We start from the raw sequence: 66629 nt of genomic DNA, 5'->3' as shown, positions 1-66629 counted from the left end.
ACTGTGTAGAGTTTACATGCTCTCTCCATGTCTGAAAGGGTTTTCTCCGGGTAGTCCAGGCAAAAAACATGCTTCTTGGGAATATTAGGTTATGTTGGCCCGTACTGGCCCATTCTAATCTTACAAATTTACAAATGTATGATAACAATAAAGCTTTTTTAATCTCCTTAATCTTAATCTCAGCATCCAGAACAAAGGCCTGAGGGATAGAAGCCGTTTGACTTTTGTAGTTGCTGTTCCCAGAATTCAACTGAAACACTTCTCACATCCCAAAATGTTTTTCAACCACTTCATACATTGACTTTTGACAACTTTCTTGCTCCACTTGTGTCTGGTCTGTGTGCTAAATTAGCCACGTGTATACTTAGCATACAGGTTAGTCAGTAACATCAATTTTTGACCACAATGTCCTTGAAAGACTACAACTTTAACCAAGTCGTTCCAGTGGTCCAACCTTTAGAATGGAATCTCTGCTGTGACGTCAGTGAAGGACTTTTCACTGCTGTTTAAAAGGTGGGGCATTATGAAAATGCCCCCCAATGATGAATAATCACAGAAAGGGAAGACTTACTCTTGCCATCACCTCACACACTAAAGAAGTTGATGTTCTCGACCCCCCCGGGCTCAAAGAGACCACCATCATCTTCCTCTACCTGAAACAATGAGTTTTTCCTCAAGACTAGTTGAGTAAACGAGTAATCAATGAGACTGTGTGTGTGTGTGTGTGTGTGTGTGTGTGTGTGTGTGTGTGTGTGTGTGTGTGTGTGTGTGTGTGTGTGTGTGTGTGTGTGTGTGTGTGTGTGTGTGTTGCTGAACTCTTGTGAAGCTCCATCATGAGATCAATGACTTGTTTACCTTCACATCCACCACCTGATCCTGGATTCCCTTCATCTCCAGTTCCATCAGACCACCTGGTTTTGACCACAAGAATCCAGTGTGTGTGTTAGTCAGCAGTTCATCAGGGTCTGTCTCTCTTTATGTGTATCTGTCCGTGTCCCTATCTGTTAATCAGGGGTTATCTATCCATCTATCTGTCTGTCTGTCTATCGAGTGACACAGAGGAAGGATAATGACTGACCTCCATCACAATTATCACCATCCGTTTGTGCCAAGATGCTGGAGCACAGCAGGAGCAGCATGAACATCTGCATGACTGGAGGATGTAGAGACATGAAGGAACAACATGAGATCTGAAACACTTTTAAAGAGCTGACAACTTAGTGGGACAGAATAAACCTGGGATTATCTCAGTGGGGAATGTGGTGATGTTAACCAAACACTACCAGCAGAAATCACTGAAATGGATGCCTCTAAACAACACAAGAGACGACTGAAGGAAATGGTGAAAAGTCAAACTGAATGTTCAGAAAGCACTCTATCAAGTAGAGACCTGTTTTTAGGAGTGTTAGTCAGACTGACCTGGGATGAAAGCTGTCCTCGTCCCTCTCTGCACCATGGCTGTACAGGATTGAAGCACTGAGAAGCCTGAAATAACAGTCTGACTGCAGTAGAATGTGACAGTCAGTCAGTCTGTCTCAGTATATATGTGCAGATCTAACCCTGTAGCAGAGGAGTGTATTGTCAATAATTATTTTTGTAATTAAACGTAAATGAGTACAAAATGACTCAATCTTGACACATCAACAAACACAGTTAACACGTTTCTGCACAAACCAATCAACAAAGAAAGTTTCCAAGAAGGATGAATATCTGGAGGGTCAGGGTGATGTTGTCCATGTGCTGCTGGAACCTCCTAAATACCCAGTTTGAGATGAATAAAGTGAATATATTAAATGCACCTTGTAAGACATGTGGTTCAGGACTAAAGGCTAGGTCGGTTATTAAAAGCCTGACCTGTTGTGCATGTAACTCCACAACAAGCCAATAATTTTCTGGAACAAACCATGGTTCAGAATCAGATGAAAAACAAAACAAAAATGATGTAAGTTATGTATTTCTTCTGTGCAACTTGGTACCAAGTGACCCATGGACTGGTACCCGTCCATGGCCTTTGGTATGGGGACCACTGCCCCGGACGACATGATCTACCTCATCAGAAACCTGAAACCATCCAGTAGTTTCTCCTGTCAAGTCAGTCCTAATTCATGATCGATGGTGTTAAAAGCTTTTGGTAAGTCAATAAATATAGATCCATCCATCCATCCATCCATCCATCCATCCATCCATCCATCCATCCATCCATCCATCCATCCATCCATCCATCCATCCATCCATCCATCCATCCATCCATCCATCCATCCATCCATCCATCCATCCATCCATCCATCCATCCATCCATCCATCCATCCATCCATCCATACATCCATCTTCTACCACCTGTCTATATAGGGATATTCATGTATCCGTTACCCCAAACACCTCCTCTCACTCTTCCGGGTGAATCCCAAAGCATTTCTAGGCCAGCTGAGACACATTGCCCCTGCTGTTTGTTTTTGGTCTTCTTCGTGTCCTCCTCCAGGTTGGACTTGCCAGGACCACCTCACCAGGAAGGCGTCTGAAACAGATGCCCGAGCAGCAGCTCTACTGCGATCTCCTCCGTGGTGACTGAAGTCCTCACCCTATCTCTGAGGGTGCGCCCAGCTATTCCATAAAGGAAACTCATTTTAACCGCTCGTATCTTGGATCTTGTCATTTCTGTCATGACCCAGAATGACCATAGGTGAGAGTAGAAACATAGATTGACTGGTAAATTGAGAGCTTCATCTTTTGGTTCAGCTCCTTCTCCACCATGACAGACCTATGTAATGACTACATCACTAAAGCTGCTGCTTTGTTCCATCTGTCAATCTCACGTCTTTCCCTCACTTGTGAACAAGACCCCAAGACACTTGAACTCCTCCACTTCGGGCAAAGACTCCCCACCAACCTGAAGACGACAGACCACCTTTTTCTGGTTGACAACCATGGCCTCAGATTTGGAGGCGCTGATCCACTGAGCACTCGCTTCCTACTCTGCTGCAAAGCACTCTAGCTGAAGGTTCAGGCTTGATGAGACCAAGATGAAATCCAATGATCCCCAATCCAAACCCCCTGCAACACCTGGCTGCACCTTGAAATTTTGTCCATGAGTATCAAGGAACAAGTATTATCCTGAATTTCCCTTGGGATTATTAAAGTATACATCTATCTATCTGTTAGGGGCAACCCTGCTGTTGTCCATCATGCACCAGGAACAAATCTGACTTATGCAATGCAAACCAAGCTCCTGCTTCGGTCAAAACAGGGCTTTATGGACCTCAGACGTATTGGATATATTTCCATCTTTCTTTGGGTAAAAGTAAATTGATGAGTAACCGTTGCATCAGGACAAAATGCGTGGAATTATCACGTGTCAGGTTGACAGACGTCAAACAAGGAACCAGAGGCAATGCAGTGTTGGTTTAGGCTAAATTTGTTGTTTACTGTTGTTCTTTGTCAGTAGAGTTCTCAACTGGAACATCATTCAAACCTCACATGATCTCAGAGACACATCTTTACTCAGTCAAAGTGAAAACCTGAAACCCGGAGTATTTCAGGTCACATATGACGATCGTTTGAGGCTGTTTTGGGAGATTTTGCATGTCCTACTGTTGCAACAACACATGAGTCACATCATATGGAAAAACAGTTATGAGGAACATTTGTGATAATATTTTAAGAAAAGTAAGACAATTGCACCATGGGTAGCACTATCCAAAGCTGTTCAAGTCAATCCACTGGACGTTAAGAAAGTTCCTGAAGACGTTTCGTCTCTCATCCAAGAGAACTGAAGAAGTCTCTTGGAAGTCTCTTTGGTTTGTGTCCATTGGAGGACAGAATGAAAATGTTCTCCTGTAGTTGTCACTGAAAAACACTTTTGATAAATGACCACAGAATGGAAAGACTTCTTTTCTCACACCTGAAGTTGTCGACCTCAGGATCACAGAGACCACCATCGTCTCCCATTGCCTGTTACAATGAAAGATTTTCCTCAAAACCACTTGAGTAAAACAGTAATCAATAAACCAACTATTTGTGTGTGTGTGTGTGTGTGTGTGTGTGTGTGTGTGTGTGTGTGTGTGTGTGTGTGTGTGTGACCCTTTCCACTGCAGCACCGTCGATGGTTAGTGGTGCATGCTGGGTGCATGTTCTCCTGAAGTCCACAACAATCTCCTTCGTGTTCTCCACATTCCACACTCCACAAGATATTCTGTCCATTAGGATTATTAACAGAAGCAGTGATAAGGGGCTGCCCTGCTGTTGTCCAACATGCAGCCAGAAGAGATCTGACTTACTGCCAGCAATCTGATGCTCCTACTTCGGTCAAAAAGGGACTAGACAGCCTTTAGAATGAGTCCTTAGGAAAAGACCTGTGGTATCACCAGCAGATACCACGGGGGACATGGTCAATGCCTTCTCAAAATTCTCAAAGCACATGTGGACCGAGTGGGTGATCCTTGAGCACCAGATCCCACGTGAGCATTGAAGTCCCCAAGATGAACAATGGAATACCCAGACGTGAAAAAAAGGTCTGTAAAGTGTGTCTTATATAATCAGTCACTACTTCACTACTTCAGGGCTTCTCTAGTAATAATACATTGTTTTTTAAAACCTGCTTGAAAGTTAAGGTAACATTACTAGTAGATAAAACCTCCTTTAATTCACAGTTTGGAGATGGATTGATGGTTGTTTCAGACCATCAGGTCACTTCCCTCAAGTAAGAGAACAAAGGTAGATTTCAGTATCAGAGGAAATATTAGGGTCAAAAGACTGATGTTCTAAAAGATCAGGACCTGATGTTCTGTTTTTGTTTTTGCTTTTTTTTGGGGGGGGGGGGGGGGTGAAAATAAGAGGTCTGAAAGCGTTAAGGTATTCCAACATCTTTTCGTCTCTCAGAGGTAACCTAACTTGATGAGTAACCATTGCATCAGAATAAAAAAGCGTCATTATCATGTGTCAAGTTGACCGACGTCAAACAAGCAACCAGAGGCAATGAAATGTTGGTTTAAGCTAAATTTGTTGAATGTCCTTTTTCAATGGAACTTTAAGGTAATTAGTTTGAAGTGGAACATCATTCAAACATCACATGAACTCAGAGACACATCTTTACTCTAAGTGAAAACCTCAAACCTGGAGTGTTTCAGGTCATATTTGAGAGACATATGAGGCTGTTTTGGGATTTTTTTGTGTGTTTTACTGTTGCAACAACACATGAGTCACATCATTAGGAAAAACAGTTATGCACAAAACAGTTCTGAGAAACATTTATGTTAATATTTCACGAGGTAGCATGATTGCGCCATGAGTAGCACTGTTGTCTCACGTGATGAAGGTCACGCGTCTGATTCCCCTCTATAAGGCTTCGTATGTTCTTTCCATGTCTGCCTGGGTTCTCCATGGGTTGTCTGGCTTCTTTCCACATCCAAAAACCTTCAGTTTAGGTGAACACATCACCAAATTATCCGTAAGTGAGAATGAAAATGATTAGTCGTTGACAGATCTCGGACCTGTCCTGGATTTATTACCGTCATTTAAAGAACATGTGTTAAACTCAAGGCCCAGGGGCCAAATGTGGCCCATCATATTATTCTATGTGGTCCGTGAGAGCATAAAAGGTCAGAGTGTCTAAAAATAAATAGGTCAAAGTGTGCTTTGACCAATAAATACATTTCCCACAATGCAGTAATTCAGCCTATTATAAAGACATAACAGTCTGAGCATGTATGCCCATGTTTCATAGACTTCAGACATACTGGACACGTTTCGGTCTCTCTTGAGTGAAACTAAATTGATGAGTAACCATTGCATCAGGATAAAAAAGATGGAGTTATTGCATGTCAAGTTGACCAACATCAAACAAGGAACCAGAGGTGATGAAATGTTGGTTTAAACTAAACTTGTTAACTGTTGACTGTCCTTTGTCAGTGTCAGAGCATCAACAAACACAATTATACACAAAACGGTTATTTATGAGTAATACTTATTTTTAGGACAGGCGACACAGTGGCGTTGTGGGTAGCCCTGTTCTCTCACAGCATGAAGGTTCAATTCTTTTTTCTAAGGAGGAGTTTGTATGTTCTCTCAGTGTCAGCGTGGGTTCTCTCTGGGATGTACGAATTCCTTCCAAATCCAAAAACATGGAGCTCCGGTGAACTGATCACACCAAACTGTCCCTAGTCTTAAGTGGGTGTTTGACTTGTCTTTCGTGTGGCCCAATGACGCGCTGGCGTCACACTGGCTCAAGAACCATGTGAAGGAAAAAAACTGGAGCGTGAACTGACGGTGGAGAGGTGCCAGTTCACCTCCTGAGCACCGCCAAGGTGCCCTTGAGCAGTGTAGGATGGAGTGGATGAAAAGTTTCCCCCAGTGGATAAACAAAGTACATTTCTGTCTTATTACATGGAAACACTTAAAATTATCGCCCCTTTTGGAAGGGAGGGTAAAGAGTTGTCATCTGTCACAGAGTAAATACTCAGATACCCAGAGAAAATAAAACTCATCGATAGTTGATGTGTGAGACTCCCAGGGGCCTCATCATGGTCCTGTTTGTTCTTAGGACTTGTCAATGTTTCCTGTTTTACTTTAACACTCATCCTTGTCTCTTTTTTCCTGCCTCTGTGTTTCCTTCCTGTGTGATTATCTGCCCCGCCCTGATTGGCTTCACCTGTCCCTCATTACCCCTCCTCCCTTGTGGATTTAGTCCATGTGCTGCTGTTTGGTTGTGCTGAGTGTTTTTCAGTGAGTCCATCAGGGTCTTGCCTCACCTGCATCACGGAGAGTAAATAAAATGAACAAACACTTTTAGCTCTCTGGTCTGTGCTTTAAATTGATCTCCTTTCGGAAACTTTGAATTTGCAGCTGTGAATTTGCATATGTCCTGTTTAATTAATTAGTAAAAGACCAACGTCAGAGGTTAAAGATCTGCTTCAAACGTCAGATTAGACAATAGCCCCCTCTTATCAATCCTAGTGACAGACTCGTAATAATTTTTAACCAGTTTTTAATGTCAGGCTGATAATTTAATGGGGAATGTGCCACTCTGTTTGGCTTGTAAAGTCTGTTACTGCGGTAACAAAAGCAGAGATTTACTTATCTCCCTTCCTGAAACAGGCTAACAGAGTTACTCCTCTGATTCTGGGTTAAGTTACCTTCCTTTGTGAAACCGGAAACCCTGATTTTTCCTAATTTCAGGGTTAACATACCCCGGCTTTCCACCAAACCTGCTTCCTGACACAGACATCTGGTGTTTCTCAGAGAGAGTTCTCAGTAAATCATGACCTCCATTCTAAGGTCAGGTAATATTATTATTGCTGGATAAGTAGATGGAAGGTTCTGTGTCCAGGATGGTAAGGTTCTGCTCCCCAGAATCCTACACTTCACCTCATGAACCTCTAAGACTACAACTATGAACATTAACACACACCTTCTTCCTGTCAAGAAAACCCAACAGACGACTTGTTCGGCTCAGGATTGACTTTATTTCAGATGTTCATGACTTTGTCTACAGAATATGTTTGTGCACTGCCAGATTATTTGTTACTGATTAACTTTTATTAATTTGAGCCGTTAAAGATGTTCTTTAGGGAAAAACAACAGTAAATCTTTGACAAACTGGAGCTTTTTAAAAGCAGCATCCACAGCCAGAACATCTTGGGTCGGAGGTCAGTCTTGTTTAGGTATAAGGCGTTGGCAATTTCGACCTGTAATTATATATTGAGCTAAAATATCAGATACACAACGAGGAAATGAAACCAAATGTCTGAGAGAAGAAAGTGTGAATGAAACTTAATTCAGTATTGCATAAATAATTAATCAATTATGATTGCATTGATAAAAAGACTTTTGACAAATGATCACAGAATGGGAAGACTTGCCTCCTCCCTGAACATGTCCATTCACAGTCATAGATTCGTGGGTCTCCTTTCTCCTCCTCCCCCGGAGTGCAAATTAGATGACATGGTCTTCCTCTGCCTGTAAAAATGAAAGTTTTTCCTCGACTGGTAAAATAGTAATCAATAAAATAATTATTCATTGTGTGTGTGTGTGTGTGTGTGTGTGTGTGTGTGTGTGTGTGTGTGTGTGTGTGTGTGTGTGTGTGTGTGTGTGTGTGTGTGGGTATGAAATGTAGTTGTTCTTTGGTGTGGCTCCGTGGTACACCAGTGATGCATCCAGAATGTCCCCCACAACTTGCCCATAGTCTACTGGGATGAGTTCCAGAAACCCCCGTGACCCGCAAAGAGCAAATGTGGAAGGAAATCGATGGATGGAGGAGTCTGTATTGTCGTTTGACGTCATTTAAATCTCATTACTACTCTAAATATGAAAGTACTATTCCCTAAGACTGACCAGAAATAATTCCAAGATCTTAAAAAGAACCCATAAATGAAGTAAAATACTGTAGTACAGTATGATTAGTGGTGATCAGTATATTACAGATCATCGCCACTAATCATCATTTGATAAAGGCTTTTTGCCAGTATCACTAGCAGTAGCTATGCTTTGTCAGACACAATAAACAGTAAAGTTTCCAAAGGAGTATAACTTCTAACATACTGAGATGGTCTCACAGACATGTACAACAAACTGAGGGACTTAAGCGTTGGGGATGTGTGAACACAACAGTATGGCAGAGCAACTTCGTTCACATCTACAAATGTTCATCAGTCTGGTGTTCGTAGCTTGAGGACTACCTGTACTGTGATCAATGAAGTGTTTACCATGTCATCATCCACCAAATGATGACGGACTTCTTCCTTCTCCTGTTCCAAAGGGTTGGAATAAACAGTCAAATCACTGACCCCCGGATCTGACCACCAGAATCCACTCAAGACCAACAAAATAACATGTCAGTCATCAGGGGCTGTCTGTCTGTCTGCCCATCCATCCATCCATCCATCCATCCATCCATTCGTCCATCCATCCATTCGTCCATCCATCTATCTCACTAGTGACCTAATGAATGACTGATCTCTCAAACATAGGAAGGATAATGGCTGACCTTCATTAGGAGGACTTCTTTGTGCCAAGACGCTGGAGCACAGCAGGAGCAGCATGAACATCTGCATGACTGGAGGATGTAGAGACATGAAGGAACAACATGAGATCTGAAACACATTTAAAGAGCTGACAACTCAGTGGGACAGAATAAACCTGGGATTATCTCAGTGGGGAATGTGGTGATGTTAACCAAACACTACCAGCAGAAATCACTGAAATGGATGCCTCTAAACAACACAAGAGACGACTGAAGGAAATGGTGAAAAGTCAAACTGAATGTTCAGAAAGCACTCTATCAAGTAGAGACCTGTTTTTAGGAGTGTTAGTCAGACTGACCTGGGATGAAAGCTGTCCTCGTCCCTCTCTGCACCATGGCTGTACAGGATTGAAGCACTGAGAAGCCTGAAATAACAGTCTGACTGCAGTAGAATGTGACAGTCAGTCAGTCTGTCTCAGTATAAATGTGCTGGTCTAACCCTGTAGGAGAGGAGGAGGAGGAGGAAGGTTACAGAGAGTGTTCTGTCGATAATTATTAGTGCAAATAAAACTTAATGAGTACAAAATGACTCAATCTTGACACATGGACAAACACAGTTTAGAACAGTGATGTCAAAATCATCTTCACGCAGGGCCACATCAGTGTCACGGCTGTCCTCAAGGGCCACATGTAACTTGTAAATGTAACTAAATGTAACTCAATGTAATTAAGTTACAAACATTACAGTTGGACAGAAAAGAAATCTGTTTATATTTATTTTTAGACACCAGACCTTCATGCTCTTGCGGGCCACATAAAATGATGTAGAGGGCCACATTTGGCCCACGGGCCTTGAGTTTGTCATATGTGGTTTAGATGGTTCTGCACAAATCCAACCAACAAAGACAGTTTCCAGAAAGGGTGAATAAGTCTATTACAGAAGGCTAGCTAGGTAATTAAAAGCCTGGTTTGTTGTGGATGTAAAATTAATAATAAATATAATAAATAATAGTATTAAGTTAATCTGTGAAATATTGCTGGTTTAAGAAATTCTTCTTCTTCCGTTGGTGTGACGGGGCGAGTTCTTCTTCTTTTCCTTTCAGCTTTTCCCTTCAGGGGTCTCCACAGCCAATCAGTGTCCTCCATCTAACCCTGTCTTCTCATCCTCTTCTCTCACACCAACTACCTTCATGTCCTCTTTCACTACATCCATAAACCTCCTCTTTGGTCTTCCTCTAGGCCTCCTGCCTGGCAGTTCAAAGGTCAGCATCCTTCTACCAATATATTCACTATCTCTCCTCTGGACATGTCCAAACCATCTCAGTCTGGCCTCTCTGACTTTATCTCCAGAACCTCTAACATGTGCTGTCCCTCTGATGTACTCATTCCTGAACCTATCCATCCTGGTCACTCCCAGAGAGAACCTCAGCATCTTCATCTCTTCACATGGACTCACAAACACATCTTTACTCAGGAAGTGAAAACCTGACACCGGGAGTGTTTCAGGTCACGTTTGTCGATCATGTGATGCTGTTTTGGGAGTTTTTGCGTCTTTGTTGCAACAACACACGAGTCACATCATTCGCAGTTATTTATGAGTAACATTCATTGACACTATTTTTTCAGGACAGGTGGCGCTATGGGTGACAGTTATGTCCCAGCAAGAAGGTTACAGGTTTAATTCCTTTCTGTAAGGAGTTTGTATGTTCTCTGGGTTCTTCCCACCTCCAGATTAAATCTCCCATAATGCCCAATTTCTTGGGAATCAAACGAGGTAGAAGCTGAAACAGGAAGGAGTGTCATGACCGCGTTTGTGGATCTGTTGTGTCCTAAAACATCCAGGTGTGAACATCTGCTGGGGAGGCCTGGGGAGTCAATTTAATTGATTGAATTTTAAGTCATTTGAACGATGAAATTACTGTGAAGACATGCTGAAACTGCTAATTGACTTCAGTTTGAAATTAGAACTTTATTAACACCGTCATCCACCATATATTTAACAGAGTAGATATCACCCCCATCTCTTCACCTCATCCAGCGGAGGCTGACATGTTGTGTTAGTTTGTTCAGAACACTCCGTAAAGTTTTAGTGTTTCTACAGTCTGGTTTCCCAGGAGGGTGGAGTCCCTCGTGTCTGATCCACACGTCCAAACACGATTAAAAAGTTAGAGTTTTAATCACATTGTGAGAGTTTTACAGATGTTTTATCCTTGTTGTGATTGGAGACGCACTGAGTTCCCCTCTGCCGTCAACACACCAACGCAAAGAAACGCATCAAACCCACCTGAAATAAACAAAACCAGTGCTAGAGTAGTTACTCTGGTACTGTCCGCAGTGCTAGCTGACATTATTAGCACGTGAACTCTCTGTGCTACACCGATACCGCAAGAAAATTCACTGAAGTAAACGTAGTGTCAAAAGAATACATTCCTGTACAGCGTTCATGATTTGTCTTCTGATAGTCGTGGAAAATCAACAACTGAAGTCAGACGCTGGAAGGACGATCCGTTGAAGGCTGGAGAATTCACGCCTGAAACTAAACCAAAACAGACCGCTAACGCTATCTACAAACCGCTGTGAGCATACATTTCAGTTCAAATTCAAAAACGTGTGCAGAGATTGTTCAGGGAGCAAACGCAGCAGCTCTACAGACGACAGTTTGGTATATTTTTAATGTGAGAACTGATGGTTCTGTGCCGGGACCAGCCTGCAGGGTAAACGTCAGCGGAGACTCGTGCAGCCAGTCCTCAGAGACGAAGCAACAGAAATCCTGACACCCAGTGGAACAGGCAGGCATCCATTCAAAGCACATCACAAATGAAAGTCTAGTGATAAAAACACTGTAATGAAGTTCAAACTTCAAAGTCACAGCAAACACGAGGAGAGGAAAAGACTCCTGGGTTCACATGGAATGTCGTCGGGGAGAAACGGGGTCCCCATGAGGACCAGGGACCAGGAACGGCCGCGGGCTTCCTTACGTGATGTCCTTCTGCCGGGGCGGCCGGTGGATGTTCCTGATCACACACTTCACCATCCACTCAATGCCCTCGTTCACTCCATCCCTGTGTTGAGGAAGAGCAACAGTTGATGGACAAAGACAGGAAACCCCCTGACATCAGGCGGTGGTAGCAAAACAGGAGTCACTAAAAGATCAGCACAATTTGACAGTCTCCACAGGTTAGCGGTCTCACCCCGTCAGGGCGGTGCACGGCTGCACTAAACAATCCCTCCGGCCGATCTTCGGGGCCAAGTCGCTGAAGGACGTTTTGATGTCCGGCACCGACAGACAGTTCTGAGAAGACAGGAAACACGACGTGTGACGGTTACAGTAGAGACACAACATAGAGTCACACCAACAAGTTTGTGCGATAAAGTTTAAAAAATGATTGGGAACGAGACCCGAAACGACTCCGTTGGTGTGACGGGGCGAGTTGTTACATGGATTGATCCTCGACAGGAGCCTGACCACAACTTTTTTTGACAAACATATTTATTCTGATTCATCCTTGTCAAAAGTTTTCTTGCACAAGAGTCTCTTCCCATTTCACCCGGCTCTCATCATCAATCATTGTGATTTTAAAGCAGAAGGCAAAAGTTACAGCAGAGACCCTCATATCAGTTTTTTGTCCTTCACTCCTGCACAACAACAACTTACTGGTTAACTCATGATTATCTGTTAAAATGACTCAGCATTAGCTGCAGTAGATCACACAGTACCGGGACGTCCTGCTTGTTGGCCAGCACGAGGAGAGGAACGCCCTCCAACACTTCACTGCTGATCATTTTCTCTGGAGGACATCAGAATGAAACGATTGGCTGAACAACTAGTAAACAAACGTTCCTGGCATCACTGCCAGTTAATTACACTCAGCATCCGACGGTTGACTCACCAAACGCCTCCTTTGATTCTGACAGGCGTCCTTCATCGGTTGAATCAATCACATAGATGACGCCATGACACTCAGCGTAGTACTAAATATGAAAAATATTAAACATGAATAAACACATCTGAGCAGAGTGTGTGTGTGTGTGTGTGTGTGTGTGTGTGTGTGTTTCACTCACTTTGTCCCACAGAGACTGCAGCTCCTCCTGACCTCCCAGATCCCAGAACATCAGACGAGCTTTGCCCACATCGATGGTTCCAACTGAGAAGGGAAGTGAGAAATCATTGAGAAAGAACAAGGAAGAGAAGGAATCAATCCCTCCAAACGGGGGCGAATCAAGTGTGTTTCCGTCTATCGGGGGGGGAAAAAACTCAAAAATCGGCAAATGTCCAATCTTTCATCAAAGGAACTTACAAACAATCCAAATAGAACATTAACAAGTAGACAACTACTTACTGTTCAGACCTACTGTGGTTGTGATCTTTGACAAATTCATTCCCTTATAGTTCTTGCTGAACTTTGTTTTAGTTTGTTCCAGAAAGGTCTGCAGAAAAAAACAAACAAACAAACAAACAAACAAACAAACAACAGTGATGTGAAGATGAATGTAATTCTCTGAAGATCAGCCCAGTGTTTTGTCCCCCAGTGACCGGATTCAAAGCAATGGACCACAAACGACCATAACATGCAGGTAAGTGTAGCTGTAAATAATTAATATAATATCTTCATTACCGTTTTCCCAGCGTTGTCCAGTCCGAGGATCAAAACGCAGTATTCGTCCTTTTGGAACATGTATTTATACAATCCAGATAGTAACGTGTACATGGTGGAAACACTTGTAAACAACACCAATCCTTGCTAACTGCTCGTTAATATTAGCTTAATAGCATGTATTAGCGTATAAAAAGAGTAAACGCAGCAACTCACACCACTGGAGTGACATTTTAGTCAAAGTAAGTTCGTAAATAGACGTGAATTATTACTAAATGTTCGTAAAACAAGTTTAGAAAAATCGTTTGCGGCTATCTTCCTGTTCAATACAGAAGCGATGCTACGTGTTCGCCAAACAGGAAGAAGGTCGTTGGGAATTGTGGGAGTTGAAGTTAACGAGCTTTCGCTGTAGCATACTCCACTACAGGAAGGTTGTTCTAATAAAACTACATATCCCAGAAAGCATCATGTCTTGTTACAGATAGACTCCACCCTGAACTTTTTTTTTACCAGGAAGTCAGCTCATGACGACCGGAAGTTAATGTCCTTTGACTTGTTAAATTATAAAGTCTTTTTTTCTTTCTTTCTTCTTTATCAAAGAAGAAAGAAGAGAGATTTGTTTTTATCTTAAATCTTAAATGTTTTTATCTTAAATATTTATATTATTCCAATTAATATGAATGTGATGTAAACCAATGCTGAGGAATGAGTCCAGGCTGTTTACGGTACATGAAGATAAGGTGGCAGGGACTTTGTCTTCCCTACTGTCACAATGTAAAATAAAAGGCAGTTAATTTTGAATTAATTATTCAGGCTTGACTTATCTTTACTGATTTGATGTTACTGATCCAACTATTCAGAAACATTGATCAAATTAGTGCTGACAGAAAGACTTCCTAAAAAGTAGAATTCATCTAGTTAAAATGTTTGCTTATCTGTCATTTACAAAGCACTATTTGCAAGTATTCATTGTAATTAGAGATTTAATATAGTTTATTAATCCCACAATGGTACATATACTGTAGACTAGAACACACACACACACACACACACACACACACACACACACACACACACACACACATGCACACGCACAGATGCACTGATTGACAGTGTGTTGGTCTCTAATTGGCAGAAAAGAAGCAAAACAAGCTGAAAGATTGATCAATCTGGTAAACATGGAAGAAACCGGTTGCCTATCACCTCATCCATTGACCAGGCTTCTGATTCAGCCACTTGTGCTGTTCATAATATACTATAAGAGGAAAGTAAATCATTTATTCACCTGATCAGGAATGATTTCTAATTATTAAAGGTATATTTCCCCATACCTTTTTTCTTCTGTAGTCTGCCACGAGCTTCACTTGCTGTAAAACGATCAATACGAAGTACAATCTAATCATCTGTTACTCCACACACTTAACAAATGAAACTGAACAAGGCTAACGATCATGAAGACCTTCGATGGAACAACTGCTGCTGAACTGTCGTATACAGATGTTGGTTTGTGGCACATTGTCACCAAAGTCTTCCTCTGTACACATCTGTAAAATGTCTTTGGATCATCTGATCTGGCATAAAGTCCATCAGCTCTGTCTTTGCAGAATCTGCTGACCGGATACACCACGGTGATGTTCTGGTAGCAACTGTTGACTGGCTTTGCTTTGATGCTGCTTGCTGGAGTGGATTCCTCCTGGGTGGGTCGTGGGCTTTCAGAAGGGTAATGGTTTTTGGGAAAAGGTAGAGTAGGGGTTGTTCCCTGAGTAGACCCTTCTCCCTCACTGAGTTTGTGCTTTAGAAATGATATAAGTGGATATTTGCCCTCTTCACAAAACTGCCCAGAGAAGTCATCCATGTCCAGTGTCCACACAGCAGCTCCCCCCAGACCCTTGCTCTTCAGATAGTCCACCTGTTAGGCAGGCAGAGGGAAATCTGAACTTGTGTAATCATACTTGAAAAAATATCCAATCTTTTCCCAAAAGTCACTTCTTTTACCTTGGCTTCATAGCTCCTCTGGTTATCAAAACCGACCCACTGATTGCCTTTGACAGCGTAGGGAACTTGCTGACCATCAATCCACTGAAACGAGGTTCCTTTCAGGAACAAGCACGTCTGGTGAAACATCAGTACAATCTGTCAGCAATAGGACTTCACCTGACTTCATCCCTCTGTCAAAGCCTAACAGTCCATGCAGGCAGGGTTCTTTTTTCTTATTTAGAGTTTTCTCAAAATGCAGCAAACGTAACCATGTCTTCTTACCTCATAGTATGACCACACACCAATCTCGTGGGTGTAGGGTCCAGGACTGGCGAGGTCATTTACTGGGGCTCCCAGTTCTGTTGCTGCGGTGGACAGCGTAAACGAACAGGCATGAATGGGATGACCCAGCAACAGTTTCTCTGCTGGGGCCCCACGATCCAACCAGTACCGTATAACATAATCCTGATGGGAAAGAAACGCTGATATTAGGCTTGTGTAAATGTTTAACTCCGTATAATAAAAATAGGGAATTACTATATTCGCATTGTCTTCACTGTAGAGGGAACTGTGGTGGGCTGTCACTCCAGTAGAACCATGACGCAGGTCAAAAGCCTTAACACTGATGAAGTCCAGGTACCTACACACACAATCACACCCACACTAAGCATTCTGGTGTTGGCATTTGATGTTAATGTGCAAATTTTTAAGTTATATATGAGGACAGACGTAAAGAGCAGTCTTACTTTGCAATCTCAGAGTGTTCATATTCCTCGTCGCTATCTTGCGTTGGCGCTGCCACAGCTGCAGAGAGAATCAGTCGGGTCTTGCTTTGTTCTTTACTGTCTGCTTCAAATGATTCTGAAAGCTCCTGAAAATCAATACAAGTCCATTTAATCTTTAGTCAGTCATCCAAAATGGAGCTAAAATCTAAACTAACATTCTAGTTATTGATAGTCTTCAACTTGGATTAAAAATGAGCATGATAACCCATCACAGTGACGTCATCGCTTCTTTTTTTGCCCATCAGATAGCCTGAATTTCCTGGTTTCCTTCTGGTTTACCTTGCAAAGTTGAGTGAACCACTGCCTCGCATCAGCAGGACTTCCAACAGTTCCACGATATTCCCAATCCAAATCCAGACCATCAAACCCATGAGTCCTCAGAAATTTCAAAGAAAACTGGATGAATGTTTTTCGGTTTGCTGGATTTGACATCATGGTTGAAAACCTATGGATGTAAAAGAGCAGGTTGATGCCCATTGAATTAAACAACATAAACATCTTTATTCAAACTGATGACAAAAGAATAATGTTTTCACATTTGAATCTTAAGTACCAAGGACTGAACAGAGCAGACATACACGTCAAAGCTAAACAATCCCATTTAATTCATCTCCAGCTAACCTGACCAACTAGTGAGGCTGTTCATATCGGAAAAGAAAAAAGATATGAGGCCATTATAGGGAACATATCCAATTTATTTTGTAATAGATGGAAACCCTGAAAACTCCCCCACAATGTGGCTGTTCTGGCTTTCTGTCAACAGATGGAGGCATTTCATGAGGAGTTAGAAGAGAATCGACTCACTGAGATCCGTCAGCCTCCTCTCTGACCGACAGTAACGTCTTCAGGCTGGGGTTCCTGTTCCAGACACACAAATACCGTGAAAACCCCAACACACGCTGCACATGTTGGTTATCCCACCACTTTCTACCTGTTCTTGAGCTCATTGAACGATTTGTAGAGATTTCTTTCATTTGGGTCATTCTTCGTGATCCTGTTGTCGTCGTCGACTGTGGCGAACGCGTAGACCAGGTGGGTGCAGAGGAAGGGGTCTATGTTCTCCGGAAGGAATTTCCCCACACCAGTCCGGTACCGTGACCAGTTGGTGAAATAACAAACCAGTTTGGCTGTGGTGGCTACAAGACATTATTTTTAAAAAGTGTGCAGACATTAGTTCTGTTGAATAAAATTCCCAATCTCCTACTCTTGTTCTTGAAATGAGATGCTTACCAATCTGAATAAAGAACTGCAGAGTCACTGCAAATAGAACAGATCACATGATATTACAGCTAACTACTATATTTAGAAAAAACAAAATGCATGAAAACAGTCTAAATGTAGAAACAACACTTCTTACCAAGTATGCTTGCTATTCCTGCATACATCTTAATTGCTTGCGTTCTCTTACCGGTGGGAGTCTTGTTGTGTGGCGGATCCCACTGTGGGGCGCAGACAGAGAGGTAGAAGGTGTATGCTGTCCCGTTAATGTTACCTGAGTCAACCACAGTGCTTCACAAAGGATTCAGTTTCCTTTACGCCATTGTCAAAGCTTCCTGTCCTTGAGGATGTCTAGTAGACGATGTGAAAACAATCCACGACAAGTACTGTACATGTTGTGCATTCCAAACCTTACTTCAAATGAAAGGGTCACCAGAAATTTAAATTTTAATCATTGTTTCCTGAACTGCGTGCCAATAAAAATACTTTTTTTTTTATTATCTAGAAAACATTTCTGGAGTAAAAAAATAGGGGATAGACTTCAACATGTAAACAAATACTACTGAGAACAGGTCTTGATGTAATCCAGTCTCTGGCATCCAGTTCCCAAATTGCTAAATCTTCCAAAAAAGATCTATTTATTCCCTTTTGAAGCTGAAATATTTGCTGTAGTTTCTATGTTAATAGTGTTGAAAGTGCAAATATGCCTCCAGACACAAACAGCTTAACTCCAGATTTCTGTCAGACTGATCTTAATGTTTGAGTTTTTCTTTTCTTTGAATATTGCACAGACTGTGAGGTTTCGTTTGTCTTTTCATAGGAAACTTTTCATTGGTTTTGGGTAAAGTAATGAGTGACTTTTCATTTGTGGACAAGTTGCTCCTCGGTTATGAGACTAACAGAAAATCCGGTTCTGCAGAACAATGACTGGCTTTCCACTTGACATATTAGTTATTTTCTAATTTAACCAGTTACGTAGCCTCTAGGGATAGTAAGCAACTCTACAAAACCAACCAATGAGCTCTTTGATGCTGCTGCATAAACTGTTGTTTAGTTATCGTTATCAGTTATTAGTTTGTCTTGATAAAGTCTGCAGTGAATTTTATTGTTCTAACAATCCTTCTCCGCGGGTACGGAGGGACCGTTGCTTCAGTCCCAGGGCAGAAGTAAATACAGAACAATAACACAGCATATTATGTCGTGATTGTGTGCAACATATCCGTGAAGAATGTCAGTAGTGATGTCACTGGGTGGAATCCGATGCTGCTCTGGAAATCAAAACCTGTCGGTAGCTCCTTACATCCTGTTTAAGCACATGTGTCCATCACTGCTTGCAACGCTTCATCGTGATTATTTGTGCAGGCATAATGGAATAAGTATGAATCAGTATGTTGCAGGAGCTAACTGTAAAGCCGGACATCGTCTTTGCATGGACGCGTCTGTGTTTGTTGGCAGGATTACACGAAAACCTGCAAAGGTGATGAATATTCTTGCAGAGAGAAAGATGCACCCAGACTTTCTATGTGATTTTTTTGTTTTTCAGAAACGTTCCCGAAGCCTTCACGAAACAATCAGAATAATGAAAAAAGGTCTTCTTTTTAAAGTCGAGATAAATACATGAACGAAATGCATCTCAGAGTCAGACGGTATCTCTCAGATACAACAGAGGTGTGCGTGAAGCCCTCATCTCAGATGGATTTGTCAAAGTTTGACCTTCAACTTTAGCCAAAGTCACCACATCTGTCTTTGGATGTGCATAAAAAGAATTTTATCACTTTTTAAGTGAGAAAAGAACAGGGGGTCCCTCCTCCTTTTGTTTGTTATGGGGACAATAATTTGTGCTGTTGTCTTCATAATCACCAACAATATGTTGGTTAAAATCTTTAATGTGTGCAATCTATCACTCTCTGGGTTTTATGGCCAATAAATCATTGACCTTATGGAACGCTTCCCTCGTTCCTTCTCTCTTGGAGGTTTTCCACTGAGGGCCATCAGACTTGTTTTTTATGTATCAGGTGTTGTCTCCTGTGTCTGATGTGATTTCCCTCCCCCAGGGTTGTGTATACTGATGTTTATGTTATTATGCTTTGAGGGGTAGCGTCGCACATGGAATCAGAATTTCACATCTTTGCAGTAATGAAGTCAGGAAGTATTTGAATTAGTTTTTCTTTGCAGTTTAGAGTATTGGGTTTTAGTTCGGAGTCTGTTTGAGACTCCTCATCGTCTCATCGAGTCTCTAATAAAAACCAGCACATCGAGTGTTTGCTGTCGTTGAACTTTCATAAAGTTGCTGTTCAGAACTGAGACGACATAACAACACAATTTCAGTTGTGCATTTTTCATGACAAATTTTATTTGTACAAGGTTCCAGCACAGCAAGTTGTGCATCTGAATGGTGCTCAGGAAGCTTCTTTTGACTGTTATATATATTTCTATATAGAAATATGTTTATATATCTGGCAGAGTAAAGTTTGTTGTTGTTTTTTTTTAAAAAAAAGAGGATTGTTTTGTCATTGGTACGAAAAATATTACTATATTCTAGAAAAAATAAGTGGTGCCTTTTGGAATTACGGCATCAAGAATGGAGACAGTAGAAGATTTAGATTTTCATAAGAGACTGAAATGATGAGTCAGCACTCAAAAGTGAATGCAACGGTGATCTTTTCATTAGCTGAAGTCTATATTACATAGCATGAACACATAAATCTATACAACAATAATGACAGAATCATCTGAATGATTGTAGGCACAGCAGATCAAAGACATTTACAGCTGATATCTGCATCAGTTCCAACGTCTCCGGTCGGGGTTCAGGGCCAAACGCAGCACTTGCAGCTATCGTCAAACACAGATCCAGTTCCGCAGTAACTCAAGTGGGTGACGCCACCAGCACACATGTAGAAGCTGGTCCGGTCATCTGGGTTGGCGTACAGACCGTCAGGTTTGCCGTTGCAGAAGCCAGATCCTGGGACGTGGGTGGTAGTGGTGGTGGTAGTAGTAGTGGTCTCTGAGGGATCGGGGGTTGGGGGTTTAGGGGTGGATGGTCCTGGGGTAGTAGGGGCTGGCGTGGGAAAGTCTGAATGGAGGGGGGAAAAAGAAGAGTTTGATTCAAACTTGGTCAAACTTGGTCTTGGTTGGAGGTTGATGTGTTCATGTGTTCAACCAATCATCCTACGCCTACGCTATGCTAACGAAGGTTAGCCTAATTCTAGGAGATTTCTGACTCTCATGTTCCTTAAAGCAGAATTCTAGAAGCTACAGTCATTTTGATAGGGAGGTAGGTTCATGGAGATATGGAATAAGTCCCCCATCTTCTCCAAGAAGGACATACTCTTACCAATATCAAGAAGTTTTTGGAGATGGGACAGCAGAGGGTGACTGCCCTGGGAGCAGAATCTTCCAGCAAAGTCATCTAAATCAAGGGCCCAAACAAAGGCACCGCCAAATTTTTGGTCCTTCAGGTAGCGCACCTGTTCGAAAAACACACACACACAAAAAAAAACAGTAGGAAATATATAGAAATTGTTTTGGTATGCTGAGTGTGATCATGGAGAGCTGATGTGCCACCAACCTTGGTCTCGTAGCTCTCCTGGTTGTCAAAGCCCACCCATTCATTGTTCTTGTAGGCATAGGGAACTTTCTGGTCCTCAATCCACGTAAGGGTTGCACCCTTCAGAAAGCCACAGATCTACACCAAAGAGAGCACCATCAGGCTTAATGTTACTTAAATGACGTCAATAAAATTGATGTCTGTTATACATTTATCACGATGGCTTTATTTAAACGGCACCTCATAGTAGGACCAGAAGCCAGCTTCACGTGTGAATGGTCCAGCTGATGCAGGGCCGCTAGCGGGGGCGCCAACCCCAGTGTTAGATGTTGTTAGACGGAAGGTACGACCATAAGCAGCGAATCCCATCCTCAGCTTCTCCACTGGGGTGCCGTTGTCTCTCCAGTACTTCATGGCAAAGTCCTTGAAAAGTTAACAGGAAAGGTGAGATAAAAACAAAGTGTTTCCCTCAATTGTCCTACTTTCCTTCCAAAAGGTCAGTGTCACTTACGGTGTTGAAGTAAATCAGGTCGCCGTGGTCATGTTCTCCTCGGTACAGGGGGCTGTTGTGTCCAGTGAACTGCTCCCATGTTCCATGGAAGTCGTAGGTCATCACGTTGATGAAGTCCAGTTCCCTTAAAAAGAGAAACAGTCATGTCGTGACAGTTTTCTCTCTCTAGATGTACTCATGGTGACACACTCACTTGGCAATCTCGGCAATCTCGTATCCACCATCAATAGTTCCCTTTCCAGCTGACACGGCAGCAGTCAGCATGAGCTGAGGGTTGCTGGTGGCCTTGGCTTCAGCGGCATAGGCTTGAACAAGTTCCTAAAAGTATGTACCAAAGTAAAAGTAAGTCATGATAACTTAGAGCAGAGATTATACATTTGCAGCTAAAATAAACTGGACTCACCCTACAGAGCAGAGTAAATCTCTGTTTGTCCTCTGGGGGGCTTCCACGAGCACCGGGGTACTCCCAGTCCAGATCCAGACCGTCAAATCCATGAGTCCTTAAGAACTTGATGGTGGACTGGATGAATTTTTGACGGTTAGTTGGTGTGGACACCATGATGGAGAACCTGCAGAGAGGTTTTAGCTTACTTCATAGTATCCTTAAAGGTACAGTAATTTGGACACCAGCCTTTGTATCTCTGTGCTGTATCAGCCTCAAGGACATTTGGCGAGCTGCTAAAAGTCGATAAATATCTCAATTATAACAACATTTGAACTTGGCTTGCCAAAATTACTTGTAAGAGTTTTGTTACCCGAAGGAAAAAAACAGACATCAGGTTTCCGTGAATCTGTTTTGCTATTTTTAATTATATCTTACTTTAATATAATGGTACACTTATGGGTCTTTCATGCTGGTGTATTTTGACACTGAAAATGTTTGAAAATTTCTTACTTTAGAACACAAAACTCAATTGTCCTTAAATAGAGCCTCTAAATGCCCAGCAATGTTGTTTGAAACAACCAGGACATCACTGCAGATGTTCGCTTAATTACTCATTGGCTGATTTTGCCATATTGTCAATGATTGTACTTTTTTATACATTTTTGTACAAATATACATTTTGTTGTGTTTTAACTATTATTACTCACTGTGTCGAACCAAAGTTCCATCCACCAACAGCCAACAGAGTCTTCAGGCCAGGATTTCTGAAACGTACACAGAGGTTTGTTTAAGACATTTCACCAGGCTTATTCATACATGTATGGGTTTTGAACATTGTACCAACAGGTGACCCTTACTTTGTCTTCAGAGCATTGAAGGACTTGTAGAGGACTTCATCGTTCCACTCATAGGTGACCAGCTCGTTGTTAGAGTTGATGATGGAGAAGGCGTAGATAAGAGTGGTGCACAGGAAGGGGTCCACATCTTGAGGCATGAACTTCCCCTCCCCAGGCCTATACTGAGACCAGTTGGTGAAGTAGCACTCCATCTTGAGAGCAGTTCCTGTGATGGAGAAACAGGAACATTAAGAATCGATTCCAGTCATTTGAGCAGGTGAAACAGAGGAGATAAAAACGTAAAGACTTACCCATCTGGCATAGCGCCAGGCAGATGGCTAAAAGGTTCAGAAAACAAGGAGTTAGAGCAAGAAAAAACATTCATGTTAACACAGAAAATGATATTAGTCCATCAGCCATCAGATGGAGGTGAGTACCTGCTAGGATTGTCAGCCTGGTCATTTTGAATGTCCTCCTGAAAACTTTACTGGATTACTGCAAGAGAAAGAGTAAACTTTCTATTAAAACATCATTCTCAAGAAAAATCACCATTAGAAATAACAAATTAGAGGAGTGCTTCCTCTATAACTCACCTTAGGATCAGGTGAGAGACCCAAACATCGGGATCAGTTTTGGGTCTTTTATACTGTTGAAAATGGGAGGTGTAGTGGCCTTTGATAAATCGGGGTAATAAATGTCATAATAATTGGCGCATGTTTGATAAGATCCTGTCTGAACCACATTCAGTCGGTGCAGCACTCTGGACCTGGAAATAATTTAGACCAGTGGTCACATCATCAGTTATCATATCATTCATCAGTGGAAATGACCATAGTAAACCGCGGATCATAGTCCTGATCTTCTGCCTTTGTCTGTTAGTATTTCTGTTGTCATGGTAACTTCACTTGGGGTTAAAATAACACGTGGAAAACAATCTATTGAATTGGGTCAAATACGAATCAGCAGTAGATCGGTGATAAAGCAGGGCATAGTTTTAGCCATAGCGACAGAAATCTGCTGCTGCCAGCACAATTTTACAGGACTATCGATTTTTACTGTTTCAGTGATAAACAAGTCATCCGTAAATGATCTGGGTTACATACCGGCAAACATTTTACACATTTGTACATGCAAGTCTTTCATTAATCATAGAATGAAATATAAATGTGTCTCATCTATTTTTATTAATCTTAGATGTGGCTTAAATGTGGTGAGGGAAAAAGAAAAAGGAAATACAAGAATCAAACTAATATGTTATAAAACTCTAAATCTAAATTAAAATTATGTAGCCAAAAAGTTAACTTTATTTAACAAATGAAATATAAAAAAACAACGAACTAAATGAAATATTTAGTTTCTAACTAAATAAGTTTAAGCATGTTTGTTTGTCATACAAACCTTATTTCAAGGTTTTTAAGACACACTTTTTTCAGATTTTAAATAAAGCATTTGTACACCTTTTTAGTGAAATATAAAACAAGGATTATGCAACAGATTTATTTTAATTAATAATCACATGAAACAGAGAAACATTATAAATAACCTTTTATTCTCTCCTGTTTCTACCAACAGCCTTAACGGTTTTATCTGTTCTCTTTGTTGGTCGCCGCCCGTGACCATTGACCATCGACATGTTCCTTCGCTGGCAGCCTGTTTTTCCATCGTGATGAACTTCACCTCACATCAAGATACTGTCGGTGTCGAGGGCTGAGAGGTGGTGCGATCCAGTCGGGAGGCAACAATCCCAAACATCTCATCTCACCGATGGCGTGAGCAGCCATGTGTTACATAAGGGTCAACAACCGTTACTGGTTATCACACATTTACCATTTAATTCAAAGTACGCTCCACTCATAACTTATTATTTTATCAGGTGGAATTATAATAAAGTCACTTTAGAAGGCTGGTAGATAATTAGTTCATTTGAATTTCTGGTAACAGAAATTCTTAAGAAATGAACTCTGGTACCTGATCCTCAGTCGACTGCTATTCTATTTGAAATTATTTTCAAGTAAAGCCTAAAGTTGTGCAGGGATATGACCATCGTTTTAGACCAGCGGCAGCTGGAGGATCGTTCTGCGGTCCCGGTGTCGGTTTCCACCTGTTCTAAAGTACTTCAGGGGAGGTTGAACATGAGGTAAGGTTATGGCAGATATTCTGCCTCAGCCTTTGGCACCAACATCCCGCGGTGCTGCACAGATACCGGGGTGTTGTTGCAGACACACCCCTATCAGTTGCTCAAATTTAAATGCAAAGAGCTTCAGGCAGAAATAAAAGCATTTTTTTTAACAGCAGTCTTGATGGAGTGAAGGAAGCAGGACGTTTCCCACTGGAGGTTCTCCTGTTTTTTCTGACCTAACTGCTAAAATATGTTCCATACAAAACAGTAGAAATCCCCTCAGGCAGATGAAGGAAGAGACAGAAGGCTGTCAGGTTTCATGAAAAAAAAAAAAGTGATAATAATTCTGACCACCTCCAAAATCTGATGGATTATTCTTGGGCGTTATTCCACCTACCTGCATAAAATCTCAGTTTACTACATTTTGAGTCATCCTACTGAAAGGGATAAGCAAACCAGTGAGTAGGTTTCCATTTATTTCTGTGCAGACATGATCTAACAGATATAACCTAACTCTAATCCTAACCCAAACCCTAATCTGACCCCTAATTCTAGCCCTAATCCTAACCCAAACCCTAACCCTAATCCTAACTCCTTCAGGCTATCCGACCGCTTCCTGTCTTTATCTTCCTACTCTAACGGTAGATGTGATCAACTGTTTTTTTGCTGTATCTGTTGTTATTGCCATTAAAACTGTGATCGAGCATTGAAGAGTAATCTTTCAACTGATGATATACTATTCAAATTTGTGAATATCCAGTATCAAAATGTTGAGTTTAACATCTGTTGGGTTTTTTTTAATTTTCTGATCTGCCTCATAACAGTTTATGTAGAAAGGGTGATAAGAGCCCTACTTATCATCTCATAAACATTTATCACACTGCAATTGATGAAAATGGAACGACTGTTCTCGTCCACGCCTTCCTATCCAAGTCATTATTATTATTATTATTATTACTATTATTACTAATGTTATTGTTGTTGTTGTTTAGCAGTAGTAGAAGTAATAGAAGTACCACCAGTAATAGTATTTGTAGTGATAATAGTAAAAGTAGTAGTACTAGTAGTACTCGTAGTCCTAGTAACAGCAGTAATAGTGTAAACATCAAACATGACATGTAAATGTCCAGGCACCTGTTCAGCCCCGCCCTAATGGCTGGAGGTCAGGTGACCAGTTGGCTGGACCACCGCCTCACACACAGAGTCAGTTTGGTCTTTGTGATCGTGTTCATGTTGATAATGTTGTCGTATATGATGGTAATGTCAACTGTTACATCATGTTACCAGTCAGTTACCGCAGTTACCAGTCTGTTACCTCGGTTACCAGTCTGTTACCTCGGTTACCAGTCTGTTGCCACAGTTACCAGTCTGTTACTGCACTTACCAATCTGTTACCCCAGTTACCAGTCTGTTACCCCAGTTACCAGTCTGTTACCCCAGTTACCAGTCTGCTACCCCAGTTACCAGTCTGCTACCCCAGTTACCAGTCTGCTACCCCAGTTACCAGTCTGTTATCAGTCAAATGAATCCAGGGGAAACTGTGGGGGGGTTTCATCCAAAGCAAAACTGAAATAAAACCTGATGTAGTTTATTTGTTGACTGCAAATAAAGGGAAAAAATTAATTTATTTGTTTTTCTTTCATCACACAAAAGTAAGTTAATGATATAATAGTTTTTTTATTTGTGTTCCTTTCAATCGAATGAACATTGAACATCCACGGCCATAAATGAACACACATTATCTGAGTGGGATATTCTCCGGTGCTTCGTTCTGTGCAAAGTCCCAGCGATGTGACCCAACTGTGAACTCAAACCAGACCTGCATGATGGAAATCATCTGAGAATCAAAGAACCAGGGCCGGCTGAAACTTCATACACATCGACATTGCTTTCATTCATATCAGGCCTAAAATTCACATTTGACGCAACAACAACCTGGAACATGATCGATCTAGTCAGTCCCTGACCTCAACTCATGTGCAGCTATAAATCCAGTCCTGTATTGGGACTATAGTTCTTGGGATAAACACTGATAACCATGATAACAAAGCACTTTGTACACACATCTAGAGGTAGTATTATTGAAAGTGTTCAGATCTGTTTACAGCCTAATGGAACATGTGATTTGTTCTGAAGTGATTTGACCAAAGTTCTATCAATGACCATTGCGGCAGGGAGAAGGACAGCATTTGCGTCAGCATGCTGTACATCAGTCAGGACTGGAGTGCTGTGAAATGTCAGCCATGTCCACTGTGTATGATTTTTTAATGACAGAGTTCAAAATACAAGATCTCATTGAATAAAAAGCTCACGGTTAATATTAGTTATCAAGCAAGTGTATCATTTAGTCTGCTTGTACTATGTGTAGTTGTCCAAGGCTGTTGTAAGTGTGAATTAGATAAGATAACATAAATTAAATAAAACACCGTTATGGAAAGGTAATTTTTGCTGTAACAGGAAAATGTCAAATTGGTCAAAACTCCTTAAGTCGCCTCATGTAAAAAGCATTTCAGATAATCAAGTAGTACCTTGACATACAAGCCACTCAAAATACGAGTTTTTCGAGATATGAGCTGTCGCTCGGTTCATCTTCGTTCGGCATACGAATGAAAATCAGTTACAAGTAGTGCTACGGGACACCATCGCTAGTTGGTGGATGGATACGACATCAGTTGAGACCGGATCTCGTTCTTTACCACATGTTGGCGGATTGATACAACATCAATGAGACCGGATCCCGTTCTCGTTGGTGGAGTAAAGACATAGCTATTTTGTTCTCTGGACTTTTGCGTTTCTTTTCATTCTTTATTATTGTTTACGTACCTTTTGTAATAGATTATACACAGTTAGAGTCTGCATGTCTATTCATTGATTAAAAATTTGTTTTCTTTTTCATAATTTAGGTGGTTTGGGGCTTTTTTTACAAGGCTGGAGCAGATTAAAATAATTAGAGTTAATTTAAATAGGGAAATGTTTGACTTAAGAGTTCAGTCACAGAAAAGATTGAACTCTTAGGTTCTTCTGTACCTAAGACTAACATTAAAAAACAGGAAGTATATATAGTATATATATACATTGTATTTACATTGTTATCACCTTGTTGTTTATGGTGTTTTTTGTATGTCTTAATAGTGTTTGCTCTCTTTGGCGTGTTTCTCCACCTGGAATGAAAGAATTGGACGCAGGTGCTGCCTCGTTGTTGGTTGCGTGGTGATTGGTCAGGGTGCAGAACCCCTGATTACTTTAAACTCTGCCCAGTCTCCACTTCTTCCTTCTTTCTAGCCTTTCTGCCTCTAGGAAACATGCATTTTGAGATTGTTGTGCGCTGTGTGGTTTTTGTGCTCCGTGGAGCTTTATTCTAAAACGTGTGATTGAGAAGGGACCAGCCATTTTTCTGTTACCCAACTTTTGTTCTGTTTCGCATTTATAGGAGGTGGGCTTGTCATTTATTTAGTTTTTGGGGTTTTTTGGTATGGACGTTAGGGTTCATTTAGATTTGGGGTTTGTTACATTGGCTATTTCAAAATAAAAAATGCTGCATTTAAACTTGTATTGGTTGCTGAGGGCTGGGAAGATTGGGAAGCACCTGTGTATGTTGTGCCACAGTGCCCACTAGGCCTAGGCATATATGTAGTAAACATATCAAATGACATACTTTAAGAAGTGTGGATAACCATGACCTGGATGACTGAGAACCTACACATACAAGATGAAGTAAAAAATAAAATAAGAATATTTTTTGTATAAATGTATTTAGCTATGCCCCAAAAACCATTCCTCGACCATGCAGCTGATATGTTGTAGAATAGAGGGGCAAAATACCGAATCAGCACTGCTCCCAGTGGCTGTTCCACTGCCGAGTGATTTAGGTGGTTACTTCCTGGTGTTAATTCACCTGGACATGTTACTCTATGATTAAAAGTATGGCCAAGTCATTTATATCAAGTTGCTAAAATGTGAGTCCACCAGCAGGGCTAAGTGAACTATATTTCATCAAGAAGCCACTGGAGGCGTATTGGAGCTGCTGTCTTGATACTCTCTTTCCCAGTGGAACGAGGGGATTCCCATTGCTTCCGTATAATGGTGTGGATTTGTTGTGTTTCTCTGGTGCTTCTTGATTCGCTTTTGTACCTGTGAAGTTTGGGTTTCCATATGTTGGGCTGACGTATGAAGAAGAAGACATCCATACGGAGATAATCGCTCTCAGTTAATTTACCACATTTAGGATTCCTTACAAATAAAAAGATTGCATTCCTAGCTGGAATGTGGACTTCCTGTGTGGGGTTTGTGTTTTCTTACCATGTTTGCGTGTATTTCCCCCAAAACAACCAAAAACATGCATGTTAGCGTCATCAGGTGAGGTTAGTCCACTGTGTGTCAAGTCACAGCCGTTCAGGACTGACCCTCCACTCCAACTCGTAATTACAATGTACAATTTACTGTATGATGACAATAAAGCTTGTCGATGTCCTTCCTCTTCAAGAATTATTGACTTAAGTTAATAATGCTGAGACTTAATGATTCATTCCCCCCCATATATTTACGTTTTCTACTACAAAATATATCGAGGGGAGTCTGTTGAAGAACCAAGAGGAATCCTTTAGAGATGATTAACCCCTACAAGTTAAAAAAAAATTCAAATGATAGATGGTAAATGTGAAATAACATGTTATGCCCTTAAAGTTGGTTTTATTCATATTTCCCACGAAGCTCATCCTTTTTATTTATAGATTCTCTAGCATCAGCAAGTAAACATACGGACATATGTAGAAATACAGCAGAACTAGGTGTTAATTTTAGACTTAATGTCATAAAGCAGTGTTAGGTATATTCAATCATGTGGTTAAAAGTGTGGAATACATACTGAATATAGAGAAAATGTTCGAATATGTCATTTAATACGAGAAGTACCTGCTTTATCATTCACCAGGTCATCAAAGATTTTAATATGAAAGCAGTGAGCCGGTTGCAAACAGCACCATGATATCAATCAGTGCAAGCCGATGCTAAATGAACAATAATTCTCAAACATGTGTTAGTTTAGTTTTGGGGGTGGGGGGTGGGGGGGCTCATGGCCAGTTGCAGCACTTGCAGGAGTCCCAGTAGATCAGCCCAGGCTGGCAGCGGTGCAGGTAGGTGTTTCCAACGTAGCACTGGAAGTAGGTGGTCTTATCCGCCGGGTTCTCGTACAGACCGTCTGGGCGACCGCGGCAGAAATCTGCGATGGGGTCCCTGGTGGTGGTGGGGGCACGTGTAGTGGTAGGCCTTGGGGGGAAGCCTACAGAATCAAGACATTATTAACAACAGAGATCAAACCACTACTTTTTGACACTTGAATGCTAACTTTTTGATTCAAGTTATCTGTGCGGTTAGGGTTAGGGTTAGGGTTAGGGTTAGGGTTAGGGTTGGTGCACAGCTAAGTGTTTACCCATTGACATCCTGAGGTGACTGATGAGAGGATAAGCTCCATCTGCACAGAAGTGTCCACCAAAGTCATCCATGTCCAGAGTCCAAACGTGAGCACCCCCCAGTTTATTGGCGGTCATCCACTCGACCTGCAGGAAGACTACCATCAGTCACAGATACATGAACAGCAGCAGCTACAGGTCAACAAAAGGGACCCGGTGTGATTTGACCTCCAGGATGTGCTGGAGCAAAGGGTTACCTTAGCAGAATAGCTTCGCTTATCATCATACCCAACCCAGGAACTCCCATGGGTGGCATAAGGAACCCTTTGTTCAGGGATCCATCCCTTGGTAGCCCCCGTTAAGAACTGACAGATCTGGAGCAACATAAAGAGCATGAAAATGAGCGTTTCATACTAAATAAATACATTTTTCCTACATAAATTTGCTTCATTATTTTGGTTTTTGGTTTTTATCAAGAGATGAGAACTCTTGAAGTCATGGACTTGAGCTTTAGCAATATTTTGTATACAACAAAGGCAATTATCACATGCAGATGGTACCGGAAGACTTATAACCAGTATGTTGGTTACATACATGACATCGTTAGAGATTAACTTTGAACAAAACCCTCTTTGCTTCTTTAAGCTCAGTTGAGAGATGTATCTTCAATGATGTGACAACGTGTAGTACAAACAAGGTTTATTGTAAAAGTTCCGCAGTTTACAAAGTTGGTGAGGATACAGAACCCCAGCAACAAGCCACTGGAGAAGAGCCTTGAATGTTCATTTTCCGTGAGCCTTTATAGTGTTTGGGTTGGACTATCCTTGAAGAATGAGCTCACAGCGGCCTGTCTCAGCCTCACATGAATCAGATATGTGTTGTGCTCGCTCTGTTCTTTTGTGTTCAGAAAATTATGTAATAGACAAGGACTAAGTGCTGTCTATGTTTGTGTAAGAAGATGCTTTTTGCAGCCATTTCCTTTTTTTAATATAAATTCCCAACAACATGTAAGTTGAAGAGCATGGACATAACCCATGGAGCCCCAGGGAGAAACTTAAAACTAAAGGGGTATGCTCTATCCAACCACTGAACCCCAATAAGGCTCAAGTTATCCATCAACATAATTTTGAAATTATTGTGGCCACCAGCAGTAGCAGCAGTGCCCTACCTACATCTTGCATTCTCAAATTATATTGGCCTTGTAGTCATAAATGTGTGGCAATGAGGTCTGGACATATCTGGTATAATTGTTTTAGCATCAAAGAGCACAGATGCTACACTGACGTTTCTATTCATGAATGTGTCGTACCTCATAATAGGCCCAGAAGCCGGCTGTGCGAGTGTAGGCTCCGGCATCTGCAGCGCCATTAGCTGGTGCTCCGAGGCCTGAAGAACCAGTAGAAAGACGGTAGGTTCGTCCGTAGGTGGGCAAACCCAGCAGGAGCTTCTCGGCTGGTGCTCCTTGAGACATCCAGTAGGTGATAGAAGAGTTCTAGCAGGAAAGAAAAAGAGTAGAACACAATGAATTAATAAGTCCTGCCTTACCCTAACCTTTAAACCTACCTGTTAGTCTTTCCAGACATCTCTGTTTTAGAAATCTGTTTCCTCAGATGTGAATTGGTGACTCAGTCGGTGCTCTTTAGAGCACCAAACACTTTTTGAATGTAGGGTAAAGTGGACCCATATAGCAGTGAGCATCTTACGATGTTGTGATGAAAGTGTGTGCCGGCGTCCACAGCGCTGCGGAACAACGGGCTGTTGTGTCCAGTAATTGCCTCCCAATGTCCATGGTAGTCATAGGTCATGACGTTGATGAAGTCCAGACGACTGTTGATTTTTAAAGTTTGTATTTTTAGATCAGCAGCCGAAGATGTTTGGAAAAATAATTCAGTTTGATGACCTTTCAAACAGACGTACTTGGCAGTCTCGTTGACCTCGTAAGCTCTGTCAATGGTGGAGCGGAGAGCGGCAACGTTGGCCGACAGGAGCAGCTGAGTCTTCCTGGTGTCTCTGGCTTCCTCTTTAAAGGCCTGGGACAGCTCCTAAAGCCCAAATGAATAAAAACCACCTCAGATTCTCCTACTCCGTGACATTCTACCATCAAGGAAACTTTTAAAATGGTCAACGTTCGATGCTGACAGCTTTTAGGGACCAGACTAACTGAATGGCAGAAGAAACAGTAGCATTAAACAGTCATTTTCAACAAGTAGCAATGAAAAATAAGGTCCAGTCTAACCAAGAGCAGATGAGAGAACCTAGTCTTGTCATCTGGTGGGCTGCCGTTGTGTCCGGGGTATTCCCAGGCAAGGTTTAACCCATCAAAATTATGAGTGCGCAGGTAGCTGATGGCTGATCTGATGAAGGCTTCACGAGTCTCAAACTTGGAAACCATGGAGATGAATCTGATAGGATGTACAATAAAACAAAGAAAACCTAAGGCATTCTGGCAGTGCGGCAAAAGAAGAAAGTTTAGGAAGAGCAGAATGGGACTTACGGGCTAACTCCATATGTTGTTCCACCAACAGATAGCAGAGTCTTCAGGGTAGGATTGCTAAGATTCAATCATCACATCGTCAAATGGATGCTGAGCTCTACATCTGAGCACCATTACTGTTACATGTCTAGTAGCCCATTGGTGTTGGTGTCGACTCACGTGTTCTTGAGGATGTTGAGCCTGACGTACTGCTGCTCATCGTTCCACTCGATGGGGGCGATCTGGTTGAAGCTGTTGATGGTCGCCAGAGCGTAGATGACATGTGTGCAAAGGTACGGGTCAATGTCGTCAGGGGTGAACCTGCCAACACTGGGCCTATACTGGGCCCAGTTGGTCATGTGACACACCAGTTTATAGGATGAGGCTAAAAGAAGACAACAGGACAGTATTATAGTATTACATTATATTATAGCGATGACAAGTATTGCCGTGCTAGTCGCTGTACAAGTATCCCTTACCGACATGTAGAATGAGCAGGACGCCCACAGCTGTGGAGACAGAAAACCTGTGAGCATTTAACACCAGACATACGCATAGAATAAATACATTTATTTACAAATAAGATTAATAAGGCATTAGGAAGATGAAAATAAATGCTCCAAATCGTTAAATTACGGCTCTTGTGATAAATTTTAATTTCTTTTTTGTTCTAACTTTTGCCTCTGCAGTTCAGTTGAATGTACATTGGTTTATTATATAATTGGGTGAGTGTGAAAACGGGTTTGTTGAATGACAGCATGGGTGACTGAGTGAAATCATGTGAATAGTTGTTTTCTTTACCCTCTTATTTATTTTTAAAAAAAGAAAGAACAGTACCCAAAAGTTCCCCACAGGAGCGATAATCAGACTTCAAATCGGTTTTCATTTGAAATAATTTTTCATGCCCCAAAACAAAATGACTAAACCTTCATTTTATTCTATTTTAATGTCCTCTATAGTAAGGCAAACACAAGTGAGCTCCAGAGTTATTCAATTTGTCATGAATTTGTCAACTTTCTTTGGTTTTTGAATTTAATTTATCCTCATCGACCGGTTATTCATCCGTTCACCGTGATCCACATCTTAAATTTCATTTTTAAGTTTCTAGAGCTACTAAAGCAGTGCCTCCAGGCTTTTTAGAGGCATTAAAGCACATTTCAGAAATTAATAAGTGAAAAATTCTTAATTTCCCTTCGGGGATCAAAACAGTATATTAAATTAAATTGAGTTGAATTACAGTAAAAGTCCGTACCTGTGAGGAGTCTCGCCATTGTTCTGGACACCGATCCTGTTTTTCGCTGTTGAATTCACTTCTGGTCGATCACAAAACATTGATACGATAAATATGTAAAAACACAGACGAGACACTGAATCAGGCTTGTTTTATATGATTTTACATTAAACTATTCCTTTCAGACAACTTCAATCTGATGTTTAATGGACTGATATCTCATATTTGTTGCCCAAATATTAAAATTAAGTATTTTTTTAATTGGACAAAAAGCCATTTACCTGTCCTCAAGAGGAAACGATGTCAAGTCCAGAGCCTGGTGGGGTTAGTTCATATTTATATTTAACTTATTAATGACTAATAGCCGGTAGCAAAGGGCAGTTGATAAGGCTGATGGGAATTTGGCTGATAGGCGAACTTGTGAAGAAAGTGCTGCTGGGAAATGAGATAGAAATTCAAGTTATGTCACAGGGGTGACGCGGATCTTGACGGTTTATTAGGATGGATTTGGGGATTACTTTGATTCACACCCAGTCTCTACAAAATGTATCGTCAGTAAATCTAAAAGCAGAAGGACGGATCTCGATCTTCGGTTTCTGTTCTGCTGAAGCTACAGTTTATGATCTTAAAATCCTTAAAACCGACCAACCGAACATCTCAAAGCAACCAGCTTGAAGTTCAGACTCAACATCGGTCTAGCTCTCAGGGATCCGTCTGTCTATGAATGTCCACATTATAGAAATACAATCCCAAGGTGTTTATTTGAAATCATATTTACAATCAGCACCCTCCAACCCCTCCCTCACGTTAACACTCACAATCACAATCTGGAAAAAACGCCCGGAGGCGACACTAAGCATCGCCCAGCTGAGCAACAACGGGACAACAGAGGCAGCACTTCGTACAGGATTCAGCACAAAAACATGGAGCCAGAACATCTTTATTCACTGGTTCTGAAATAGACAGGAAACCTAGAGCATTGTGGGTAACTAAAACCAGATACAGTGTTGTGAGGATTCCAATCACAGAGGTCGACCACGCTGACCTTGACCAGGACTTCAGATACCAGGAGACTCTTAACAGAACAACAGCTAACAGCTCGTGTAATAAACGTCAGGGTGTTGGCTAGATGTGGAACATTTGTGATATTTTTTCTTCTCAGTGGTCATACAAAACTCATTTCTACATTTAACACATTGGTTTAACACACCCAGGCTTAACAGGAATGAAAGGAGGAAAACATTTTGGTGGAAACGTGAAACTGTCCTGTCAAAATAAAGCACACCATCGTACAATCAAGTGGTCTATCATTCAACCGCTCGCAAAGAATAAAGTGTAACACTAAAATAACACTGAAGGTTTTGGTTGTCTGGATGAAGTGCTTAAATATACATATAGTTCAAAAGTATATAAAATAACATGCATTTTAAAAATAAAGAAAATAAAGGATCATTTGGATTGGAGGTTTGGAATGATGTTCAGTGGAGGTGTGAAATTAAACGGGACCTTTTGTGACCTCCAAATCAATGGACTGTCTAGAGGAAGAATGAAGCTGATGCTGATGAACCCCCTCCCTACATGAAGCATGGTGGATTTCAGTGATGCTTCCTGGTCCATTGGAAACCTACAGCTTCTAGAGGGTCCGGAGGATTCCATTGAGGGTCAGGAATCCTAGCAGAAAACATCTACATATGTGAGGAAGATGGAGATTGGACGCCATTGCATGAAGATCTCAAGCTGATCTTGGGAGTCCATCGAGACCTGGTTCCAGAAGAAGTCCTAGAGGTTGTGACAGTCGCCTGACCGGAATCCGCTTCTGGTGGGATCTGAAGGAGGTGGTTCAGCAGGAAAAGCAGATTTATTCCAGAGAGATGGAGGACTGTCTGTGAGGAACGGGCTCCGATTCCTCCAGAACTCTACCAGAGGGTCATCTGGTAGAGTTCTGCATCCAACCCCAACCTCTAGAAAACACTACAGGTGCTTGTCTTGACCATTTAGCAGTAGTCCATGGATGAAGTTTTTATTGAGCTGTCTAAGCTGTTTGTTTGGTTGGTTTAATGTAGATAATAAACATTATATTTAGCCAATAAAATAATTGAAGTTGGGGAGGAAAACATTTTGGCTCCAAAAGATATTAATGAGCAAATCAATCAGAAACATTACAAAGACGAACAAAAATCATGTCCACAACCGTTCTGGACAGAACTACAGACAAAAAAACACGAGGAATGAAGCCACACCCTTCCTGTGACCCCCAGCCAACGAGACGTTTTGTAAGAGCTGATTGGCTGACAGGATGACACCCTTCACTGCTCGCTGATACCAGATCTTTCATATCAGCCTGTCATGACTTCAAACCCAATGAACACAGAACAGGAACAGTTTCATGTATTCGTCAAACAAAGCAGGCAGAAAAAATAACTTATTCTAAAACAGTTAAATAATTCTTCATCCATCCAACTTTACTTGTAAAAAATGTAAACATTCATTTGGACCGTTGACACATTTCTGTAGTTTGTTACAGTTAAATTAGGGGAAAAAACGATTACTGACATTCAAATGAGCTAAAAAATCGTGAAAAGTCGTCCCATGAGTGACTCGTGTTCTGTGTTCACACCGAGAGCAACCCGAGTAGCTCAGGAGGCTAGCTGCTCGTAATGAGTTAGTGTTAGCATTAGCATGAGAATTAGCATTAGTGATTCTGACTTTTTTAATGGATGACTGTATACGTACTGTATGTTCGAGTACATCAGGTTTCTAAAAGGTGTCATGATTTTTTTTTTTTAAATTTTAAAATTTCTGTTAACTCTTTATTGGCCATGTGATTATTTTTGGGAGTCTGATTTTAATCAGATAAAAAATGTTGAATAATGTTAGAATAGCAGTATGTCCTCCCACAGCACAATAAGGTCGGATTTATGAATGTCAAAGTATTCCAATGAGTGCCTAATAAAGGGTTAAGGTTAGGGTCAGCAGATTGTTGGTTAGCATGTTTACAAGAATGAAACTCGATGGTAAAGTTGGGCAAGTAAAAAATCATTCTACACAAATCCAAGAACTTCTTTTTCCAATTTTATGACAAATTGGAAAAAGAAGTTCTTCATAATGCGTAAAAACAATTGTACGCATGATCATTCCTCATAGATTTTCTTTAAACAGGAAATGTTAGCCGTGTGTAAAACAGAACCAATTCTGGATTGGATCCAGAAACAGCTATGGATCAATACGTAGGAAAAACTATATATTAATAATTGAAAGTTAGAAAAGAGACTGTTGGAGGTTTGCTTTTTGAACGATTTTAAACGTCAAAATACCGTGAGTAGGATTTAATTGACCACGTTCAAGTCATTACTACATTCAGAGGACCCTGCTAAAAGAGTTTTATTCATAAATCCTGCATTAAGAAATCTCAAACTTTTTTTGGAATGTGGAAAACCTGACTGTACAAACACAAGGAAAGGTTTTTAATATTTGAGATGCAGATCTTTACAGTTCCTACCCGGTCAGAGTACAGAAACTTATCAGCTGCTCTCAGTGTGGACACCCATTACATGTAATCCTCTCCAGTAAAGTACACAAGGTAGACACACAATCGATTCTATGAATAATTTACACCTGAAGTCTGTCTTCCCAGCGACAGTCTGAAGTATGAGACGCATGTGATGGTCCCCATAAGGCATGGTTTTCACTGAAACTGGGACACAAATGCACAACCAAGACTGGGCTGCCCCGCTCACCCACTCCTATCAACCCCCCCCAGACTAAAAAAAAACAAGATCCTTCTTAAAAAAATGAAAAGTGAAACCCTGCTTCCACCATCCATCCCTCCCATCCCTGCAGTGCTACAACCTCTCCTGACGGCTGGAACCATCCCCAAAAGACACAGGAGAGATTTTGTTTCAGTGAAAGTTAAAAAAAGTCCACGGATCGGCTGAGATCACAGGCCTGAAAACGACACCAGAGTGAGGAGAACCGCGACAGAGAGGAGGTGGAGGGGGTGTCTGGAGGAGCCATTCTGCACCATCATGCCAGTGCCTGTTGGAGAGGGACAAACACATGATTGGACAAATCAGTTTTACAAGGAATAAAGATGGAGATTGGAGCATAGATACCACATGATTGTGTCTAAAGCTGAACCTCGTAGATTTCTGTAAATACACATAGTCCTCAACATACAAACATTTGACTGACGAACATTCAGAGTTATAAAACGTGCAACGCCATGTCTGACTATTGTCCTGCAGTTCCCCATTCTGCCACAACCCCCGCCGAGCAGCACTGCTGCGTTCACGCAACTCCAACATTCAAATTGGATCTACTTCTACTTATTTCAATATGATTATATGTAATTATGATATTATGTGCTCTTATTGGTTTTCTAGTGATTTTAAGAATCCAATATTTGTGGTGAACAGACATTGAGTTGAATGAAATGACGTAAACTTGATTTATATTTTTCTGTGCATTTTGTATTCAAAACCAAACTATAATCGACAACAACTGAACTATAAATGACCTGTACATGTATTTGATTAGGTGTTGTTTTTATGCCCTGTAATTGTTTCTGGTCAGTCTTAGGGAATACTACTTTAGTATTTAGAGTAGTAATGACATTTAAATGACCTCAAATAGTTATTATAGTTTGAGATATAATAAATAACGACTTACGAACAATTCAACTTGGAACCAATTGTGTTCATATGTTGAAGACTACCTGTACTTATTCTGAATTTTCATGTCTCAGTACCGTTTAGATAGAGGCAGCGAGTCAAAGGGGTTCGCTAGTGTCAGTAGGTGACACTAGGGGTTGACTGACCAACAGGTATGAAAGTAGAGGCCATGAGTATACAGACCACGATAGCCCAATCCTGTCTCCATGGTGATAACGACTGCAAAATTAGCCCATGTATGCTCTGCCATTTACTGGAAACGTTCTGCTACCATCAATAACTCACCCGTGTCCCGGGATACGATGATCTCATGAGCCGGCCCGTCCCCGCCCTCTCCCCAGGACCGGATCTCCATGACAACATAGCCGTTGTCCTTTGGCAGCGGCAGCCTGACTGAAGTCTTCGTCTTGTCTACGACCTTTAAGGCGGATTGACCCTCATGTTTGTACAGAACCTGAAACAACACAAAGCACCCTCTCAACATTCGATGACGACACGGGTTTATAACCAACATATCGCAGCTCGAGATTTATGATTGTGTTTTTTCATCCATGATCTGATACGAGTCGTATAAACATGGTCTTTCATTTTCTTATACTGCCCTCTTTATCGCATCACTTATCGGTTTGATGGACTGAGCCATAGGTGTGCAGGTGTCATTCGCCCAATCCCAGGCCCTCTTCCTAACTCCACCCTGAGCAGGGGTGTAAGTCTTTCTGTAGGAAATGGGATGCTCCCCATCAAGTTATTGGTGGATCAGTTCTGTTCTGGTGCTGATGATTATCTATCAGTCTGGACTCTTTGACAGGAGATTTCTTTCCTGCTGGGAGTTGGATCAGATTCCTGGTTCTATACTGGCTTCCCTTGAAAGTATCCTAGTTTCATACAAGCCTGTTGCTGCTACTATTATCAACTAGTTATTGATTAGTTATTACTAATTATTATCTACTAGTGACAGATCTGACCTCATTTACGGGACAACAGCACCTACATGTTTACTATCCAGAACTGCCGTATAACTGACAGATCTACACCTGAATTCAGTCTAGGGTGGGCCAGACGTGGCCACTAGTTGTCATGGGACAGAACAATAAACTTGGGCGGTAGGGCTTAGCGGGGCATTTGGGATTGGGCCTCAGTGCTTCTGGGTCAGACTAGACTCACTTTGTAGCCCAGCACGGCGGACTCGTTGTGCATGGCCTTCACCGGGTCCCACATCACCGTCACCCAGGAGCCATCAGTCTTCCATGACACATTACCCGGGTGACGATTCGGAGCTGTAATAGAAACACACTTTTAAAAACTAAATAAAAATGAAAGCAGAGGGGAAGGAAGAGAAAAACCTTTTTGCTTCTTTTCATGTTCTGTAAAAAGATTTCCCTTGTTTTGGCACCATGTGTGTCATTTCTTTGATCAAAGCCCTTTGAGCTACATTTATATCATGAAATAAAGTTCGCTATTGTTAATTACAAACTCGATAAGCGCAGATGATTGATGTGGCAAAGTTCATGGTTGTAAAGCTTCTTCTAACCACTCAGCTCACATTACCGTTGGTGGGAAGCCTGGTCGGTGTTGGTCGTTGTCTGTTTGTGTTTTTCATCAATTTTGGTTTTTTCACTTCGGTGAATTTGTTTTGATAGTTTGTGATTTTGAATTTGGTTTTGTTTGTTGTTTCTATCCATTTTTTTCAATACCACCCCGAGAGCAAGAGTATACTAATGAATTTTTGGGAATAATTGCAAGAGTATACTAATGAATTGTTGGGAATAATTCACTATTTAAGGCAATTACTAAGGTAATTTTAGGCTCAAGTTTCTCAGTTTAATGACATTATATTACTACCATTATTATCTGATTACCATTTCCACATCAAGTATTTCTCAGTGTTATTTTTGTATATTTTGGGAATAAAATTTAAAATTTGGGCATGTTGTGACCAGAGGAGGAGTTTTCCACACAGCATTCTGAATGGCAGAAAACATAGACTATTGTTAAAATGTGCAGACTGACTCCAGCCGGGGGGATGAAACAGAGCTTGTGTCTAATCCTGGGTGTTAAGGGCCGACTCCCCTTCATGGGAGGGCCCACTTAGCAGACACAGGTACATGGGATAGTCTATCTCTGCCGGGGGTGGGGGGCTACATGGGTCGTGTCACCTGGGATCGTAGAACAGACACGCCTGAGGTGACCACGCCTGAGCGTGTGGGTGAGGCCAGGGTTATCCTTTGGGGATTACGTCAGGGGGATGTCAGGACAGTACAGGGGGTGCAGGCTAAAGGCTAACGCTTTAGCCTTCAGTTGGGCTGGAGACACGATGAGACTGAGTCTGGTTGGGAGTGCTGAGGTAGAGGAGGTCAGAGAGGTACAGAAGGGGAAGGTTACGTGTCACTAAACTGTAGGGTGGAGAAACAGGGGTTGTCGACGGTTAAGTCAGTCTCCGAAGGAGGAGGGTGGGATTGTATAGGTGGGCTTAGTGGGAAGGTAGAGTTGGGTGTCGCTTGCATAACAGTGGAAATGGATATTGTAATTACACAACAAGGAGGTAGGAGGTAGAAGAACGGGATGGGACTAAGCCCTGGGGATCGCCAAAGGAAACAGGAGATGGTTGGGATGCCGATGATATTTAACTCAATATTTAACTCTATATGATGTTTAAACCAGTCCAGGGATGAACCTGACAGACGCTGGTCTGTTGAGGAGAAAGGTGGTGTCAGTTATCGAAGTCTTCAGACGACCTTTAGGTCCGTTTGACTTTATTGGACACAGAGATGAACCAGAACCTGAATGACATCTGTTCATGAGACTGTAGGACCACAGAATTCATACGTGGTTTCCTGGTGGTGACGGTGGTGCGTGGCGAGGGCGGCCCCGTGCCGGCGCTGTTGTACGCCAGAACCGCAACGTGGTATCGAGTACTCGGTCGAAGTCCGGACACTCTGGCCGTGGTTTCCAGTCCTGCCGTTCGCACCCGGTCTGCCGCGGCCTCCCGTTCGTGCTGCCGCCAGTACCGGATCTGACCACATGGTTCACGTTAGATTCTGGCTACCTGTCCAGAATTAATCGTGTGACGTTTTTGTTGGACGAACCTCGTATCCTCTGAGAATGCCATTGGTGATGAGCTGCTGAACCGGTTCCCATGAGACCTGGATGTCGAAGGCTGTCAGCGCCGTGGCGTTGAGGCTGGTGGGTCCCACAGTGGGCTCTGTGGGGGGGTAGACACAACATACTTCATGATATACTTGGACAGTCTCCACAGACTGGTCAGAGATGTGGTTGTCGCCTTCCGGAGAGAAAACCAAACGCATCCATGGAGTCTTTCTTTGTCTCACCTTCCTCGGCGGAGTGGACCACCGCGATCTGACTGAAAGGACCTTCTCCTCTTCGGTTATACGCTTTTATCTTCACCTCGAAGGGACTGTACGGCGTCAGGCTGTCGTTGAAGTAAACGTACCGGGACGACTCCACGTGAGGGACGCGCAACGTCGTCCACGATGTTGCGTCTTTCTTTCTGAATGACAGGATGTAGCCAAAGCCGTCACCGTTCTGGTATTCTCTGGCCATGGGCTAGAAGGTATGGCAGAAACATGACATCTGAACATTGACATGGAAAAAACGGGTCAAACTCAGCATCTCAACAGGGATCTGACATTAAAGTCCGTCCCGCAAAAGCATCAGGAAGCATTGAAGTCTACGTATATTAAAGTCTATATTAAACAGTAAGATCTAAATTACAGTCTATGTGTACCAGAACCCTGTTAGCAATACCCTTCAGATCAATTTATTGATTGCGTTGAATATGCAATGTTACCTTTAATTTGTGAAGCACATTTAACCAACTTAAGTTCAGCTGCTGGTGATTGGCTGATAGGTACTGAGGTATCAGTCCAATAGAGATTTAAAAAACCCAAAGTAGGATCTTAAAATCGATGCAGGCCGATGGAGTGAGACCAGAACAGCGTCTTCAGGGCTTTCCAGTCCAGTGATTTCAGTAAAAGTCAGACAGGAGTCATGACTGGACTCACCGTCCAGGTGATGATGAGTTCATTACGGTCTCCTCCTCCTCCTCCGAGTCCACTGGGGGCCACTGTGGGAGCTGGGAGGGGAATACACAAACACAAGATGACGTACAAAGATAAAACACTAAAACATCTATTACTGACATGAAACATGAACTGAAACGAGCTTAAAGCTAGATTGTGCCCCGCCCACTGGGCGTGGCCTGTCGCTGCTCACCCGCTTGCTGTGTGCGGATGGTGTGTGAGGGCATGCTGGGCTCGCCACTGCCCAGGATGTTGCTCGCGATGACCTGGAAGTGATAATCCATCCAGGGCATCAAACCCATCACCTGAGCCGACTCCGCGTTCCCCTCGATGTTAACTGGGTCTGGGGGCGAAAACCAGGAACCGTGTTGAAAATAAACTTTAAAAGATGCTGCTTTAGTCATGTGACTCTTGGTCCTACTGCCACACCTGTCCTCATCTTCTTCCACTCCGACGCGAGCGCCGAGCGGCCCATGATGACGTATTTGCCTATAGGGCTGTGGTTGTCGTAGCCACGGCTCCACCTGAGCTCCACAGACGTCTCACCGACGTTCCTCACCAGCAGACCTCCAGGAGGTCCCGGCGGGCCTGGAAACACCCCAGAAACATCTCTGTAAACCCCATAATGCTCAGAGGAGAACAACCAGACCTCGTCAGTCTATCTGGGATGAGCTTGGAGGCGACTGACGATCCACACTTCCATCTTTCTTACCTCGAACAACCAGTTTGGCCGAAGCCGACGCTCCGTCCACCACGGTCTGAGCCGTGCACGAGTACATTCCCGCTTGACTCAGCTGAGCGTTCACGATCAACAGGTCACCGATGTTTTCCTTCTGAAATGGTGAGATGAGAGGAAATGAAAACGATCTATATTCCATCTATTATTTTATCGCGCAATTCTGGCTTTTCTGTATCAAACCAGGAAGGCTGGAACAAAATGAGAAAATGTCTTCATTTCCTGGTTAAAGGTCACGCGCGGCACTAGAATCCAATATCCTGACCTACATGTTACTATGGTTACTACACCCTGAACTTTGACTCAGTCCTTTTATTGGCTTCATTTATCACTGACACAGTGTGACCTAACAGCAGAAGCATCACCTGCTAGGAGTGAAATCTTGTAAAGAGATTCAAACTCAGAGTGGATGTCTCCACACGATGCTCCAGTTTACTTCAGCTCAATCCCATGTGTAACGTTCTGCTGCCAAAAATCTCACAAATATGAAAAAAGCTCAGTGCCTTGATCTCGATCATCAATCAGACTTTGTAAATGAATGATTTAAAACCCAACACGAAGTTGTTGGTTAATAATTCTGAGATGGAAACATCACAGGACTCACCCCCTCCACCCGGTGGTACGGCCCAGCGGAGCCCTCCAGGTCCAGCAGGACCCCGTTGAGGGCCCAAGTGAAGGTCAGGTCCATGGTGGGGTCGTGGGAGGCGTGGCACTGCAGTGTTACGTTCTCCCCCTGGTTGATGTCGGCGTTGGAGGGGGCCAGCGTGATCTTAGTGGCGTCTGTCACGGATTGGACACAAAGGAAAGGGGTGTGTTTGTTCTCAGCTGGACTGTATCGTTGTTCTTTACTGTAAAACAGACCGAGTCTAGTGTGTTAGAAACAGGAGTTGAACATCAAGTCTTGCGACTTGTGTTTGTGTGTGTTTGTCTGCACGCGTCTGGTTGTGTTTGTGTACCTCTGACTGACAGGTGTCCGGTGCTGTTGGCTTTGCCCAGGTAGTTTTCAGCGAAGCAGGTGTATTTCCCTTCGTCTGCCCTGCTGATGTTGTAGATCCATAAGACTCCATCTGGAGTCACGGTCACTCTGGGAAGACAGGAGCACGAGGAGAACCAGCTATCAGTCCAGGGAAGGACAACATGGGATCTGATGGGTGTTCATGGATTCGACACAGGTGCTACCATCATCACGTCCAACTCCTGTGATGCACCAGTGATGAACTGCTCTGAATTTCAATGTAAGACTCTCCAGCATCGCCTGAAGCTACTTCCTCTAATCTGTTTCTCCATCAACACATTCCCAGCTGCTCCACTGGTTTCTGCCTCAACCCCAACATCTCCAGTTCAGCTCCTCGTCAGCCTCAAAGCAATATTTTTGTTTTTCACTGGGGGTTTGGTTTCCACTCTTTAAAGATAGTTCCCTATGTAGGATCAGTAAATAGTCTATTTTAAGCTTCAGAGTCCATTAAAGTTTGGTTCCAGACGTTCTGGATCATTCTAGAGGGACAGTCGCCTCACTGGTGAAGAAGACTTTTGATGGGATCTGGAGGAGGAAGTAGGAAAAGCAAGAATATTCCAGAACTGGAAGAGTTTGTCAATGAAGAATGGGCTAAGATTCCTCAGGACCCAGGAAAGTCTGGATCAGGTTAGCAGCTAAAGGGTCTCTAGAACTGGAGACGCTGGTCTCAGACCATCAGAGACTACAGTCTTCAAGTTGATTCTAACACATCTCAACACAACCAGATCTGATGAAATGGGAGGTAATAATAAATCCTGGACGCTGGGGACCCCCTGTTGATCTCACCTCTACGTGAAACGTGTGTTGGGTTTCTCTAAATCTTTTAACAACTGACGTGAGTTCAAAGCTGCTTTGTGAAGAGAGTACTTCTGGATTAGGCTTGAGGATCCTATTGTAGTCAAACATCGCCTGTCGGTCCTTTCCAGTCTATCTTTAAAACCAGAGTGCTACCTGCTGCTGTTGGTGAGCAGCTCCGTCCCACGGCTCCAGAACAGGATGGGCTTCGGAGCGGCCCGAGGACGGCACGCGATCATGACCTGCCCCCCTCTGGCCGCCGGAATCAGCTTCTTGACTGGGTTCAGCCTGAAGTCTGGGGCCTGAACTGGAAGGAGAGGAGGATGGAGTCAGGGAGGCGTCAAAGACCGGGTGGGAAGACGAAGGAGAGGGTGGAGAGAGTGGGACTATGGGTGACACAGGAAGTGATGTCAGAGTGATGTTGACTCCAAATGTATGATGTCAAACTGATTTAAACAGAATGAATATTTTTCGGTGGAAGATGAAAATGTGCTTAAAAGACACTTCATGTAAAGAAAAATGAACACCTTGGACTCTGAGTTCGGCTGCAGAGTAGATGGTGCCGTGTTTGTTCTCAGCCACACACTGGTACATCCCAGAATCCTCCAGGGCCAGGTTACTAATCTTCAGACGGGCTCCGTTCACCTCGACCCGGTCCTAGAGAAAGATGGAGGAAGAGCCAGTGAACTATTACCCATATTAACCCAAACCCATGACCTCAAGAGAAGGGGGTTGTTGTTCGGTCAAGAAGGCAAACTTTACCAAAACTTTACCCAGATTCTATAAACCATCTTATTTAATCAAACGGAATAATTTCCTCCTGCTGCAAATTATTATGGGAGTTAGAGAAGTTAATTTCTTTATAGTGTAATTACTCCTTTTTATTGCTATTGAGCTACAAGAAAAGGAACGTCATGAGTCTTGGCCTTTGCTCTGTGTGGACGTTTGAGATGTTAGCCCATTTTCTGACAACTTCAGAGCTTCGTAGGCCTTCAGCGTGAAGGTCAAACCCCGTGTGGAGGTAAACCCAATGGAAGGACACGCTGATGGTCACCTGCGTGTTGAGCGGCTGCCCGTTGCGCAGCCAGCGTATGGAGGGCCGTGGTTTGCCGGCGGCGACGCAACTCCAGTGTAAGTCTGAGCTGATCTCCACCTCTGAGTCGCTCATCACCTGCAGCCACTCGGGCTGGGCTGGAACAGAAGAACAGCAGCAGATGAATTATTAACACACACAAAGCAGGGCATTGAAAGATGTCTCCAAATTGATTGTAAACCGATTCTGAGTCATTTGTTTGGAGCGGAAGGCCGATCCCCCAAAAAACAGTCCAGTAGGTTTTCGGGGAGTTCCGGATCAGAATCATCATGACTCATTGCCTGTTTAAGGTCTTCATTAGGAAAAATGAGAGAAGAAGAGCCCACAGACCAATACAGCTCCATTACAGTTTTGTTAAGAAAAGGGAGGTGTTCCACAGGGAATGTGAGAGTCACATTGGTGTTCTCTAGTTAGATGTTGTTTTACTCATCCATTCAATATTTTAAGTTAGGATAACAACTCAACCAAAGGTCCTGTCGACATCTCTTAACAGCTCACCCACAACTTTTGCGTTTGCGTGCTGGAAACAGACGCTAAAACAAAAATGTTGCTTCACCTTGCACGTTGATGCGGCCCTGATACTTGTCGCTTCCCTCCGAGTTGTAGGCCTCACACTCGTAAATGCCCTCGTCATCGAAGGAGAGCTGTGGCAGGACGAGGGTGGGACTCGCCGCACTGGAGCCCGCCTTAGAGGGCATCAAACCCTCCACCTTCCTCCATCGCAGCTGTGGGACCGGACTGAGACAGATCATAGAAGAGTTGGGTGAACTATAGTTTCCAGATGGGGGCTGTGCTCACTAAAGAACGTATTTAGACGTAGCTAAAGGTAGAAACCTGCAGACATCACACGTGAAAACTTACTTTCCGTAGGCGAAGCACTCCAACTGGGCGGTGTGTCCGGCGAGGCCGTACGTCTCCGCCGGGAAGCGAACTTTGATATTCGGAGCCGACTTCCTGGGATTGGCTGAATTAAAACATTTCCTGATTAAATCACGTTCAGCTTGTTGAAAGGACTCTTTAACACGTTTAACACTCATAGACATTATCGAGAAATACGAGCCATCATTGAGGATAACTCAGGCGACTGCAGCGAGGCAGTCCGGCTTTGCTAAATTGAGACGACAAACCAAAATCAGGTCATTCCTCTCCTCTGCAGATTTAGTTCATCCATGCCTTCATTTGTTCCAGAATAAATCAGCAAGAACGTTCAACACATTAGCAAAGACACGCTCAGCCTGACGTTCAATGTTCACTACAGTAATCAGGAAGAAATAAGAGCCAACTACTAATGAATGGCTCAGATACTTGATTACTTTACTCAGTTACTAGATAATGAATCCTCCATACCATCCGGCAGCACCGTGAGCTGATTGGCCATGCCGAAGGTGCTCTTGGTGCTGATGTCCACGTTGATGGTGGTGAAGCAGAAGTAGTTCCCGGTGTCGTTGGGCTCGGATTTGGCGAAGTACAAGTTCCCGTTGACCTGCGACACAAACGAGCGACCGTCGTCCTTCTTGATGAAGCTGGGGAATTCGTTGTAAAACCAGTGGTAGGAGAGAGCTGCAGAGAGAAACAGCTTCATTTAGTCGGCATGGAAACAGTGAGTCGACCTAATAATACAGGGTAATAATCCTATTACATAAACCCTTCACTCCTTTATCCCACCTGTCACCTGCAGCCTGTTTCAGGTGCTCAGATTGTTCCCTAAAGATATCCTGACAGGTGGTAAAAGGTTCTAGCTTCACGGATTGGATACCTGGGTAATGTGGAGGCGGCTGACAAGCCAAGAATGTTCCTAAGCCTTCATATGCCGTCTGAGGACTCTTTTTGTCTGATGGGAAGTCATCGAGGTCTGGAGAAACATACCAAAGAAAAGAAGACGGTAATGGAAAGATTACTGACACGTGAGGCGACGTGAGGCTTTACCTTTCTCTCTGCTCAAACTGTATTAACGTCTGAAATGTGTTTTCTCACTCACAGCCAAATTTCAGGATGGCTGCTCGGCTGATGATGGTTCCGCACCGGTTCATCGCCAGACACTGATAAGAACCAGTGTCCCGGACAGATTCTGGGCTGTTGATGACCAGACTACCAGCCACCAGAGTGTAGCGCAGGTCCAAACCCAACGGGACATCTGTGCCGTTCACGAGCCACCTGCAAGACAAGGAGCAGGGCAAACTGGTATCAACCCAACAACGGGTGTGTGTGTATGTGTGTGTGTGTGTGTGTGTGTGTGTCACCTGTAGGAGGCAGCTGGACTGGCTCTAGCCTGACAGCTGAGGGTCACCTTTCCTTCAATCAGACCTTCAGGATAAATTAAACTGTTTGGTTGTTCTTCAAACACCGGCCCGCTGTCGTGACCCGCCACACACACGTCTCCACCTGCAAACACATCGACACGTCAATCACACATCAACCTCAGAAAGTTACAAATAACTTTAGGACATTTTCAAGGTTTAAGTTTTTAGAACACACATGTTTAGGGAAGCTAATTCTAAATTTCTCTCCAGCGTTTAAAGAAAACTTGATAACTTGGCCCTTTTCAGGGGGAGCGGGGTCAGACCTGTCCTTCTACAACCCAACTTCTCCAATGTGAGCAGAGTTTTGGAGATGGAGGCAAACAGAAACTTCCCTTTAACAGACAGAAACCTTGAACAGAACCAAGTCCAAAATATTGGCTGTCTTAGCGTCTCTCTGCTGTTAGTTCTACTCCTGGGTGCCTCCCAGCAGTGAGTCCCCGGCTGGGTGGAGACAGAGACTGCCTTAATGGTGCCTTCATCATGTCTGTATGTCTTGTTCAGGAAACGAGTTTTAATTACTGGATAATGTTTCTGACTTACCGACGGCCTCCTTCAGGGTCAGCGAGCCGAGGAGCAGCAGACACAGCCAACGCTCCATCGTCTGGACCAAACAGCCGATCGGAAGAAAACCTGATCACACAGGAACCTGTCAGGGAAGGAAGATTAATACATCACTATGGAGACACTGAGACCTGGAAAGGAACGAAGACGATGACTTCGCTTTGGTCTGCATTTGGTTCGATGGGTTTGGAATGACAGGAGATCTCCGAGAGGTTCTCGTATCTCATAAAATAAAACATCTCAGAGATTTAAAAGAACTGCAAATACCTCCCTAAAATCTAATGCTCAGCAACCACCACCTATAATTACTGCAAAGTCAACAAGCTAAGTCATTTTTAGCTTCACTGCTAACATTGCAATAACACGTGGCTGCAGGTGTGTTCTGTGTGACATCAGCGGAGCGCGGTCCCTCACCTGGCAGCGCAGGTTTGAGTCCAGACTGACGTCACCCCATCTGAACTACACCTCCCTCCAAGGCGGGGGTGGATCCACTTACCCAAAAATTGACTTCAGCATCCTCATCCTCACTGTATTTTTAGCCTTATTTGAACAAAAGCTTGAGAAATGATTCCTTTCCTTGTGAACCTAACTAACTAAACTGAAATATACATAGAAAACTGCAGGTGGCGTTCAAGCTGTAATTCCCCGACTGACCACTAGAGGGTGCTTACAAACTCTCAGCATCATTTCCATGGCGACAGCAGCAAAGCAGTGTGCATCATTCTATTCTTCTCAGTCAACAGAACGTTGGAGTGGTGGAATCCAATGGATTATAACAGGCAGGATGTGTATTCAACAAAAAAATTAACCAATTAATCCCATGTAAAATATTGAAATTTCCATTAATGCATTACTAACAGGGTGGAGTCACAGCAGTCTGGTGTATCTATCGGGTTTGATGGATGGAGATTCCCATCGATGTCAGTGATCCCAGATGTTTATTTGAGGACCTCTTGATCTTGGTTTGTCCCCCATCTTTTGATAAATAAGATTAGAATGGTTAAACATCTCCTCTGTGCACAAAACATTTAATAAAATACGTTTCACCTCAGAGTCGGTCGTTTCAGGCATTGCTTTCCTGGATGGATGCGAGTTATTTGTGGGTATTATATGAAAAAACCTTGGATTTATTTTCCTTCCACGATAATTTTCTCTGTTTTTCGGACTACTGAAAGAATTTCTCTTCAAACAAAACTCACAGATGATCCACCTGGATCCTTAAATTTCCTCTCCAGCTATTTATTTTAATAAGGCCCAATTATTTTAATTTTTTCACCACCAACCTGAGCAAATGTTGCGCGAACATGTTTCCAGACAACAAACACTTTGTTAGATGGATTGTCTCTGCATCTCCACCTGCCGGGAATTCATGTGTGTCTTCAACACCTCCTTACTCGCAGCATGTAAAAACTGTCAATAAAGGTTTTTATTTCAACTCATCCTGCAAACGTTGAGCAACAAAAGGCAAAGACACCCGACAGTCTCTGCAGAGCTGCACAGAGAACAGCTGAATGGCCCCCAGATTCTGGTCAAAATATCTGATCTGGAATAAAAGAAAGTCTCAAAGACAAGGGCAACGCGGTGCCTCGTCGCAGGATGACTTCATCACCACACACACACACACACACACACATCACCCGGGTGTGATCATTAGGAAACAACAGAGGCTCTATGAGTCTCCTCCAGCTGAGCCCATCCAGACCACCAGCACTGACGGGGAGGTTATCGCCAGAGCAAACTGGTCTTCAGTTTAAGTGTTAATTGTATTTATTGTGTAGTTGATGGAGTACAGTTGATACAAAATACGAGTTGAATCCGCTCTGTCCATTTCAGTCTTGTAAAAAAGCCTCAAACCCCCTAAATTATAAATAAAATAAAACATGTTTATCTGCCAATAGACACGCAGACCTTACCTGTGTATAATTAATTATATATAAGTTACATAAACAATGATAAAGAATAAAAAGAAACGCAAAAGTCACGAGAACACACGAGCTACGTCTTTACTCCACCAACGAGAAGAAGATCCAGTCTCACTGGTGTATCCATCCGCCAACACGTGGTAAAGAACGAGACGCGGTCTCACTGGTGTATCCATCCGCCAACACGTGGTAAAGAACGAGACGCGGTCTCACTGGTGTTGTATCCATCCACCAACACGTGGTAAAGAACGAGACGCGGTCTCACTGGTGTATCCATCCGCCAACACGTGGTAAAGAACGAGATCCGGTCTCACTGGTGTTGTATCCATCCACCAAGGATTTTTGCTGGTATGTGGACTGAGGACAAACTCAGTCCACTAAACATTTTGTTTCGGGTCAAACACAACATTTCCTTGTCATCCATGGAATGTGTGGACCTACATTTTGTAGGATGAGGTTGGTTTTAGCTGTGATGGGTTAATGATTAGTGAGGAGCAGGAGAGGAGGATCAGAATACGGTCCAACAGGGAAGGTCATGGGGTCACCATGACAACCGTCTCCTCAGTAATCACTGCTGAGAGAAAGTGGTGATTGTGTGTGTGTGTGTGTGTGTGTGTGTGTGTGTGTGTGTGTGTGTGTGTGTGTGTGTGTGTGTGTGTGTGTGTGTGTGTGTGTGTGTGTGTGTGTGTGTGTGTGTGTGTGTGTGTGTGTGTGTTAAATGTGTCGAGCCCATAAACGGCAGATGTGCGACTCCTGACCTCAGATCTGACGCCCCCCCTTTGAGTCGCCTGGGCTGACTTCCTGTCCCGACAGAAGGCGGGACTGATCACAGCCGACCTGGGGCCAGAAGAGGCTGGAACGAGGTCAGTCCGGCACCAAGGGGCCCCTGACGGACAGCTTGACCATCTAAGTTCTGCCTTTGTTCTCTCATCTTTATCAGATGTTCATAAAGTGACCCACAATTCTTTGAGGGACACAGTTTGGTCCAACTTGCTCAGGAGCAAACACAGCTTCCAGGTTAGGTTGTCTGGCAGGATTTAGTGGGACTGAAAATCCACTTTAGTAAATTAAATGAACAGATGCCCAAAGATTGAACGTCCTTTAATCAGAGAAATAAAGTGTGCTTGAATGACTCAATGCATTCCTGCGGCGCTGGTGTTCACCAACGAAGAAGAAAACACGTCTGCATTGATGTCCTCTGGTAAACCTATACACCTGGAGCAAAGATGGATTAAAGACATCTGGATGGGATATAAGAAGGATGAAGAAGCTGAGTATGACCACCGGCGCCAGTTCCTGTGTAGAACCAGCCCGGCTAAAACTGTCCCTCATCTATCCTTACCAGAACTGGGACAGATGGAGCGAGGAGGAGGTGGGGGTGAGGCCGGGTGAGGCCGATAATCGAGACAAAGACTGATCAAGCGAGAAACAAAAAAACGATGTAAGAATAGAAATGATGCTGAAGGACCCAACGAGCCCAATCAGAGCCGAGCTGGAGAATGATGTCATATTTCTTGGATGCTGAAGTTTTGCCTCCCCCCCAGGCCTGAACACTCGTATTACCCTGACCCCGTAGGAAACTGAGACTTTTGGCGCATCAGGAGGATTTCAGACCGCTCTCAGAAGATCTATTGATTTCAGTGAAAACCTGATCGTGTTGCAGAAAATCCCAAAGACAAGTGAAAGCATCGTTTTAACCCACCCTGAAATGCTCATTTTAAAGAGTATTAAATATTATTAGTCATGATTGAACTAGAACACAACCCTTCACATCATATTTTCTGGCTAAGCCTTTCCTGGAGGATGATGTCATTTCTCTCCTCATGAATTTGTCTCGGTGAACTTCATCCAGGTTTCTCATCCTCACCCAGTAAACAAAATGTTGCCTCCAGTTTCAGGCTGAAACCTTGATCTTTCATGAATGTGACCATAAAAGCAGAAGATACAAAGAGAATTTATTCGTCCGGCGACGGAAAGAACCTCTAGAGTAGAACCTCTAGGTAAGAGTTGTTTGAGATAAGGGTGAGGATCTCGTTCTTTACCACATGTAGGCGATCAGCTGAGATCGTATCTCGTTCTTCCCCACGTTTTCTTTTTTACAAGGCTGGGATGGATTAAAATGATTTTAGTTGTTTTAATGGGGAAATGTCTCCTAATGAGCTCAATCACAATGAATTAAACTCGTATCTCGAGGGTCTGCTGCAACTAATCATAAATCAGCTGATTTACATCAATTTAATGGTTTAATGCCCCACAGACTGGGCCAGACAAACAAGCTAAAACTGCATGTGTTTAAAACTGTCGAATAAAAAAATGCACGTCAGCAATTTCATACGAAGCTGTGGAGAAACAGCTGAGCTCTGCTGATGTAGTCCGGGTCCAGAATGTTCTGTTCTTCCTACAGTCATAGCATTGGGTACCAAGACCACTGCATTAAAAATACACAACATAAAACTCATGCTAATCATGTGCTGCTCATTCAAACAGAAGACCCTCTTCCTTCCTCCATTCTCCCACAATGCCTTTCAATAATCTCCATGTATCATCAGTAAAACATGTGTGAGTCTGATCCTTCAGGACTCGAACCAACAACCAGCTCCTGAGACTGAGGAGTTTATCTCGTCGGTCAGATCTGGGCTCCGTATCATCACATCTCTGACGCTTTGAGGTCCAGCAGTCAGGACAGGATTCTGTGGCTCATATCTCTGTGAGATGGGGAGATTGACCTTTGTGCCCCCCACATTCCTCCCCATCTTATTAGAGAACAAAGAGCCGTTGAGCGAGCCGGCCGTGGATCTTGTCTCTTAGAACAGGCTGAGTGAAGGCTTTACTGTTCCACTCCAGCTCAATGGGCGTCTCATGAAGCACAGATGGAGTCGGCTCCACTTGACCGACGGATCGATGGCAGCCGTGACACGGAGACTGACTGCTCCAAAGGCTGGGGGGCGCAGCCAACGATGGTTCACCCTCTCTGCACCGCGAGCGGCGCTTCAAATAATGATGACAAGACATACAGTAATTACACACTTTATGACTAGCCTATGTCTTCTCAAGTACTTCTGATTCTGCGAGACCGTCCTCAACTCTTTAAGTCCCAAACAAACAAATGGGGGTCCTGGTGGTCTTGGCCGTCTGTGGAATCAGCAGCAGTGTTGAAACATCAACTGCGTAAAGGCTCATTTATTATCCATGAATACATTGGTGTGTCCACAAGAGGGCAGTGAGGAGTCAATAGATTCAGGACTCGAAGACGGACTTCTTTCTACGTCTTCCGCTTGTTTCCGTGCACGTTTGTCACGTCTGACCTGAACGGTAATGACATCACCCCGAACATACCAGTCGGCTTTGCTCCATTTAGTCCGTCTGAATTGGTATTTTCTCTGAAAACACCAGATCTACCTTTAACATAGTCTGGGACAGGGGCGTGGCATTTTGATGATTTACATGTGTGACCAACAAAGAGAATGATTTTAGCCTCTGGTAGCATTTAGCTGACTCGAAACTAACATAACGTTATTTCGATGTTCACACCGGACGCTGATGCTGCCACGCTGACTCTTTTGCCCACCCAACAAGAACGCATCGACCGTAACAACAAAAGAAATGATGCACGGATTTATGTAAACACTAAATGCCAACATTTTGTTTTTAAATTGTCAAAAATCAGTGCAGAAGGCAGGAAACAAAACATATCTACACTGTCTGACTCCACAGTCTATTAACGGACAATGTCTGGTACGATCTCTGTGCACGGCTAACGTCATTAGCAAACATTTGATTCCAGCAGCTGTAATTTTATCCCGGACTGATGGACTTCTTTTTGGTTGGCGCACTTAGTTACCCCCCACTGGTCTCCATAGCTGGTCTGTGAAGCCGTGACATTACGAACACCAGAGCACATTATGTTCTTCCGAGCACAAATTAACACCTCCTGACGGGTAATGGAGTCCTTACGTCTGCTGAAACCTGCTGAGGTCATTTATATGACCAAACATGAAACATGCAAATAAGGCAGGATGGACACGCCCTCATTGTTAGCATCGTCTTGCGGCTGTGTTTTCTCTATTGTTAGACCCGCCCTCCAACTCCTCATCATCCTCACCTCTGCAGATTCCGAAACTTTCCTTCGTTTCACCGTGTCAGTCTCTACAGCGTCATTGGACACCACCACCACCTGTGACTCCGTGGAGGGATTTAACCCGACGCTATTCCTCCAATCAGCAGTTAACTTCATGAAGTAGGACGGAATAAAATGACATTGCACAAAAAGCACAACTTTAAAAGAATTCTTTAATTATTATTATTATTATTATTATTATAACAGTGTCTCTCTGTCCATGTGCTTCATTGATAAATCTTTACTCCCCTAGTTATCAAGTTAAATTCCTCGTAAGCATAAACGTGGTAATAAAACAGAGTGAACACAGCGGTCATGTATAAAACTACTGAGACTATTGTGACTACAGTGACCTGTGATTGTGATCCTACCATCACAGCATCGCCTCCTCCCAGCATGAAACGGGATGGATCCATGAGCCTGAACCGGTCCTCTGACCAGCCTTTGATATCAGATAGAATTAGAGTCAGATGGAATCTCTCTTCACCGTGAAAGTCCGACCCCCCCCCCCCACCACCACCACCACCACCACCACCAGACTTCACCTGGAAACACCCCAGGACTCCAGCACACCAACACCCACACCACTTTCATCCATTCGAACCCATGAAGCAGAAACACGTGAAGCAGCCCGAATCACCACAATTCCAAAAACACCAACAAACAAACAAACAAACAAACAAACAAACAAACAAACAAACGACACCCACCACACACACCTCCTACTAGAGGTGAACATTACATTCTCCCGGGACCCCTTCATGCGCACACCTGAGCGCGTCTGCGCTCCTTCTGAAGGCGAGCATCCCGGTGTCGGTGTGACGTGTCGTGACGTCACGCACGCGCGGAGACGGTAAATGACATGTAGGGTGAAGTTTGGGTTCCGGTACACGTTTTCTCACGTCGGTGAGCGGGGAGCGTCCCGGGGGGTGCACCGCGGGGACTGCGTCAAACACCGACCAACGGGACACCCGGTCATCTTCATCCAACGACCCCCCCCCCCCCCCCCCCCGCGCACGGAGAAACAATCAGGGGGCAGATTTAAAGCCCCGGTGCATTTATATCAAAGAGTGGGGAGGGTAGTAAATATGAAGGTGTGTGTGTGTGTGTGGGGGGGGGGTGGTCCGGGATGTTTACCTCTCTGAGATCTCCGGTCGAGGAGCTGGAGGTGCTGATGCTGCTGAGGAGGAGGAGGAGGATGATGATGATGATGATGGTGGTGGTGGTGGTGGTAGGAACCAGCCGGTCTCGGGGGTCACGGAGCTTCCTCACACCCCTCTTCTCCTCTCGTCTCCTCCGCCGTGAGGTTTTCGCATTGAAGGTCGGTCCAGCTCCTTCCTCTCCCTCCCTCTCCTGCGCTTCTCCTCTTTCTCCCAGCCACCTTCTGGTCTCCTCTCGCCATCGTCAAGCGTGGAAAGACCCACGGAAAGCAGATCCGGTGTTCTCCTAGAGAATACACGCGTGGGCTCAGGCTGTGATTCCAAGTGGATCAATGTCTTTTTATTTCCTTGTCGTCTGTTTTCTGGGAGTTGATGCTCAGTTATAAATAACTGAGTGTAGAATGTAAAAATAAAAACCTCCCAAAAAAAAAAAAAAATTTCAACATGAAACACCAAGAAAAGGGAATTTTTGTTAGGAACAGCCGTTGTGACGTCATAAACGATGACGTCAGCTGCAGCACACACCTGAATGTGGTCTGGATCCAGCTGATGATGGAGTCCAGGTTCCACGGACGTGGACTCACAATGAGGCCAGCAACAAAAAAATAAAAAAGTAAAAATCACGACTTTTATTTTGAAAGCCAAATTGTACGACTTCCGCTCTTCTGCTCGTTGAGCTTGACGCAACACCCCCCCCCCCCCCGCAATCAGATGGAGCGGCGGCGGTTTGCGCCTCCTTTTGTTGTTGGGGGCTCTGCTGCGTGGAAGGGAAGCTCGGGGGCGGCAGGTGCGGCTCCACACCCCCCCCCAAACACCCCCACCCCCAAAGCTACCAATCTACTACCCCCCCCCCTCCCCTCCACACCCAGGCTCCCTGGGGACTAGAGGCGAGGAAGACTCCCCTCCAATTAAACTGCATGGAGACGCGCTGAGTGACGTCACACCCGTGTGCCGTTAGAATGGGGGTGTTGGAAGCATTTAAAGTACATTTTATTAGCAGTAAATAATCAGAGTAATAATTAAGGGGTCCTGTTATCATGAACACACATTTTTAGGGCTCTTCCCAAACGCTTCCTGCAGCGATAAAACTATGTGAAAATATGCAAAAATCCACCGTGGAAACGCTCAAATTCAGCTCAGTTTGTGACGTCACACCCAGAGTGATTGACAGAGTGATTGACCTATCCTGACTCACATTGATTGATTGACATGTTCACTCTGGGATAAGGGCGTGGTCATCCCCGGGGTGAATGAGTTTGTCTCAGGGCAGAGGTAGCAGTCTGTCGAACTGGCGTCAAAGATGGACATGAAATGTTCTCGGTTTTTGGTTGTAGGCTAGGGTAGGGGTGGGGTCAGGGTCAGGGTCAGGGTTAGTATACTAGAGATTAAGCTAGTAAAAATACTATAGGTTAGGTATCACTCTATAGGTTAGACTACTATATTATCGGGGTTATGGTTGGGGTTGAAGTTAGACTAGGGTTCGGGATAGGTTAGAGTTAGACTAGGTTTAGAGTCAGAGTTAGGGTTGGTTTGTATTTAGTGTTAGGGTAAGGTTTAGGGTTGTGGTTAGACCAGGGTTAGGGTTAAGGTTAGGATCAGGGTCAGGATTAGGATTAGAATTGGATTAGTTTTAGGCAATGTGTTGTTATTGGGGGCCATTATTTAATTCCATTATTTTATCCAGCTCAACTCTTCTCCCTTTTCTTTTTTATAAAAGTGCTTCTTAAACCTTAACATCCATTTAATCCACTTTTTTTTTTATTCCACTGAGTTTTCCTCTTCCACTCCCAATTTTAACTGATTTTAATTAAAGTAAAAGAACAACTTAAAAAGTGATATGAATAATCATGAATTATCATGATCCATCTAAGAGAAGAGTCCTGGTTAAGTCCTACGCATATGGGGAAAATATAATAAATAAAATAAAGCATGGAATGTAAGTTTAAAGCAATAATTCAAAAGAAGAAAAGACAAATATATTTATAAAATAAGGGATCACACATTAAAGCAAGAGTCATACTCACCTTAAGTTAGTTGCTAGGGTTAGGGTTAGGGTTAGGTTTAGGGTTAGGTTTAGGGTTAGGTTTAGGGTTAGGTTTAGGGTTAGGTTTAGGGTTAGGTTTAGGGTTAGGTTTAGGGTTAGGTTTAGGGTTAGGTTTAGGGTAAGGTTCAGTGTTAGGTTCAGAGTTAAGGTTAGGGTTAGGGCAAGGGGTTTGGTTTACTGTGGTGTAGAAACAATACAAAAAACACAGAGACCGTTTATAAAAGACATTTTATTATAAAGGATGTTTTGCTATGACGAAGTGAGATCGTGCTTTTCGTGTTTGAGGCTCCGTTGAACAAACAGACAGGAGTCTGGAGCTTCATGAAACCTGGACACAGAGGGAAGATTCCGAAGGACGAGCTAACATGGTCTCCTGTGTTCCTGACTTGTCGTCCATGTCTGACAGAACCTCGTGCCACCAGGTGGTGAAGAACGAGCCCTGCTCTCCCTGCAGGCCACATCCATCTGTTGCTGAAGCAGCTGGATCGATACCACTGATGCTAACGACGGCTAAAAGCCTCCTCAGAAACCTGAGAGGCTAACGCCTCCACCCCGAAAGCCAGATTCCACTGCGTACCTTTGTGATCCTCGTACCCGGTGGTTCCACATGACTAACGACTCGCCATCCGTCGGAGCGGCCCTCCCCTTAAACCCCCGCCTGCATCCGACCGTCGCAGCTCCTTGCTGTCTCAGCACATTGAGAGCTCCACATAGGAACAGGCATATGGCAGCCAGGTCTTCATAAACATATCTTATGTTTGTCCCCAGAGACACGCCTCAGCACTTCATCACCGTCCCAAACGACTGTCAGGCCTCTGGCCGGCTGTGGGGGGGGGTCTATGAGGCGTGTGCGACGAAGACCTCTAGGTGGTCCTACAGAGAATACCCTCTGCCCACTAACGTGAAGCTGTGTTAGCAGATTAGACGGACCCTGTTCTGATTTAAGACCAAAGAAACATCCACATCTGATCTGTTCCTTCTAGGACCTCAACCCTGACTCTCCCTCCTCATGTGGGTTTTCCGAGTTCTCTAACAGCCACTGCCTTCATCACCGGACCACTCATTTTATGTCTGTCTACTTAAACGGAGGGAACGTAGACGGTCATTCTCACAACGTTTGTGGCACATAAAACATGACCGACCAACTTTCTCACCATCTCTGTGTTTCCACGGGTAGAAAAATGTTTTTATTACCATTTAAAAAATTGTCAGAGAATCCTGTTTTTGTGTCCACCCACTCCTGACCGCCAAACGAGACGCGTAGCACCTGTTTGAGTTGCCAATGGATTTTTGTCTTTGATTTGTTTGCAGCCATGGCAATTCTTTCTCTTCCCATCTTCAAATGGTCGCCAACAAAGCCTTTTTTGTCGGCTCTGGAGATTGGAAAAACACAAAAAACCTCATTTTCCCTGCAGGACAAAACAGAGGTCACCCACCCAGACTGAGTCTTGGGGGATGAAAAATAAAAGCAGCTCAAAACGGCCTCTAGAACCCGTGTTGTTCTGCTGTCAACAAAAGTATGACGGTTTTATCGAGGGTCTGCCACATCACTTTGGACACAGGTGGGATGGATGTAGCAGTTCAAGAAACAAGACTCAAATATCGAAAAAGAGAAGAGCCGGATGAACGCAGAACAAAAACAGTTTAACAGAAAAATAATGTCTCAGCTTGAATTCTGGAAATTGTTCTCCTTCTTTTTGAGGCAGCATCTGAAACACTTCTTCTATCCAGAGGGTGAGAGACCACAAACCCTCCATTCCCCAATAAAACAGGACACCCCACCCCGCAGGGTAGGACTGAACAAAGGGTAGGGCTGAGGGTTTTTATTGATCGAATTGATCTCTGTGTGAAAAATGGCCAAAAAAAAGAAAGAAAAAGAACTGATTAACATAAAACATAACAAGAGCTTTTGTCTGCTGCTGATCCAGAATTTAATTTTCGTCAGCTATGAGGTTAATTTACTTCTGTCAGGCCTCCATTCGCTCAAGTAGGTTTTTGGCATTGCTTTACAATCAGGTTAAGTGGGTTTGTGTTTGCAGCTGCCTGCCAGCGAAGTGATGCGTCAGACGGTCTCATATTAATAATTGATGCGACGACCTCTTCAAGTGTTTTACTGTGGATGTAGAGGAGACAAGGCAAAGTAGTAGAAATAACAAAGGGCAGTAAAACATTATTGATTTGATCACAATGAAAAACTTGCCTATGTGATTTTAGGGCAAAATTATAATCCAGTTGATTAATCTAGACTAATGTTGTTTCTTTTATACCCGGTGTCGGTAGTTTGATCAGCGTTGTTTTTCTTAAAGACCTCAAGTCTCATTTTATGTAAAGCACTCTCTCTTTTGGAGGTTTTCCAATAGTCAAACACTAAGTTTGGATCTGTGCTCACGTATCCTGGAGAGGCTCTCCATCTACGTATTGATTTAGTCTACAGAGTGACAGAGATGGAGCCCCCCCCCCACCCCAGATCCATCTGCAGTGGAACCTGATTCTGATTAATACAGCAAGGACGCCCCATCAATGAAACATGCTAATTCATTTATGACTGAGTTTTGGTCACTAAACCGACACATGGCAGACGTCAACCTGCCCATCGTATCTGACACCGGATGGGCCCCCGGGGACCGGCCCCATTAAACCCCATTACCTGGAGATGAAGGATGGAGGGCCGAAAAGCATTGATTTGTCCGAGTGGGACAACGAAACAGATCAAGACTGTCAGAGTTACAAATTTATTAGGCTACAAATTTATCAGGCTAAAAGTACAGATGTAGAGTCACTCCAAACTTTTTAACAACATGACTGCTTTACAGAGAGAAATTCCAAAATAAGATTCCAACCCTAACCCCTAAACCCTAACCCTAACCCCTAAACCCTAACCCTAACCCTAACCCCTAAACCCTAACTTAACCCTAACATAACCTCAACCTAACCCTAAACCTAATCATAATTATAACCCTAACCTTAAACCTGACCATAAACCTAAACTTAACCCTAACCCTAGACGTAAACCTAGTCATAACCCTAAACCTTGATGACCCTACGACCTTGAAGACCTTAACGACCTTGCTAACATGGTTGGTCGGTACAAAAAATTTTTTCGACCGGTCGGTCGGTCAACAAAACTTAATTTTTGGTCACCCGGTCGCTCATGAAAAGAGAAGTTCGACCAGTCGGTCAATCTGAAAACAATTTTTTTGTGGTCAGTCGGTCCAAAATTAATTATTTTTTTCAACCAGTGGGTCGGTCTAAAAAAAATTTGGGGGGATTCATTTGCTTGGTCCAAAAAATTTTTTTCATCTACACGGTCGGTCTAACAAATATTTTTTTGGTCTGTGATCTGAAAAAAATTTTTTGGGTCACTCAGTCGGTCCCAAATACTTTTTTTTTCTGACCAGTTGGTCATTTTTTTGGGTTGGTTTGTCTAAGAAAAGTTTTTCGGTCAGTCTGGCGGTCGGCCCATAGAACGCTTTTTTTTTCGGTCAGTCCAAAAAAAGTTTGTTTTTGGCCAGTCGGTGGGTCTAAAAGACTGTTTTTGAGTATTTTAGTAGGTCCAAAATAGAAAAAATTTCTAACCTGCTGGTCGGTCTAAAAAAACTTTTTTGGTCGATCAGTATAAAACATTTGGGTTGATCCAAAAAATTGTTATTTTTTGACCAGTTGGTCTGTCAAAAAATTTTTTTTTGGGTCGGTCGGTCCAAAAAAATGTTTTTGGTCAGTCAGTCCAAAAAATGTTTGAGGTCAGTCGATCTAAAAAATTTGGGGGGTCAGTCTGTCAGTCAAAAAAATGTCGACCTAAAAAAAGCTTTTTTAGTCGGCCGGTCCAAAAATTTTTTATTTTTTTTGACCAGTCAATTGGTCTAAAACACTTTTCTTTTGGTCTTTGTTCAAAAAACTTTTTTTTTTGGTTGGTTCAAAAAAAAATTTTTTTTTGACCGGTCAGTCATACCAAAGAAATTAATTTTGGTCAGTCGGTTGATCCAAACATTTTTTTTTTCCAACCGGTCGGTCTGTCTAAAAATTTTTTTATTTTGGTCGGTCATTCTAAAACAATTATTTTAGTCAGTCGGTTGGTCCAAAGAAATATATTTTTCGACAGGTTGGTCATTCTAAAAAAAAATCATTTTTGTCGGTCGATCAAAAAACAATTAATTTTGGTCAGTCGGTCTAAAACAATGTTTTTGGGTCGGTCAGTCAAAAAAAAATTTTTTGACCAGTCGTCGTACCCAAAAAAATGTCATTTTTGACCCGTCGGTCAGTCTAAAAAATCTTTTTTGGGTCAGTCTAAAAAAATGTTATTGTGGTTGGTCGATCTAAAAATAATTTTTTGTAGGTCAGTCGAAAAAAAAAAAAATTCTGACCAGTCAGTTGATCTAATACAATTTATTTTGGTTGGTCGGTCTAAAAAAAATTTCTTAGGTCGGTTGATCTAAAAGAGATTTTTTTGGTTGATTGGTCTAAAAACATTTTTTTGGGTTGGTCGGTCTAAAAATATTTTTTTGGGTTGGTTTATCTAAAAAAAATTTTTGGGTCAGTCTGGCGGCCGGACCATAAAACTTTTTTTTTTTTGGTCAGTCCAAAAAAAAGTTTGTTTTTGACCAGTCGGTCAATCTAAAAATATTTTTTTTGAGTACGTCAGTCTTGTCCCAAAAAAATTCTTTTTCCAACTGGTTGGTCTGTCTAAATTGTTTTTTTTGTTGGTCGGTCTAAAACAACTTCTTTGGTTGGTAGGTCTAAAATATATATTGTTCGACCGGTTGGTCATTCTAAAAAAAATATTTTTTGTTGGTCGATCAAAAAAAAACTGATTTGGTCGGTCGGTCTTCTAAAAAATGTTTTTGTGGGTGGTCGGTCGATCCAAAGGTATTTTATTTTTTGACCGGTCAGTCCCCCACCTGACAATATTTCATTATTCATGTTTTTAACCACCGTCTACCTCATGTTTGTATTTCTCCACTGCCACCACAGAGGAGCTGTAGCTCAAAGCTTTCAGCACAAGCTTTACATTCTGGGGAGCAGGGTTCAAGTCCCACTCCCTACATACCCCTCAACTCCACCTTGCTTCACCCTGAACCAACAACTTTATCATTTCTAGTGTGTTTTATTGTGGATTATATTGTTAGGGTATAAAATATACTCTCTTATCTTTGTAGGTCACCCAACTCAAACTATCTGACTCCAAGACATTAAAACAACAGAACACCCTAACAGAGGAGCGCATACAGAAGTCGAGGAAGGAGACATCAGACGACGAGGTTTGATCCACAAGTTCTTTTAGTTGTTTACAGCAAAAGTTAACAGATATCTGGGGCTTCCGGTCACAACTCTAACACGAAGCTAGCAGTCAACAACGATGACAAGAAGACCGATGACCCTGCCTGAAGTTGCCCAGTGTTATACACATCGAGATGAATTTGCATGAGCTAAAGGCTTAGATGATCTGATACTCTGTCTTCGGATTGGTCCTCTTCTGTTGCTGAGGAAGGGAAACATCTGCCGACGGTTGCGGTTCCTTCTTAGCAGGACATGTAGCGACAGTTTTTCCCCGAAACCAACGGCCACGACATTTCCTGTTTATGAGACATGTTCCAACCACAGAAAGTTGCACAACCGTCGTACCATCTGGTGACCCAACTGTGTCTTCAGATGCACTGTTGTCTTGACATGACCTGTGAATCTTTTATTCTTTATTCAATATGAGTGTAAAAAGCACAATAGCAGCAAAGCATGATTATTTAACTCTTCAATATCAACCATCATTTTATTACATTACTTTATCCAGCTATTCCCTGCCCTATTGTCTTGTCATAAAAGTGCTTTTTAAACTTTAATATTCATTTAATCATATTTCCCCCATGTTCATACCTGCTCAGTTGGGAAAAAAAAATTTTTTACGCCAACCAATCGACCAAAAAAAACCAACCGACCAACGTACCGACCAACTGACTGACTGACCAGTCTAAAAAAATGTTTATAGACCCACGGATCGACTGAAAAAACACAACCGACCTAGCGACGACCTACTGATCGTTCGCACAAAAAATTAAATTAAGATCGACCAACTGATTGAAAAAAGAACATTTTTTTAGACCAACTGACCAACTGGTCCAAAAAGAAAAAAAATTTTAAACCGACCGACTGATTTTTTAGGTTGTTGGTCGGTCCAAAACCTTTTTTTTTCAAACAGTTGGTCACTTTAAAAAAAACATTATTTTTGGTTGGTCGGTACCAAAAATTTTGGGGGGGTCAGTCGGTCCCAAAAATTTTTTTTTGTCTGACCAGTCGGTCAGTCTAAAATATATTTTTGGATTGGCTTGTCTAAAAAAATTTTCTGTCAGTCTGAAAAAAATTTTGGGTATGTCGGTCATTTAAAAAAATTTTGTGTCCAGCACAAAAAGTTTTTTTTGTGTCAGTCAGTTGTCAAATTTTTTTTTCGACCAGTTGGTCTACAAAAATTAATTTTTGGTCACCTGGTCGCTCGTGAAAAGTTCAACCAGTCGGTCAATCTAAAACAATTTTTTTTTGGTCGGTCGGTCCAAAATTCATTATTTTTTCGACCGGTGGGTCCGTCTAAAAAAATTTCGGGGGGGTCACTCAGTTGGTCCAAAAAAGTTTTTTCATCCAACGGTCGGTGGGTCTAAAAAAATTTTTTTTGCTCTGTTGATCTGAAACACTTTTTTGGGTCAGTCAGTCGGTCCCAAATATTAATTTTTTTCTGACCAGTCGGTCGGTCTAAAATTTTTTTTGGGTTGGTTTGACTAAAATAAAATTTTGAGGTCAGTCTGGCGGTCGGTCCATAAAACTTTTTTTGGACTGACCAAAAAAAAAGGTTTTATGGACTGACCGCCAGACTGACCCCCAAAGTTTGTTTTTTTTTGGTCAGTCCAAAAAAAGTTTGTCTTTGACCAGTCGGTCAATGTAAAAAATATTTTTTTGAGTATTTTCTTCCAACCGGTCAGTCTGTCTTAAAAAATTCTTTTGGTCGGTCTAAAACAATTTTTTTGGTTGGTCGGTCTAAAATATATATTGTTTGACCGGTTGGTCATTCTAAAAAAATTATTTTTTGTCAGTCGATCAAAAAAAACTAATTTGGTCGGTCGGTCTAAAAAAGGTTTTTGTGGGCTGTCGGTCGATCCAAAGGTATTTTATTTTTTGACCGGTCAGTCGGCCTAAAAAAATTTTTTTGGGTCTGTCAGTCCAAAGTTTTTTCGGTCAGAACAAAAACAAATGTTTTCCTGTTATGTGGACCTCTCAGGTAAATATTTTAAGAAAAATATTTTGGGTTGGTTGGTCAACCTAAAAAAAACTTTATGGTCTGTCTGTCAAAAAAACATTTTCTTGACTGGTCGGTCAATCTAAGAATTTTTTTTTTTCGGTCAGTCCAAAAAAAGTTTGTTTTTGGCCAGTCAGTGGGTCTAAAAGAGTGTTTTTGAGTATTTTAGTACGTCCAAAATAAAAAAAATTTCTGACCAGTTGGTCATTCTAAAAATACTTTTTTGGTCGATCAGTATAAAACATTTCAGTCGATCCAAAAAAATTTTATTTTTTGACCGGTTGGTCAGTGAAAAATTTTTTTTGAGGTAAGTCGATCTAAAAAATTTTGGGGGTCAGTCTGTCAGTCCAAAAAAATGTTTTGTTTCGACCGGTCGGTTGGTATAAAATAATTTTTTTTGGTCGGTCGACCTAATAAAAGCTTTTTTAGTCAGCCAGTCCAAAAAATAAGAAAAGTTTTGACCAGTCAATTGGTCTAAAACATTTTTCTTTTGGTCTTTGTTCAAAAAAACTTTTGTTTTTGTTTGGTTCAAAAAAAAATTGTTTTTTTTTCCGGTCAGCCATACCAAATAAATTAACTTTGGTCAGTCGGTTGGTCCAAAGAAATATATTTTTCGACAGATTGATCCTTCTAAAAAAAATTATTTTTTGTCGGTCGATCAAAAAGCACCTAATTTTGGTCAGTCAGTTTAAAACAATTTTTTTGGGTCAGTTGTTCAAAAACAATTTTTTGGGGTCGGTCAGTCATAAAAAAAATTGTTTTGACCAGTCGTTGTACCCAAAAAAAATGTATTTTTTGACCAGTCGGTCGGTCTAAAACAATCTTTTTTGGGTTAGTCTAAAAAATTTTTTATTTTGGTTGG

The 66629-nt window shown here is 42.7% G+C and overlaps 5 protein-coding genes and 2 long non-coding RNA genes across 7 annotated transcripts; 1 reads left to right on the top strand and 6 right to left on the bottom strand.

The window, feature by feature from the left end:
• Nucleotides 1–7422: 7422 nt before the first annotated feature.
• Nucleotides 7423–9471, bottom strand: LOC137595851 (uncharacterized). The gene is made up of 4 exons (XR_011035469.1): nt 9313–9471; nt 8978–9046; nt 7854–7950; nt 7423–7679 (listed from the first exon to the last, which is right to left on the bottom strand). It is a non-coding gene; the product is annotated as an uncharacterized lncRNA (long non-coding RNA).
• A 1431-nt stretch (nt 9472–10902) lies between these two features.
• arfrp1 (ADP-ribosylation factor related protein 1) lies at nt 10903–13893 on the bottom strand. Its single transcript, XM_068315255.1, has 7 exons — nt 13570–13893; nt 13294–13381; nt 13016–13098; nt 12844–12925; nt 12671–12741; nt 12145–12245; nt 10903–12015 (listed from the first exon to the last, which is right to left on the bottom strand). The coding sequence occupies exons 1-7, from the start codon at nt 13660–13662 to the stop codon at nt 11928–11930; spliced, it is 606 nt and encodes a 201-aa protein (XP_068171356.1). The 5' UTR covers nt 13663–13893; the 3' UTR covers nt 10903–11927.
• Nucleotides 13894–14990: 1097 nt separating this feature from the next.
• LOC137595613 (chitinase-3-like protein 2) lies at nt 14991–17922 on the bottom strand. The gene is made up of 12 exons (XM_068315827.1): nt 17916–17922; nt 17719–17802; nt 17541–17567; nt 17242–17446; nt 17115–17168; nt 16590–16755; nt 16272–16396; nt 16063–16165; nt 15808–15990; nt 15544–15660; nt 15164–15457; nt 14991–15032 (listed from the first exon to the last, which is right to left on the bottom strand). The coding sequence occupies exons 1-12, from the start codon at nt 17920–17922 to the stop codon at nt 14991–14993; spliced, it is 1407 nt and encodes a 468-aa protein (XP_068171928.1).
• Nucleotides 17923–20338: 2416 nt separating this feature from the next.
• Nucleotides 20339–23272, bottom strand: LOC137595178 (acidic mammalian chitinase-like). Its single transcript, XM_068315078.1, has 11 exons — nt 23248–23272; nt 23122–23148; nt 22832–23036; nt 22682–22738; nt 21993–22158; nt 21783–21907; nt 21590–21713; nt 21319–21501; nt 21100–21216; nt 20866–20998; nt 20339–20604 (listed from the first exon to the last, which is right to left on the bottom strand). The coding sequence occupies exons 1-11, from the start codon at nt 23270–23272 to the stop codon at nt 20339–20341; spliced, it is 1428 nt and encodes a 475-aa protein (XP_068171179.1).
• Nucleotides 23273–29935: 6663 nt separating this feature from the next.
• Nucleotides 29936–34111, bottom strand: chia.1 (chitinase, acidic.1). Its single transcript, XM_068315186.1, has 11 exons — nt 34063–34111; nt 33290–33319; nt 32991–33195; nt 32832–32888; nt 32574–32739; nt 32255–32379; nt 32041–32164; nt 31647–31829; nt 30595–30711; nt 30358–30484; nt 29936–30207 (listed from the first exon to the last, which is right to left on the bottom strand). The coding sequence occupies exons 1-11, from the start codon at nt 34079–34081 to the stop codon at nt 29999–30001; spliced, it is 1362 nt and encodes a 453-aa protein (XP_068171287.1). The 5' UTR covers nt 34082–34111; the 3' UTR covers nt 29936–29998.
• An 856-nt stretch (nt 34112–34967) lies between these two features.
• Nucleotides 34968–56677, bottom strand: cntn2 (contactin 2). Its single transcript, XM_068315012.1, has 23 exons — nt 56428–56677; nt 49231–49336; nt 48631–48772; nt 48369–48544; nt 48147–48242; nt 47738–47950; nt 47252–47354; nt 46947–47128; nt 46352–46488; nt 45825–45954; nt 45454–45604; nt 44444–44571; nt 44092–44267; nt 43464–43584; nt 43181–43339; nt 42945–43094; nt 42734–42804; nt 42041–42275; nt 41798–41913; nt 41538–41724; nt 39876–39988; nt 38997–39165; nt 34968–38076 (listed from the first exon to the last, which is right to left on the bottom strand). The coding sequence occupies exons 2-23, from the start codon at nt 49286–49288 to the stop codon at nt 37979–37981; spliced, it is 3111 nt and encodes a 1036-aa protein (XP_068171113.1). The 5' UTR covers nt 49289–49336; nt 56428–56677; the 3' UTR covers nt 34968–37978.
• LOC137595143 (uncharacterized) lies at nt 48142–50381 on the top strand. The gene is made up of 3 exons (XR_011035389.1): nt 48142–48272; nt 48371–48589; nt 49247–50381. It is a non-coding gene; the product is annotated as an uncharacterized lncRNA (long non-coding RNA).
• Nucleotides 56678–66629: the final 9952 nt, after the last annotated feature.

This window comes from Antennarius striatus, chromosome 5 (assembly GCF_040054535.1).
Source record: "Antennarius striatus isolate MH-2024 chromosome 5, ASM4005453v1, whole genome shotgun sequence".
Classification (NCBI taxonomy): Eukaryota; Metazoa; Chordata; class Actinopteri; order Lophiiformes; family Antennariidae; genus Antennarius; species Antennarius striatus.
This window is presented reverse-complemented; position numbering and strand designations above follow the sequence as displayed.

Coding starts and splice junctions, on each gene's coding strand:
- arfrp1 (XM_068315255.1), bottom strand. CDS start 13,662: ATGTACACGTTACTATCTGGATTGTATAAATACATGTTCCAAAAGGAC. Junction 12,926..13,015: donor TGCAGTCTCTGTGGGACAAA/GTGAGTGAAACA, acceptor TTTCATATTTAG/TACTACGCTGAGTGTCATGG. Junction 12,246..12,670: donor CCAACAAGCAGGACGTCCCG/GTACTGTGTGAT, acceptor CTGTCTTCTCAG/AACTGTCTGTCGGTGCCGGA.
- LOC137595613 (XM_068315827.1), bottom strand. Junction 17,447..17,540: donor GCAGTTCTTTATTCAGATTG/GTAAGCATCTCA, acceptor AATGTCTTGTAG/CCACCACAGCCAAACTGGTT. Junction 15,458..15,543: donor AGAGGAGCTATGAAGCCAAG/GTAAAAGAAGTG, acceptor CCTGCCTAACAG/GTGGACTATCTGAAGAGCAA.
- LOC137595178 (XM_068315078.1), bottom strand. CDS start 23,272: ATGACCAGGCTGACAATCCTAGCAG. Junction 21,714..21,782: donor GAGATTGCCGAGATTGCCAA/GTGAGTGTGTCA, acceptor TCTCTTTTTAAG/GGAACTGGACTTCATCAACG. Junction 21,502..21,589: donor ACCTGATTTACTTCAACACC/GTAAGTGACACT, acceptor TAACTTTTCAAG/GACTTTGCCATGAAGTACTG.
- chia.1 (XM_068315186.1), bottom strand. Junction 33,196..33,289: donor CCTGCTCATTCTACATGTCG/GTAAGGGATACT, acceptor GTCTTCTTTTAG/CCTCATCCTATAAACTGGTG. Junction 31,830..32,040: donor CACACTTTCATCACAACATC/GTAAGATGCTCA, acceptor CTTTCCTGCTAG/AACTCTTCTATCACCTACTG.
- cntn2 (XM_068315012.1), bottom strand. CDS start 49,288: ATGGAGCGTTGGCTGTGTCTGCTGCTCCTCGGCTCGCTGACCCTGAAG. Junction 43,340..43,463: donor GGCCAAACTGGTTGTTCGAG/GTAAGAAAGATG, acceptor GGGTGTTTCCAG/GCCCGCCGGGACCTCCTGGA. Junction 41,914..42,040: donor GGTCCACTCCGCCGAGGAAG/GTGAGACAAAGA, acceptor ACCCCCCCACAG/AGCCCACTGTGGGACCCACC.